This window comes from Nicotiana tabacum, chromosome 2, assembly GCF_000715075.1.
Source record: "Nicotiana tabacum cultivar K326 chromosome 2, ASM71507v2, whole genome shotgun sequence".
NCBI classification, from domain to species: Eukaryota; Viridiplantae; Streptophyta; class Magnoliopsida; order Solanales; family Solanaceae; genus Nicotiana; species Nicotiana tabacum.
Window position 1 is genome coordinate 125,306,971 of NC_134081.1, and position 53,772 is coordinate 125,360,742.

Here is a 53,772-nt window from a genome sequence, read left to right on the forward strand (position 1 = left end):
TCACGGATTCCTTGGCTTTTCGTTATTCGACTTAGCAGGCTTCCTTCGATCTCTCTAGATCTCTATCCTTCTCGGTCTCGACCTTACTGGTCTCGCTCTTGATCGATCCCTGAATCACGAGCTAGGCAATATCTATTCGTGTAACGATCCAATATAACTTAAGATTGAACCTCGGTCTGCCACCCCGGTTTTGATTAATCATACAAAATCGGACAAGCCCGATTTTGACCGTATACATATAGTCCTCTCATTTTTTGGAGAGTAATAACAAGAAACGATTTGAGCCTTCGATCTTCACCTCGGTACATCATGACGCAATTGTCGTGACATAAGCAGCAGAAGTGACCGAAACATCTCATCGGTACAGTTTTCCAGGTATTTAATGCGCGTCAGTCGACAGTCGGTCGCTACCAGTTTTGAACCTCGTTGTGAAACCAATAAATAGCCTCCTTATTCATTATTTCAAACTTTACTTTCAAATCTTTTTCATTCTAATCTCCATTGTTCTTTGCCTTCTTCAAAGCTTCCTATCTTCAGGTCTTTGAGTTTCTTTGCTTGTTCTTCTTAAAACACCAAATACTTCAGCCTCCATTCTTCTTTGCCCACAAAAACTAAATGGCCAAAACATCTAAAATTGTTCCGCAGAAAGAGGTTGCTTCCTCATCTCGGCCGGCCGGCGAAAAACTAGTAGTGGAGCCACGCCCTGAAGAACTTATTCCCGGGGTGTGTGTCATTGATTCTGACTTTAAGGTCGATAAACCCTCATCGGTTCCTGATCGATGCAAGCCGATATCGAGATATATATGCTCGATACCCAAAAGCCTCATTGACCAGGTGAAGAAAGATTGCAACTGGGGAAACAAAGAGGTTGTGATACCGGCACCAGAAGAAGCGATCACCACTCACGTAGAAGGGTTCCTGAGTGTTTGCCCTTATCCTTTCACGTTGGGTCCCCTCGATCTGGTCATCGTAAACTTCTTCAAGAAATACCAGGTAACCCTCGGTCAAATTCACCCCTCTTTCTGGAGGATCGTGATACTGCTCTGCTTCTTCGTGGGCAAAATCGATGGGCTTCCCTTGACCCTTGACCACCTCATAAGATTACATAGCCCTCAACTCTATCAAGGTGGGCTAATAAAGCTTCAACGTCGGGCCACCAAGGCGCTCATCTCAAGTATAGATGAAGACAAAGATCGGGGGTGGATGGGCCGATTCGTTCGGGTGAAGACCACGGACCTGATCCCGGCTGAGAGCATGCCATTTCCTAAGAAATGGAATATGAAACGTAAGTATGATTCCGTCTTTAATTTCTGTTCGTTGTTTTTACTTCTTAATCCTTTCTTTTCAGTGTTTTTCTCGATGCAGTCGTTGCTTGGATGTCAGGTGCGGTTCTCTACCTCGAGAACTGGGTTAGGATCCTGGTTTCGACGTCAACACACGCCGAGCACACATGGCGTGATTTGTCAAAGGGTCGGGGGGAGGCTCGTACTCATGGTAAGCCTTCTTCCTCACTTACCGATTTGTCGATCGTTCAAACATCTTTTCAAACATGAGTTTACTTACTTTCTCCTTTTGTAGGTCTTGGAAAGGACACGACTATGAGACCCCCGTCTGGTGATGAAGAAGTTTCACCACCTATCTCGAAACCGGCGGAGGAGAATAAGAGAAATAGGGCCTCGAACTCCGGGGATCAAAAACCCAAGAAGAGAACAGTCCGTAAACCCAAGGGGAACACAATCCCACTGACTATGGAGTCAGTCCAAAGGCTAAGGGAAGAAGAAGAAGAAGAAGATGACTCTGGGCTGGTGGCCCGTGCGCGAGCTAGCACCGAGATTCGGATGACTCCGAAACCGGTGGGAGTTGATATTGCTCCATCTAGGCTCGATGAGGTCGAGGAGGAAACTTCGGCCCAAGTCCCCGAGCCAAGAGAAACCGAAGATGCTTTGTCTCGGGGCAAAGAGACCGTTGAAGAGGCGGTGGGTGTTGGTGTAGAAACCGGGCTCGAGGCTCCCCAAGATGGAAGCGGTGCCCCAAAAGACCTACTTGGGGCAATAGAGATCGGGGATTCCCCCTCGTTTCTTTCATTTTTCGAGTTGATGATACGTGACGCTCAGGCCGTGGAGACTTGTCACGGGGAAGGAGCCCTCGGAGAGGAAGATCCTTTCCATGGTTATTTTGTTGGGATAGAAGGTGTCACCGGTCTGAGTGACTTGGAGGTTCCAAAGAAGAGCTTAGGCGAGGCTTCCTCGAGTTTTAAATTGACCAATCAGTTTTCGGCCCCTAGTGCCGATCCCGGGCGTAAGCGAACAATCATTATCACGGTCCCAGAGGATGCCCGGGTTCTTGCTGCCCTTGTAGGGGTGGCTAACTACCTCCGATGTTTGGTCACGGAAGAAGACCAAGCCCAGATGGACGAGGTGGGAGTGCCTTGTCTTTTCAACGAAGCCCAACAGACCCTGAACTGGGTAAGTTCATATTTTCTTTGTCAATTTTCATACTTGTACTTTTCTCCTCTTGTATAATTCCTTCTTTCTATTTTTGTAGGCTTCTGTGCTTAATTACGAGGCTTTTTTTCGATCCCGGGGGGAGTTGAGCCGGTATGAAGCCGAAATTCGAGGGCTTACTGAGGAGAGAGATGCCTTGAAGCTTTTCAATAAGCAGAGAGAAGGGGAAGCAAAATGACTTCGGGCTGAGCTAGAAGCAGCTCAGAAAGAACAAGATGATCTGGCCAAGCAGGTAAAAAGAATCTTTAAAGTTAATGACACTGACTCGGGCATGGTGGCTAACAGTTCGGTCCCATATGTCCAGCGAAAGCTCGATATGATCTGGCAGCTTCGTGAGGAAGTCGAAGCAGTGAAAGCGGAGGCCGAGGCGTGGAAGAAGAACATGGACCACCTTGCATCAGAAAAGGAGGCGGCCCGAGCTCAACTGGCCTCGGCTGAGAACCAACTCCGAAGCTTGAAAGAGAAAGCCTTGGTAAAAACCAAGAAAATTGAGGAGTTCCAGTCTCGGTTGGGTTAAACAACTTTCGATCGAGAGAGGCTGGCCACATAACTTGCAACGGCCAAATCGGAGGTCAAAATGGCCAGGGCTAATGCTGATGCAATAGTTGCTGTCTACCGGTCCGACACTGAAGTTGCTCAGGTTCAAACAAAGGAGGTTGCTAAAGCTGCTCAGGCCCGAGCAAACTGGGTTGCCGAGCATGCTAAATGCCAGTCTCGAAGGGATACTCTCGAGGAGATCCATGCTCGTGGCTTCGATCTTAACAGCCGAGATCAAGAATGCTAAGGAGCTTGAAGCTGAAGCCAGAGTGTTGGCCTTTCCTGATAATGATGATTCTGGGAGTGTGAGCGGATCTGAAAGCGAAGAAGGCCTCGAGGGCAAAGATGTTGCTCCCGGAGAAGACTAAGTCCTTTATGATTAGTATTTTTTGTGTTTCTTTTAAGACCATTTCGGTCTTTTGTAGAGAAATCTGATCGGGCCATGCTGACCATGTAAATGATTTTTTGACATATATATATAAAAACTTTCTTCCTTTCTGCCTTATAAAATTATGAAGTTTATTTTAAGGTCCGAGGTTTAGATAATTTGATTGAAACCGAACTAGTATAGCCCTTAGGCTTTACAATCGAGTGAGTGCTTGCTCGAACTCGAAGTAAGGTAAACCTTAGGTTTTTTATTTGAGCGAGGATGGTCTCTCGAACTCAAAGTAAAAAACAGCCCTTAGGCTTTTGTTAAAAAGATTGTTTACGGCTTTCTCCCCTTTTCGGCTTGAAAAGGGGTTTTATCATTTGTATATGCAAAACTTGTAATGCCTTAGCATGAAATAAGGAATTGTTCGAAAGTTCAAACAATTTTGTACTCATTAGAGTTTTCGAGGCTTGATATTACCGAAGCCTTTTATGATTTTGCCGGGGGTAGCCTTTTTAACAGGTTTGTGAAAGAATTCGAAGGCCTGTTTTGTTATGGAATTCGGACATCTCCGACCCGTGTTAATTCGATCGTAGCCTCTTTAGTTCGGGATTTGCCCCTTGGGCTTATTTTTCCATTTTACTTTGAGCTTGCCCGAAGTGTTAGTCCCTGAGTGGGGTGGCCGTGGCCTATAAAAATTGAGGATTGCCTAAAAGGTCTTATGATCTCGGAGTTTTAATAATTCGATCTCGTTTATTTTTCTAACGGCAGTCCCCGAGCGTGGGGGTAATTATCCGAACTCTGATTATGGTCGGCCCTTAAGCCTGTTTACATAATAGATCGAGAGTATGAAATTGTAAAGTAGAAAAAATTTTCTAAGGCATGAGATATCGGTAAAGATAAATAATTCTCTTTATAAATGATTATACATGCGTACATGTTCTGTGCCAGGGCTCGAGCAAACTACGCGGGCACGGTTCGTTTGACTGTTTGACCCTTACAATTTTTTTCTATCGAGACCCTGCTGCCATGAAGTAACTTCCTCACATCAAAGTTGACATTCGAGGGCAATGCCCCCCAGTATTCGAGGTTGATTGTAAAGAAGCCTCAGATATTGTTGAATTGTTCTAAGTTAGCACGATCAATAGAAACCTCGCCGGAAAATCCATTGTTCGAAGAATCCATCGTTGTTTCTGGTCGAACATCTGCAAGGGATAGTTTAAAATATAAATGAAAATGGGAGGGGTCGTACCTTAGCAATAGTATCATTTTAGGTGCGATACGTTCCAATTGCTCGGCAGTTGTTCGCCGTTCGTTGTGCCGAGCTTGTAGGATCCTTTTTCGATGATTTCGAGAACCTGGTACAGTCCTTCCCAGTTTGGACCCAGTTTCCCTCCATTCAGATTTCGGGTGTTGAGGGTATCATATGTAGAACTCTCTACTATATAAAGGGGGTTCCAATCATTTTGAAAGGAGGAGATTCACGCATAACAAAGCAATATATTACGTTTTCTCTTTTAAGCTCTCTTATTCAATAGTTCAGTTCTTACTCTTCAATAATACACTTAGTTGGTGCGAGTGAAACCTAGCTCAAGGGCCAAAGCTGTGTGATATATCAGTTTGCTTTATTTTACAGTTAATTTCTAACTTCAATTTTCATATTTTTTAGTTTGTGCCAAGTGAGTTCACATATCCTTAAAATCACTTACAAATTTAATTGTTATCCAATTTTAAAGGTAAATAGTTTGGCGCCCACCGTGGGGCTAAGGATAATAGTGATTGCCGAGTGCTAATTTTTATAACACACACTGCTTTACACTTGTTCTTGTAAGCATTTTTTATTCCAGGATCAGCATGTCGAACTCTCAAGCAGTACCCACACACATCAACAATAGCCTTTGTTTTCATGGCGAAAACAACAACGTAGTCGCCCCAGGGAACGAAATGCCCCCAGTTGACCTAGAGGGAGTACCATTTGCAAACCCCATCGACGTCAATTCCCATCTTGCCCTAAATGCAAATTTGGGCACCGACCCCGAAAATAGCGTCCGCAGAGACGTTCGATCAACCGGTCATAATGTATAGAGTGGAGAAGAAGGCAGAATTAGCCTTCGAATAATATTCGAAGTGTTGCATGCTAAACAAGCTGCAATAGCACAACTCCAAAATTAGAACCATGCACCGAGTAGGGTCAAACCCGAGCCATCACAGGAAGTTGTTCACAGGGCCGAACCAATGCCGGGGAGGTCAAATGTGAATGAGTCAGGGACCGACTCCGCTATCTTGAAAATGTTTGAGGAGCTAACAAAGCGAATTGAATCGGGGGAAAAGAAGATTGAAGCGAATGACAAAAAAGTGGAAATATATAACTCCCGAGTTGATTAAATTCCGGGGGCACCACCGATTTTGAAGTGTTTGGATTCAAAGAAGTTCGTACAAAAGCCTTTCCCCCCGAGCGCAGCTCCTAAGCCCATTCCGAAGAAATTCCGCATGCCAGAAATTCTCAAGTATAATGGAACTACCAACCTAACGAGCATGTCACTTCTTACACATATGCAATAAAGGAGAACGATCTAGAGGACGATGAGATTGAGTCCGTACTGGTGAAGAAATTCGGAGAAACTTTATCAAAGGGGGCGATGATATGGTACCATAATTTTCCACCTAACTCCATTGATTCTTTTGCCATGCTCGCAGATTCCTTCGTCAAAGCACACATCGGAGCGATAAAGGTCGAGCCTAGAAAGTCAGACCTCTTCAAAGTAAAACAGAAAGACAACGAGATGCTCAGAGAGTTCGTATCTCGGTTCCAAATGAAGCGTATGGATCTGCCCCCGGTCACCGATGATTGGGCCGTTCAGGCTTGCACTCTAGGCCTAAACATACGAAGTTCGGTAGCCTCACAACAGTTAAAGCAGAACTTGATCGAATATCTAGCTGTAACCTGGGCCGATATGCATAATCGGTACCAGTCAAATATTAGGGTCGAGGATGACCAGTTGGGGGGCCCTTCCGGTTCCGTTTATCCAAACAGGACCATCGACAGAGTTAAAAGAGATATTGACCGGGAACCACAGGTCAAACAGAGATCAATATCAGCCATACAGTGGAGATCGGAGAAACAGCGGGCCTGGACGCAACCCCGTTCGAATTGATAGAAGAAATGATTGAGGACAGAGCTCTCGAGGGCTCATGAGTAAGAGTGGTTTTGACAGAAATGTTGAACCCAAAGAAGCACCACGACTATCGGAATAAAACTTCAATGTTGATTCATCAGCTATTGTATCGGCCATTGGGCGCATCAAAGACACCAGGTGGCCCCGACCTCTACATACTGATCCGACCCAGAGAAATCCTAATCAAATATGCAAATATCATGGTACCCATGGTCATAAAACAGAAGATTGCAGACAGCTGAGGGAGGAGGTAGCTCGTTTGTTCAACGAAGGGCATCTTCGAGAATTCTTAAGCGATCAGGCTAAAAACCACTTCAAGAATAGAGATTCAAACAGACAGAATGAACAAGAAGAGCCGCAGCACATGATCCACATGATTGTTGGAGGGGTCGATATTCCTCAGGGGCCCATATTCAAACGCATCAAGGTGTCAATCACGAGGAAAACTTCGGACTCGAGACTACGTACCGGAAGGGACCTTGCCTTTCAATGACGAGGATGCAGAGGGGATCTTACAACCCCACAACGACGTACTGATAATATCTGTCCTTATGAATAAAATTCAAGTTAAATGTGTTTTGATTGATCCAGGTAGCTCGGCCAACATTATTCGATCAAGGGTCGTAGAACAGCTCGGCCTACAATATCAAATTATGCCCGCAGCCCGAGTACTTAGCTGCTTCAACATGGCAAGCAAAACCACCAAAGGCGAAATTACTTTGCCAGTAAACGTGGTTGGGACCATCCAAGAAAAAAATTTCCACGTGATCGAGGGTGACATGAGGTACAACGCCCTGCTCGGAAGGCCTTGGATCCATAACATGAGGGCAGTACCCTCGACCCTCCACCAAGTTCTAAAGTTCCCGACATCGGAGGGAGTCAAAACAGTGTACGGGGAACAACCCGCCACCAAGGAGATATTTGCAGTCGATGAAGTGATACCGGTATAGGCACTCTTATCAACAAAGGGATCAGATTTGAAGGGAAAGCAGGAGGCCAAATAGCAACCACAGACACCGGCCTCGACCCAATTACAGAAGCAAGGGGTCGACGAGGATGACGACAACTGGATCCCTCGATCCTTCATAATTCCCAATGACTCCGACGCCACTAAGTCAACGGTCGAAGAGCTGGAACAAGTCACACTGGCCAAGCATCATCCTGAACGAAAGGTATACCTGCGCACGGTACTAACCCCCAAGCTCAGGAAAAAACTTATTCATTTCCTTAAAGCTAACATGGATTGATTTTCTTGGTCCCACCTCGATATGATAGGGATCCCACCAGAAATTACCACTCACAAACTGAGCCTGGACCCTAAATTCCGCCTGGTGAAGCAAAAAAGAAGGCCCCAGTCCGAGGTCAAACATGTCTTCATCAAGGACGAGGTAACCAAACTTCTCAAAATAGGATCCATTCGGGAAGTAAAGTATCTCGAATGGTTAGCAAACGTAGTGGTAGTCCCTAAGAAGGGAAACAAATTTAGAATGTGTATAGATTATAAAGACCTGAATAAAGCATGCCCTAAGGATTTTTTTTCCTTTGCCTAATATTGATCGTATGATCGATACCACGGCCGGCCACGAGACTCTCAATTTTCTCGATGCCTACTCCGAGTATAACCAGATATAGATGAACCCGGAGGATCAGGAAAAGACCTCGTTTATCACTAAGTACGGTACCTACTATTATAATGTAATACCATTCAGTCTAAAAAATGCTGGTGCAACTTATCAACGCCTAGTAAACTGAATGTTTGAAGAATAAATAGGAAAATCAATGGAAGTTTATATTGATAACATGTCAGTTAAGTCCCTGCGAGCAGAGGACCATTTAAAGCATTTACAAGAGACTTTCGATATACTGAGGAAGTACAATATGAAGCTCAACCCCGAAAAGTGTGCATTCGGGGTTGGATCGGGCAAGTTTCTTGATTTCATGGTGTCCAATCGGGGAATCGAGATCAACCCCGATAAAATCAAAGCTATCGAGGATATTACGGTAGTGGATAATGTAAAGGCCGTGCAGAGACTGACGGGGCGGATAACCGCCCTAGGACGATTCATTTTGAGATCCTCAGATAGGATCCACCGATTCTTCTTGCTTCTTAAGAAGAAGAGCAATTTTGCATGGACTCCGGAATGCCAGCAGGCCTTGGAGGAACTAAAGCGGTATTTATCGAGCCCGCCGCTGCTTCACACCCTAAAAGTGGACGAACGGCTTTACCTGTACTTGGTAGTCTCGGAGATAGCAGTAAGTGGAGTCCTGGTCCGAGAAGAACAAGGTACGCAATTCCCTGTCTATTATGTTAGTCAGACCTTAGGTGAGGCCGAAACTAGATATCCACACTTAGAAAAATTAGCATTTGCTTTAATAATCGCCTCTAGGAAACTAAAATCATATTTTCAATGTCATCTAATATGTGTTGTAACAACTTATCCTCTTCAAAATATTTTGCACAAAACCCGAGCTTTCGGGTCGATTAGCCAAATGGGCCGTAGAAATCAGTGGGTACGATATTGAGTATCGACCCCGAACCGCCATCAAGTCTTAAATCTTGGCGGACTTCATGGCTGAATTTACGCCGGCCCTCGTACCCGAGGTTGAAAAAGAATTACTAATAAAATCGAGTACATCTTCGGGTAGGGCTGGGCATTTATTGGGTAAAACCGATAACCCGAACCGTTAATTATTTATTGGGATATCGGTATTGGGTTAACGGTTCGGTAACGGTTTAGAATTTTTTCACTATTGGGTTATCGGTTCGGGCCTCGGTTTGGCAATTCTGTTAATGGGTTAACCGATAACCCAATAAGGATTAATAAAATTACTACTTTACCCTTAAGTATATACATATGCAGATATGCTAGGGCTTCATTCTTTCGGTCTTTCCTATTCTTTCTCAGCCTAAGTCGCATTCTTCAGACTCTTCACTCTTTAGTTGCTTCAAAGTTCATATTTTTCAGCCGCATTCTTCAGCTTCATCTTCATTCTTCGTGTAAGTTTTTAGTTGCTTCATCTTTATCTTCAGTTGATTTAATCGTTTATTAAGTAAATGAAAGAAACAAAGAACTTATGCCTAAATAATCCCAAAGATACCTTGAGTATACAAAACTTCCATAAATTAAACTTCTATATATGCTATACGTGACATTCTTATTGAGCAAAATATATACTTAGGCTTCTATATTCCTTTTCTATATATGCCTAAATACTACATGTTGATGTTGTTGACGATTTTTCAGAATTTGTATTTTTGTAAGCTGCAGTACCCTTTGGTTCATTAATATCTATGGCAATAACTGATGTTGTTGACGATCCTTCAGAATTTGTATTTTTGTAAGCTGCAGTACCCTTTGGTTCATTAATATCTATGGCAATAAGTGAATTTCTCATAATACATGCTAGAAAATACTTTCTTAAATTGCGCTGAAAAATACTATTTTAGTCTTTGAATGGTTAGATTTTGTACATTAAAAGGCGCATATAAATTGTGAATGGGAAGGTCCAATATATATTTTGTTCAGTTGAACTATTAGTACTATGTTTGGACTCGTTAATCTTAAGGTGAAATTGCTAATACTTTGTATTGTTATTAATATGTTTGAACTATTAGTTGTGTTTGATTCTATCGATTCCATCCCTACTCTTTCAAATAATTGGACAACTGTTGTGTTTGAAGAATTGGACAACTGTTGTTGAAGAATTGCTACTACTTGAATTTGAACTGTTTGATTCTATCGAATTGGTACCATTCTTGACTACTTCAATATGTGAATATTAGTTGCAGATTTTGTGGCTTAGCAGCAACATTATGTTGATGTTTGTAGTGTTGGAAACTGGAAAGTTGTAGCAGCACCAATAGTGTTGGAAATTGGAAACTGGAAATGTTGTCAAATTGTTTCAATGCCAATAGTAGGGTTTCCATTTATTACGACAATATTGAAGTGAAACTGTTTTACAACGCTCAACAAATTGAATATTAGTTTCTCCAAGCAGAAGCTTCAAATATTAGTTTTGTCCAGAACCGATATAAAACAATTTTATAAAACTGTTTTAGTTGTGCCTAGAGACGAGTTTTAAAACTGTTTTACTCTTCTCTTTTTTGCTTAACTCTAGATTGAGTTATCTTATTGGGTAAACCGATAACCCAACCGATAATGATCGATAACCGATAAACCGATAATCGATAACTAATATCTTATCGGTTTGGTTATTGGTTTATCATATTTGTAAACTGATAATCGATATGCTAAACCGATAATATTCATAACTGAATCGAACCGACCGATGCCCACCCCTATCTTCGGGAGTCTGGACCCTCTTTACAGACGATGCTTCGAACGTGAATGGGTCCGGACTAGGCATTGTACTAAAATCACCCACAGGTAATGTAGTTAGACAGTCTATCAGAACTACAAAATTGACTAACAATGAGGCCGAGTATTAGGCCATGATTACAGGTCTTGAACTAGTTAGAAGCTTGGGAGCGGAGGTCATAGAGGCTAAGTGTGATTCCCTCCTCATGGTAAACCAAGTTAACGGGACTTTTGAAATCTGAGAAGACCGAATGCAGAGGTACTTGGATAAACTACATGTGACTCTACATCGATTTAAGGAATGGACCTTGCAACATGTGCCTCGAGAATAGAACAGCGAGGCCGACGCTCTTGCAGACTTAGGTTGATCGGTCGAAGACGACGAACTCAACTCGGGGACTGTCGTACAGCTCATGAGATCGGTAATCGAAGAAGGTCATGCCGAGATAAACTCCACAAGTTTAACCTGGGATTGGAGAAATAAGTACATAGAGTACTTAAAGAATGGGAAGCTTCCATCAGATCCAAAGGAGTCGAGAGCTCTGCGAGGAAAGGCAGCACGGTTCACTTTATCCGAAAATGGAACGCTGTTTAGAAGGACGTTCGATGGACCGTTGGCAATATGTTTGGGACCGGGAGATACCGACTACTTCCTTTGTAAAGTTCACGAGGGCACTTGTGGAAATCATTATGGTGTCGAATCGCTGGTCCATAAAGTAATCAAAGCAGGGTACTATTGGACCGATATGGGGAAAGATGTAAGGAAGTTTTTTCGAGAAAGTCAGAGAAAAGGAAGTCATAGATTTCATTTGGGACCACATCATATGTCGATTCGGGATGCCCTCCGAGATTGTATGTGATAATGGAAAACAATTCATCGGCAGCAAAGTAACTAAATTTCTCGAGGATCACAAGATCAAAAGCATCCTATCAACACCTTATCATCCCATCGGGAACGGACAAGCCGAATCGACCAACAAAAACCATCATCCAAAATCTTAGGAAGAGATTGACCGACGCCAAAGGAAAATAGAGAGAAATACTACCCGAGGTTCTATGGGCATACCGCACAACATTGAAATCGAGTACCGGAGCAGAACCGTTCTCGTTAGTTTATGGCGTTGAAGCTCTAATCCCTGTCGAGGTCGGAGAACCTAGCATCAGGTTTCGATATGCAACAGAGGAGTCGAATAACGAGACCATGAATATGAGCCTAGAATTGTTTGACAAAAGACGCGAAGCCTCTCTCGTCCGATTGGCCACCCAAAAATAGCGTATCGAAAGGTACTACAGTCGAAGAGCCAATCTTCGACATTTTAACATCGGAGACTTGGTGCTAAGAAAAGTCACCCTCAACACCTGAAATCCAAATGAAGGGAAACTGGATCTGAACTGGGAAGGACCGTACCAGGTTCTCGAAATCATTAGAAAAAGATCCTACAAGCTCGACACGATGAACGGCAAATAATTGTCGAGCAATTGGAACGTATCGCACCTAAAACGATACTACTGCTATGGTACGGCCCCTCCCATTTTCATTTATATTTTAAACTAACCCTTGCAGGTGTTCGACCATAAACAGCGATGGATTCTTCAACACGAAGCCTTTAGGTCTGAAAGCACGCGTTGCACTATTTTTCCCTTAGACCGGTTTTTCCCCAAATGGGTTTTTCGGTGAGGTTTTTAATGAGGCAACCATTGATCGTGCTAACTTAAAGCAATTCAACAGTATCCGAGGCTTTTTTACAATCAACTTCGAATACTGGGGGGCATTACCCTCGAATGTCAACTCTGATGCGAGGAAGTTACTTCATGGCAGCATGGTCTCGATAAGAAAAATTTGTAAGGGCCAAATGGTCAAACGAACTGTGCCGGCGTAGTTTGCTCGAGCCCTAACACAGAATATGTACGCATGTATAATCATTTATAAAGAGAAGTATTTTTCTTTACCGATATCTCATGCCTTAGAAAAAAGTTTCTACTTTACGATTCCATACTCTCGATCTATTATGTAAACAGGCTTAAGGGCCGACCATAACCAGAGTACGGATAATTACCCCCATGCTCGGGGACTGCCGTCCGAAAAATAAATGAGATCGAATTATTAAAACTCTGAGATCATAAGACCTTTTAGGCAACCCTCGATTTTTATAGGCCACTTCCACCCTACTCAGGGACTGACACTTCGGGCAAGCTCGAAGTAAAACGGTAAAATAAGCCCAAGGGGAAAATCCCTAACTAAAGAGTCAACGGCCGAATTAACACGGGTCGGGGACGTCCGAATTTCGTAACAAAACAGGCCTTTGAATTCTTTCACAAACCGGTTAAAAAGGCTACCCCCGGTAAAATCATAAAAGTCTTTGGTAATATCAAGCCTCAAAAACTCTAATGAGTACAAAATTGTTCGAACTCTCGAACAATTCCTTATTTCATGCTAAGGCATTACAAGTTTTGCATATACAAATGATAAAAAACTTTTTCAAGCCGAAAAGGGGAGAAAGCCGCAAACAATCTTTTTAACAAAAGCCTAAGGGCTATTTTTTACTTTGAGTTCGAGAGACCATCCTTGCTCAAATAAAAAACCTAAGGTTTACTTTACTTCGAGTTCGAGCAAGCACTCACTCGATCGTAAAGCCTAAGGGCTATACTAGTTCGGTTTCAATCAAATTGTCTAAACCTCGGACCTTAGAATACAACTTCATAATTTTATAAGGCAGAAAGGAAGAAAATTTAAAAAGGAAGAAAGTTTTTATATCTATTTGTCAAAAATCATTTACAAGGGAAGCATGGCCAGATCAAATTTCTTTACAAAAGACCAAAACGGTCTTAAAAGAAACACAAAAAATACTAATCCTAAAGGACTTAGTCTTCTCCGGGAGCAGCATCTTCGCCCTCGAGGCCTTCTTCGCTTTCAGATCCACTCATACTCCCAGAATCATCATCATCAGGAAAGGCCAACACTCTGGCTTTAGCTTCAAGCTCCTTAGCATTCTTGATCTCAGCTGTAAGATCGAAGCCACGAGTATGAATCTCCTTGAGAGTCTCCCTTCGAGACTGACATTTAGCATGCTCGGCAACCCATTTTGCTCGGGCCTGAGTAGCTTTGGAAACCTCCTTTGTTCTAACCCGATCAGCTTCAGCATCGGATCGGTACACGGCCACCATTGCATCAGCATTAGCCCTGGCCATTTTAACCTCCGATTTGGCCGATGCAAGTTCTGTGGCCAGTCTCTCTCGATCGAAAGTTGCTGAACCCAACTGAGACTGGAACTCCTCATTTTTCTTGGCTTGCACCAAGGCTTTATCTTTCAAGCTTCAGAGTTGGGTCTCACCGAGGCTAGTTGAGCTCGGGAAACCTCATTTTCTGAGGCAAGGCGGTCCATGTTCTTCTTCCACGCCTCGGCCTCCGCTTTAACTGCGTCCACTTCCTCATTAAGTTGCCCGATCATATCAAGCTTTCGCTGAACCTATGGGGCTAAACTGTTAGCCACCATGCCTAAGTCAGTGTCATTAACTTCAAAGATTTATTTTACCTGCTCGGCCAGATCAGCTTGTTCTTTCTTAGATGCTTCTAGCTCAGCCCGAAGTACTTTTACTTCCCCTTCTCTCTACTCACTAAGAAGCTTGAAGGCATCTCTCTCCTCAGTAAGTCCTCGAATTTTGACTTCGTACCGGCTCAGCTCCCACCTCGTCCATTTGGGCTTGGTAGTCTTCCGTGACCAATCTTCGGAGGTAGCTAGCCACCCCTACAGGGGCAGCAAGAACCCGGGCATCATCCGGGACCGTGATAACGATTGTTCACTTACGCCCGGGATCGACACTAGAGGCGGGAAACTGATTGGTTAGTTTAAAACTCGAGGAAGCCTCGCCCGAGCTCTTCTTCGGAACCTTCAAGTCGCTCAGACCTGTGACACCTTCTACCCCAACAAAATAACCACGGAAATGATCTTCCTCTCTAAGGGCTCCTTCCCCGTGACAAGTCTCCACGGCTTGAGCGTCGCGTATCATCGACTTGGAAAATGAAGGAAACGAGAGGGAATCCCCGATCTCTATTGCCCCAAGTAGGTCTTTTGGGGCACCGCCTCCATCTTGGGGAGCCTCGAGCCCGGTTTCTACACCAACATCCACCGCCTCTTCAATGGTCTCTTTGCCCCGAGACAAAACATCTTCGGTTCCTCTTGGCTCGGGGACTTGGGCCGAAGTTTCCTCCTCGACCTCATCGAGCCTAGATGGAGCAGTATCAACTCCCACCAGTTTCGGAGTCATCCGAATCTCGGTGCTAGCTCGCGCACGGGCCATCATCCCAAAGTCATCTTCTTATTTTTTTTCTTCTTCTTCTTCTTCTTATTCTTATTCTTCTTCCCTTAGCCTTTGGACTGACTCCATAGTCAGTGGGATTGTGTTCCCATTGGGTTTATGGGTTGTTCTCTTCTTGGGTTTTTGTCCCTCGGAGTTCGAGGCCCTTTTCCTCTTATTCACCTCCGCCGGTTTCGAGATAGGTGGTGAAAATTCTTCATCACCGGACGGGGGTCTCATAGTCGCGTCCTTTCCAATACCTACAAAAGGAGAAAGAAGTAAACTTATGTTTGAAAAGACGTTTGAACGATAGACAAATCAGTAAGTCAGGAAGAAGGCTTACCATGAGTACGAGCCTCCCACCGACCCTTTGACAAATCGCTCCATGCACGCTCGGCGTGTGTTGATGTCGAAACCAGGCTCCTAACCCAGTTCTCGAGGTGGGGAACCGCACCCGGCATCCAAGCAACGACTGCATCGAGAAAAACACTGATAAGAAATGATGAAGAAGTAAAAACAACGAAAAAAAATTAAAGACGGAATCATACTTACATTTCATATTCCATTTCTTAGGAAATGGCATGCTCTCAGCCAGGATCAGGTTCGTGGTCTTCACCCAAACGAACCAGCCCATCAAGCCCCGATCTTTGTCTTCATCTATACTCGAGATGAGTGCCTTGGTGGCCCAGTGTTGAAGCTTTATCAACCCACCTCGATAGAGTCGATGGCTATATAATCTTATGAGGTGGTCAAGGGTGAAGGGAAGCCCGTCGATTTTGCCCACGAAGAAGCGGAGCAGTATCACGATCCTCCAGAAAGAGGAGTGAATTTGGCCGAGGGTCACCTGGTATTTCTTGCAGAAGTCTACGATGACCAGATCGAGGGGACCCAGCGTGAAAGGATAAGTGTAAACACTAAGGAACCCTTCCACAAAGATTGGCTCTTTGATTGTAGTACCTTTCGATCCGTTGTTTTTGGGCGGCCAATCAGACGAGAACGGCTTCGCGTCTTTCATCCAACAATTCTAGGCTCGTATTCATGGTCTCGTTATTCAACTCCTTTGTTGCATATCGAAACCTGATGCTAGGTTCTCCGACCTCGACTGGGATCAAAGCTTCGACGCCAAAAACTAACGAGAACGGTGTTGCTCCGGTACTGGATTTCGATGCTGTGCGGTATGCCCATAGAACCTCGGGTAGTATTTCTCTCCATTTTCCTTTGGCGTCAGTCAATCTCTTCTTAATATTTTGGATGATAGTTTTGTTGGTCGATTCGGCTTGTCCGTTCCCGCTAGGATGATAAGGTGTTGATAGGATCCTTTTGATCTTGTGATCCTCGAGAAATTTAGTTACTTTGCTGCCGATAAATTGTTTTCCATTATCACATACAATCTCGGAGGACATCCCAAATCGACATATGATGTGGTCCCAAATGAAGTCTATGACTTCCTTTTCTCTGACTTTTTCGAAAGCATGTCCTTGCATCCTTCCCCATATCGGTCCAATAGTACCCTGCTCTGATTACTTTGTGGACCAGCGATTCCGCACCAGAATGATTTCCACAAGTGCCCTCGTGAACTTTCCGAAGGAAGTAGTCAGTATCTCCCTGTCCCAAACATATTGCCAACGGTCCATCGAACATCCTTCTAAACATCGTTCCATTTTCGGACAAAGTGAACTGTGCTGCCTTTGTGCGCAGAGCTCTCGACTCCTTTGGATCTGATGGAAGCTTCCCATTCTTTAAGTACTCTATGTACTTATTTATCTAATCCTAGGTTAAACTTGTGGAGTTTATATCGGTGTGACCTTCTTTGATTACCGATCTAATGAGTTGTATGACAGTCTCCGAGTTGAGTTCGTCGTCTTCAACCGATGAACCTAAGTCTGCAAGAGTGTCGGCCTCGCTGTTCTATTCTCGAGGCACATGTTGCAAGGTCCATTCCTTAAATCGATGTAGAGTCACCTGTAGTTTATCCAAGTACCTTTGCATTCGGTCTTCTCGGACTTCAAAAGTCCCGTTAACTTGGTTTACCATGAGGAGGGAATCACACTTAGCCTCTATGACCTCCGCTCCCAAGCTTCTAGATAGTTTGAGACCTGCAATTATGGCCTCATACTCGACCTCTTTGTTAGTCAATTTTGTAGTTCTGATAGACTGTCTAACTACATTACCTGTGGGTGATTTTAGTACGATGCCTAGTCCGGACCCCTTCACATTCGAAGCACCGTCTGTAAAGAGGGTCCAGACTCCCGAAGATAGGGGTAGGCATCGGTCGGTTCGGTTCGGTTATGAATATTATCTGTTTAGTATATCGGTTATCAGTTTACAAATATGATAAACCGATAACCAAACCGATAAGATATTAGTTATCGGTTAATCAGTTATCGATCATTATCGGTTCGGTTATCGGTTTACCCGATAAGATAACTCAATCTAGAGTTAAGCAAAAAAGAGAAGAGTAAAACAGTTTTAAAACTCGTCTCTGGCCATAACTAAAACAGTTTTATAAAATAGTTTTATATCGGTTCTGGACACAACTAATATTTGAAGCTTCTGCTTGGAGAAACTAATATTCAATTTGTTGAGAGTTGTAAAACAGTTTCACTTCAATATTGTCGTAATACTACTATTGGTATTGAAACAATTTGACAACATTTCTGGTTTCCAGTTTCCAACAGTATTGGTGCTGCTACAACTTTCCAGTTTCCAACACTACAAACATCAACATAATGTTGCTGCTAAGCCACAAAATTTGCAACTAATATTCATATATTGAAGTAGTCAAGAATGGTACCAATTCGATAGAATTAAACTGTTCAAATTCAAGTAGTAGCAATTCTTCAACTACAGTTGTCCAATTCTTCAAACACACCTGTTGTCCAATTGTTTGAAAGAGTAGGGATGGCATCGATAGAATCAAACACAACTAATAGTTCAAACACATTAATAACAATACAAAGTACTAGCAATTTCACCTTAAGATTAACAAGTCCAAACATAGTACTAACAGTTCAACTGAACAAAATACATATTGGACCTTCCCATTCAGAATTTATATGTGCCTTTTAATGTACAAAATCTAACCATTCAAAGACTAAAATAGTTTTGCAGTGCAATTTAAGAAAGTATTTTCCAGCATGTATTATGAGAAATTCAGTTATTGCCATAGATATTAATGAACCAAAGGGTACTGCAGCTTACAAAAATACAAATTCTGAAAAATCGTCAACAACATCAACATGTAGTATTTAGGCATATATAGAAAAGGAATATAGAAGCCTAAGTATATATTTTGCTCAATAAGAATGTCACGTATAGCATATATAGAAGTTTAATTTATGAAAGTTTTGTATACTCAAGGTATCTTTGTAATTATTTAGGCATAAGTTCTTTGTTCTCTGTCATTCACTTAATAAATGATTGAATCAACTGAAGATGAAGATGAAGGAAACTAAAGATAAAGATGAAGCAACTAAAAACTTACACGAAGAATGAAGATGAAGCTGAAGAATGCGGCTGAGAAATGTGAAATTTGAAGCAACTGAAGAGTGAAAAGTCTAAAGAATGTGACTGGGGCTGATAAAGAATAGAAAAGACCGAAAGAATGAAGCCCTAGCATATCTGCATATGTATATACTTAAGGGTAAAGTAGTAATTTTGTTAATCCTTATCGGGTTATCGGTTAATCCATTAGCAGAATTGCCAAACTGAGGCCCGAACCGATAACCCAATAGTGAAAAAAATTCTAAACTGTTATCGAACCGTTAACCCAATAACCCAATACCGATAACCCAATAAATAATTAACGGTTCGGGTTATCAGTTTTACCTGATAAATGCCCGGTCCTGCCCGAAGATGTACCCGATTTTATCAGTAGTTCTTTTTCAACCTCGGGTACGAGGGCCGGCATAAATTCAGCCACGAAGTCCGCCAAGATTTAAGACTTGATGGCGGTTTGGGGTCGAAACTCAATATCGTACCCACTAATTTCTACGACCCATTTGGCCAATCGACCCTAAAGCCCGGGTTTGTGAAAAATATTTCGAAGAGGATAAGTTGTTACAACACATATTGGATGACATTGAAAATATGGTTTTAGTTTCCTAAAGGCGCTTATTAAAGCAAACGCTAATTTTTCTAACTGTGGATATCTAGTTTCGGCCTCATCTAAGGTCCGACTAATATAATAGACAAGGAATTGCATACCTTGTTCTTCTCGGACCAGGACTCTACTTACCGCTATCTCCGAGACTGCCAAGTACAGGTAAAGTCGTTCGTCTAATTTCAGGGTGTGAAGCAGCGGCGGGCTCGATAAATACCGCTTTAGTTCCTCCAAGGCCTGCTGGCATTCCGGAGTTCATGCAAAATTGCTCTTCTGCTTAAGCAGCAAGAAGAATCGGTGGCTCCTATCTGAGAATCTTGAAATGAATCGTCCTAGGGCGGCTATCCGCCCTGTTAGTCTCTGCACCGCCTTTACATTATCCACTACCGTAATATCCTCGATAGCTTTGATTTTATCGGGGTTGATATCTATTCCCCGATTGGACACCATGAAACCAAGAAACTTGCCCGATCCAACCCCAAATGCACATTTTTCGGGGTTGAACTTCATATTGTACTTCCTCAGTATATCGAAAGTCTCCTGCAAATGCTTTAAATGGTCCTCTGCTCACAGGGACTTAACTGACATGTTATCAATATAAACTTCCATTGATTTTCCTATTTATTCTTCAAACATTCAGTTTACTAGGTGTTGATAAGTTGCATAAGTATTTTTTAGACCGAATGGCATTATATTATAACAGTAGGTACCGTACTTATTGATAAACGAGGTCTTTTCCTGATCCTCCGGGTTCATCTATATCTGGTTGTACCCGGAGTAGGCATCGAGAAAACTGAGAGTCTCATGGCCGGTCGTGGCATCGATCATACAATCAATATTAGGCAAAGGAAAAAAAATCCTTGGGGCATGCTTTATTCAGGTCTTTATAATCTATACACATTCTAAGTTTGTTTCCTTTCTTAGGGACTACCACTACGTTTGCTAACCATTCGGGATACTTTACTTCCTGAATGGATCCTATTTTGAGAAGTTTGGTTACCTCGTCCTTGATGAAGGCATGTTTGACCTCGGACTGGGGCCTTCTTTTTTGCTTCACCGGACGGAATTTAGGGTCCAGGCTCAGTTTGTGAGTGGTAATTTTTGGTGGGATCCCTGTCATATCAAGGTGGGACTAAGCAAATCAATCCATGTTAGCTTTAAGGAAATGAATAAGTTTTTTCCTAAGCTCGGGGGTTAGCCCCGTGCCTAGGTATACCTTTCATTCGGGCTGATGCTTGGCCAGTGTGACTTGTTCTAGCTCTTCGACCATTGACTTGGTGGCATTGGAGTCATCGGGAATTATGAAGGATCAAGGGATCGAGTAGTCGTCATCCTCGTCGATCCCTTGCTCATGCAATTGGGTCGAGGCCGGTGTCTGTGGTTGCTATTTGGCCTCCTGCTTTCCCTTCGAATCCGATCCCTTCATTGATGAGAGTGCCTATACCGGTATCACTTCATCGACTGCAAATATCTCCTTGACAGCGGGTTATTCCCCGTACACTATTTTGACTCCCTCCGATGTCGGGAACTTTAGAACTTGGTGGAGGGTCGAGGGTACTGCCCTCATGTTATGGATCCAAGTCCTTCCGAGCAGGGCGTTGTACCTCATGTCACCCTTGATCACGTGGAACTTTATTTCTTGGATGGTCCTAGTCATATTTACTGGCAAAGTAATTTCACCTTTGGTGGTTTCGCTTGCCATGTTGAAGCCGCTAAGTACTCGGGCTGCGGGCATAATTTGATATTGTAGGCCGAGATGTTCTACGACCCTTGATCGAATAATGTTGGCCGAGCAACCTGGATCAATAAAAACATGTTTAACTTGAATTTTATTCATAAGGACAGATATTATCAGTGTGTCGTTGTGGGGTTGTAAGATCCCCTCTGCATCCTCGTCATTTAAAGACAAGGTCCCTTCCGATACGTAGTCTCAAGTCCAATATTCCCTCATGATCGACACCTTGATGCGTTTGAATATGGGCCCCAGAGGAATATCGACCCCTCTAACAATCATGTGGATCACGTGCTGCAGCTCTTCTTATTCATTCTGTCTGTTTGAATCTCTATTCTTGAAGTGGGTTTTAGCCCGATCGCTTAAGAATTCTTGAAGATGCCCTTCGTTGAACAAACGGGCTACCTCCTCCCTCAACTGTCTGCAATCTTTTGTTTTATGACCATGGGTACCATGATATTTGCATATTTGATTAGGATTTCTCTGGGCCGGATCAGTCTGTAGAGGTCGGGGCCACCTGGTGTCTTTGATGCGCCCAATAGCCGATACAATAGTTGATGCATCAACGTTGAAGTTTTATTCCGATAGTCGTGGTGCTTCTTTGGGTTCGACATTTCTGTTGAAACCACTCTTACTCATGAGCCCTCGAGAGCTCTGTCCTCAATCATTTCTTCTATCAATTCGAACGGGGTTGCGTCCAGGCTCGTTGTTTCTCCGATATCCACCGTATGGCTGATATCGATCTCTGTTTGACCGTGGTTCCCGATCAATATCCCTTTTAACTCTGTCGATGGTCCTGTTTGGATAAACGGACCCGGAAGGGGGCCCAACTGGTCATCCTCGACCCTAATCTTTGACTGGTACTGATTATACACATCGGCCCAGGTTACAGATGGATATTCGATCAAGTTTTGCTTTAACTGTTGTGAGGCTACCGAACTTCGTATGTTTAGGCCTAGAGTGAAAGCCTGAATGGCCCAATCATCGGCGACCGGGGGCAGATCCATACGCTCCATTTGGAACCGAGATATGAACTCTCTGAGCATCTCGTTGTCTTTCTGTTTTACTTTGAAGAGGTCCGACTTTCTAGTCTCGACCTTTATCGCTCCGGCGTGTGCTTTGACGAAGGAATCTGCGAGCATGGAAAAAGAATTAATGGAGTTAGGTGGCAAATTATGGTACCATATTATCGCCCCCTTTGATAAAGTTTCTCCGAATTTCTTCAGCAGTACGGACTCAATCTCATCGTCCTCTAGATCGTTCCCCTTTATTGCGCATGTGTAAGAAGTGACATGATCATTGGGTCGGTAGTTCCATTATATTTGGGAATTTCTGGCATGCGAAATTTCTTCGGAATGGGCTTAGGAGCCACGCTCGGGGGGAAAGGCTTTTGTACGAACTTCTTTGAATCCAAACCCTTCAAAATCGGTGGTGCACCTGCAATTTGATCAACTCGGGAGTTATATGTTTCCACTTTTTTGTCATTCGCTTCAATCTTCTTTTCCCCCGATTCAATTCGCTTTGTCATCTCCTCGAACATTTTCAAGATAGCGGGGTCGGTCCCTGACTCATTCACATTTGACCTCCCTGGCACTGGTTCGGCCCTGTGAATAACTTCTTGTGATGGCTCGGGTTCGACCCTACTCAGTGGATGGTTCTAATTTTGGAGTTGTGCTATTGCAGTTTGTTGAGCCTGCAACATTTCAAATATTATTCGAAGGCTGATTCTGCCTTCTTCGCCGCTCTGTGCGTTCTGACCGGCTGATCGAACGTCTGTGTGGACGCTATTTTCGGGGTCGGTGCCCAAATTTGTATTTAGGGTAACATGGAAATTGACGTCGATGAGGTCTGCAAATGGTACTCCCTTGAGGTGAACTGGAGACATTTTGTTCCCTGGGGCGGCTACATTGTCGTTTTTGCCATGAAAACCAAGGCCATTATCGATGTGTGTGGGTACTGCTTGAGAGTTCGACATGCTGATCCTGGAATCAAAAACGCTTACAAGAACAAGTGTAAAGAAGTGTGTGTTATGAAAATTAGCACCAGGCAATCACTATTATCCTTAGCCCCACGGTGGGCGCCAAACTGTTTACCCTTATAATCGGATAACAATTAAATTTGTAAGTGGTTTTAAGGATATGTGATTTCACTTTGCAAAAACTGAGAAATACAAAAATTGAAGTTAGAAATTAACTGTAAAATAAAGCAAATCGATATATCACACAGCTTTGGCCCTTGAACTAGGTTGCCCTCGCACCAACTAAGTGTATTATTGAAGAGTAAGAACTGAACTACTGAATAAGAGAGCTTAAAAGAGAAAACGTAATATATTGCTTTGTTATGCGTGAATCTCCTCCTTACAAAATGATTGGAACCCCCTTTATATAGTAGAGGAGTTCTACATATGGTACAATTCTAAATACATAAGGAAATCTCTTGATTGGCTAATCAACCGATCTTGACTTGATACATGTCTAGATCTCCGCCACAATCCTCGCCCGGTCACGGATTTCTCGGCTTTCCGTTATTCGACTTAGCAGGCTTCCTTCGATCTCGCTAGATCTCTATCCTTCTCGGTCTCAACCTTAGCTGGTCTCGGTCTCGATCGATCCCTGAATCACGAGCTAGGCAATATCTATTTATGTAACGATCCGATATAACTTGGGATCGAACCTCGGTCTGTCACCCCGGTCTCGATTAACCATACAAAATCGGGCAAGCTCTATTTTGACAGTATACAAAATTGTTATATATAAAATTTTATGATTATGTCTTCTTAGTCAAACCATGTACACTACAACAAAAAAGACCTTTAGCGCAATTATTTAGTGGTAATAACCTAGTTGCTGCTAATTTATTCTTATATTGTGAATATTACCGACAAAAAGATATTGGCCGAAAAAAGGTACTCTTATACTAGCAATAAAAAGGATTGGCCGCTAAAAATCGCTTAATTCAGGACAGATGTTTTTATTTTATATTTCCTTCCAATTTTTTCACACTCCACTCACTTATTCCCCCCAATTATTTTTCTCTGTAAATTAAACTTAAATTTAGAAATTTTGGGAATACCTCATAAAGTCTCAATCTATCTCACCACCGACGCTGCAACCCAACCCAACTCATCTCTATCTCACCAATCTTAGGCAATGCAACGTTTCTTTTTACTCGCTCTTTATCTTATTGCCTTTATTAGATTTATACATATTTTCATATCTTTCTTTTCTTGATATGGTATTTAGATGTATGTATACATGATTTCAGTTAATTTTATTCTAATTTGATTCTTTTCTCTCACACACTCACAGTTACTAAGGTAATTTTTGTATATCTAGGGTTAGGGTTCCCCTTCATTATTTTTTGAGAAAATCAAATGGTGCTTCACCTGCTAGCGCTCAACAAGCTCCTCTTCTTCGGTGACAGTGGTAAGCTTTATTTTTTCCCTTCAGTTCTAAGTCATAGTTTTATATGTAATAATAAATATGTACGCAATGGTGCTAGAGACCTTTTATCGATCTAACGGATAGTTGGTCTATAAAATCCCATGACTGCGTGAGGATTTCATAGTTAGAATTTCTAGTATCGTTATTGTGCTTGAAATGTGATCTATTTACTGGTACATCTTGCACTCTAATGTGACTTGGTATGAAAATTTTTAATAGACGCTTTGTTAGTCAGATTCTTTTGTAGCCAAATATTTTGCTTTCAATCTGTTATTTTTTCCAATTCAGTCAATGATCAATTCCATGTGCTATAATTCGTGCTTTTTTTTTTCTAGTTAACCTAAAATGTTAGGCTACAATTTGTTTGATTTTCACTTTGGTAGTTCCGCAGAATGCCTTTTCTTTTTCTTGTTGGATTCTCAAAATTTATAAACCCTTCCTAAGTTATTGTTGAAGGGTGAGAGTTTGTTATGATTATGCATTAAGTTTGTGATTTTTCAAAAAAAGTTTAACTTTCCCTTGGCTAACACTTGAACTCAATTTTGGCTTTGCCGTGTCTTCCACAAGTTATAAAAAAAGGCCAGTATCTAACTTTAAGAGAATTTTATTTTAATGAAACTAATACAATTACAAGTGAAAGATGTTTATGGCATAAGGGTGTATGGTGGTAAAAATCTAATATCATGTTCTGCTTTATAGGTAGATATGTGAGTTTACACATCAAAGAATATACAGAGATAAATATATCAGTTGTTCATACATTAAAGAAAATTAAAGCCCAATGATACAAGTGAGTGCAAAGCCTTCTTGAATTTGTATATTTTTGCACTGAATATTTTTGACTGAATTAATATGTATCTCCTGTGAGATATTTTCTTGTACTTATCAAAAGAGTTTCTTCTATGGAAGAATATTGTACTCATTTAGTAGAACTTTATTAGTGTACTCTCCAAGACACCTTAACTAGAAGAAGACACTGCACAAGGTTGTAAACTATGACAATCTGTTTAAAGTTGCATGTTTGGTTTAATTTTGCAGAGTATTTTATGTCGCTTGAAGAAACTACAAGAATATTAAGATCCGGAGAGATGACAACGGATTAAGAGTATTTTATTTCTCTAGAATTTGTCATTAACCTTTGTATCAGAGAGTTAAATTTGAGACAACTTGAGTAAAGAGCCCTCTCGAGTTGCCTTTTTCATTTCATCAAGTTCAACATAAGTAAACACTATTTCATTCATCAAGGTCTCTACTTCTTTCAAGAGTTCATCTTTCTCAAATAATTTCCTTTACAAATCCTCCACTAGCTCACTTAAACTCTTAAAACTTTAGGGGTGCCTTACTCATCTAGATTAATTACCAACTTCTTGCTGTCAAAATACTACAATGGTGTGTCTTAACTTTCTAGAATTTAGAGTTTGTACTTTTAAATCATTTGACTTTGAAAAATTTATAAACACTTGAGTTGAAAATTTGTGAGGTGATCCTTCTCTATGATATACTTGTATCCCGCTCAAATCCAACCATCCCATTGCATGTGCCTTTCAATCAAAGAAGCTTCTTCAATAGAATGACTTATGGCTAGTGACATGATGCACTGGTATAATCAGCAGAAAGATATTTCATTATAGTGCCATTGCTTTTCCTTAGGTGTTTTAAGAAATGTAGATCAGTTTACTTATTCTGAAACTAAGTACATAGCAGCTTCAAATATTTACTAGATCGGAGGGTGTAATGTGTTCATACAATACGATTACAATCTAGAAACTATGGTAATAATAACCTCAAGGTAGCTTTTGAAGCAAATTAAAATCAATTATTTGAAGTGGCTAATTTCTGGTTGGCAGCTATAATTAATCATAGTACTTTATTTGATACCGCCATTGAAGGCAAAGGCATAGGACTACATAATGATCAGATCTTTATGAAGTAATTTTTATAATTTTTCTTCTTGCAGCTTGATAAGAACGCTTCAGTTGGAGAACAAAATATGCAGACCGATTCATTTGAAGAGAAATATTTTGATGGTTTAAGAAAGTGGTATCAAAGAGCCTTTCCTCAAATCCAAGAGCAGAGTCAACAACACCTCCCAAATCGCTATTGTTGGAGCCAATGATTACCCCATTAAAAGCCTCGACTACGAGTATGAATACTTTTTTTTTTCTATTTCTGTGCTATTTGCTTGGCTAGTTGCTTGGTTGAACCAATAACTATTGTCCTTGGATGTGGGATGTAGTATCTTGCCCATGACTTTCAATCGCCACCTCTAGTCTATTTTTCTTTAGATAGTATGTGTATAAAATTTCATGTTCCAATTTGGCTGAAAGACAATACTTGAACTTCCAAGTGTGTTGTTTGGTTACTATCATGTGATTGATGTATCATCCCTGATGTTACATTAAAAGAGGTATCAAACTTAGTGTACCAAGTTTATGTTGCATGCTTAAAATCATATAGGGTCTTTATGAAGTTTGTAGGCATAATCCTAATAAATTGATTACACAAAATCTTGAGGCTTGACATTTTTCTATTAAGTGCTATAGAAGGTGACTGCTAGAACATGAAGCATTTCTTTGACTAAAACCCAGAAAGTACTTATCTGGATAAATAAATAAAGAAAAATATTAATATATATTTTGTGCAGGTGCTCAACTACATAATGAATTTACATTGACAGTCTTAAGTTTCATAGCCATATGTATATACTTGTAACCATACGAGAATAGACATTATAGTATCTCAAAGATCTATGATTGATTAAAGACAAAAGGGAATGCCCTTTGTTGAGTATAACAAAATGTCTTCATGTTTGGATTGACATTTGGCCTTCGTATCTATAATGTTTTTGAGTTTATTTGTGTTGCGATGGTTAGTAAGAAAGGAATAACATTTCTTGTACACTTGATTTTGATTGGCTTTAGTAGTAGCAATTTCTTGATATGCCACTCGTACAAGTGTATAAAATTCAGGGAGTTATTTTCTTGATTATTAATCAACATCAAATGTGGTTGTTTATTTAATATTTATTTTATTTTATCATTCCAAGTCATACATTGTAGTGTTCAAAAACTTAGTATGTGGCAGTCACTATGATCAAGAGTTGGAGCATCTTTCTTAAGTCATCAATTGTGTAATTTGTAGCTACTTGATAAAATAATTTGTCAAACGCAAAACGACAATATCTATTAGATTCAAATAGTTTAGCATTCTTTTATGTTGTTGACGATTTAAATTATGAATTAGAAGTTTTTGTTTGTTGCAGATTTAGTGAGCATTATGCTTTTTGAAGTGAAATATTATATAATTAGTTCTGAATGTAAATAGGCATAACATGCATTAGTAAATATTGGAAAATACTTTATTAATTTTTAGCGCAATAAAAATTGATGTTAAAAGATGATGTTTTTATATCCATTAGATAAATGATTATTGTCCATAACAAAAGCCTGCAAATAGAGTAGTAAAGGTGAAATCAATGATAGTTTTAGTGGCCATTATATTTGTTGCCAAAAGGGGTTCCTTTTACCAGCAATTAGATTAGTCTTCAGCGACAATAACAAAAGCTGCAAAATGTATGATCTAAGGGTGACAAGTGGGCCGGTCCCGGACCTAAACGGGCCAAGTGAGCCGGTTCAAACGGTCCCGGTCCTGGTCCCGGACCGGTCCCAAATTAAACGGGCTAAACGGTCCCGGCCCGCGGGGCTAAACGGGCTAAGTGGGCCCAACGATTTTTTTAAAAAAAAAATTAAATAGATGTTAGAGACAAAAGGATATTAAAAAAATATCTAAGGCAATGCTTTGTAAATTTTATTATAGAATTGTGACCTAAATTTTATTTAACATCCTAAATTTTAATATTTAATATTTAATTACGAATATAGCTTTTATATATATATATATACACACACAAAAAAAATACTATACTATATATACATTTTATATCGAATATAACTTATATATATAGTATTTAATATATATACTATACTATACTATATATACATTTTATATACTAATACATCTTATATATAGTATATAAGATGTATATATAGCTTATCGAATATAGCACACACACATACACTCTTTCTAGTAGTAACATGAAAGGACCAAAGTATGGTACTTTTTAGCTGGTATAAATATGGGATGATGGAAGATCAAGTTTTAGCTCAATTCAGATTACAGTTTTAACTAATTTCTCACTCTTAGATATATTATCCTCTCTATCGGCTAGCTACACCAGTAGCATAGCTAAAAGATATACAATCTTATATCATATTATACTATATATAATATGGCTAATGGGGTCATCAGCTGCCAAATTCTCTGTTGTGATTTTAAGCAACATTATATTTAGCTATGTTACTGGTGTAGCTAGCCGATAGAGAGGATAATATATCTAAGAGTGAAAAATTAGTTAAAACTGTAATCTGAGTGGAGCTAAAACTTGATCTTCCATCATCACATATTTATACCAGCTAAAAAGTACCATACTTTGGTCCTTTCGTGTTAATACTAAAGTAAGCAATAGTAACAATTACAGAAGAAAATTAGAGAGAGATTGTGATAGATTGATGATTTTGTAAGAAAAATAAAAGAATGAGGGGGTATTTATAGTTAAAAATAGGAAAAAAGTGTAATTATAAAAAGTTTGGGGTTAAAACAAAGTTGGGCGGTTAAATGGCTATTTTATAAATAGCCAACAACTATATTAATTTTTTTTATTTTAAAATATAGCCGTTGGGACCGTTTGGCCCGCTAAGGGACCGGTCCGATCCTGGGTCGGTCCCGGTCCCTGGCGGGCTAAATGGTCCTGGGCCTGGCGGGCCCAAAACATAGGACCGGCCCACAAGACAAGCACAGGCCCACTAAATCCGGTCAAACGGTCCTGGCCCGTTTAGCCCGTTTGGCCCGCGATCCCGGGCCTGGACCGGCCCACTTGCCACCCTTAGTATGACTTATGAAATTTTTGGAGAGTTATAATGGCCATTGTAATAGCCAGTAAACAATTACCGCTAAATCTGAAGGACTTTTACCGGCCATAATAGTGATCTTTACCAGCAGTCCCTCTAATGACCGCTAAAGCCTTTGCCGGCGTTAGCAACAACGGCTAATACTTAATGGCCGGTAAATATTTTAGCGGCCATTTCTATTGCCGCTAAAAAGTATTTTTATTGAATTTTCATTTTTTTTGTTTATATATATATATATATATATATATATATATCGCTTGGGCTGCATAAAACACGTACTAGAAAGTCAAGGCTAATCCAAAATTTTAAGTTTATTGGTTCGTGCAACAATCTCAATTTAATATACAATGATAATCAGAACAATGAACCAGATTCCAAGCTAAATATATTCTTACTCATTTAATTAATTTTTTAGTAATACAAATACATAATCCAGGCAAAAGTCACGTGAACTCATAACATTTGCACTAGATTTGTGCCCTGTTAGCAATTAAGTGTATATTTGTTAATTAATACCTTATGTAGTGGGGTACTTAGTCCCTAAATGGAGGTTTAATTAAGCCTTAGGATTAGCACCGTAATCAAAATTGTGTGAAAACGACTCCGAAATGAAATTCCGTTAGCTTCGTTGTGATTTTGGGCTTAGGTTTTGTTACCATAAATTGGAAGCATAATCCAAAGACAATGGATTTGATCCTACAAAAAAATGAAGTGCAAACAGAATCCTTGTCATGGATATTTTGTCAGAGTCACATGAATCTTATTTAAATGACGAAGGCAAAGCGTGGATAGTCTCATTTTTCAAACAGTTTAGCTGTGTTTTGAATCTTCTTTTTTTTTTCAATTATGCTACGTACATAAAAATACAGCTAATTATATAAAAGCTGGTAACAATCTTCTCTCAATTTGTAGGTGTAGTGTTGTATAAAAATGGGACGAAATATAGTAGAATAATCCCAAAATCAATGCATTATGAATATTAGCTATAATATAAAATATATTTTGCAGCAAAAAAGGAAGAAGTGATTTTTCATCTAATTAAATTGTTCCACTAATAAATATATCACTTTCATATATTTCCACTATAATTGAGATAAAGCTAAGTGTAACTGGTTTTACTAAAATAAAATGAAAAGGCTAATGTAAGTACAACTTTCATTCAAAAGAAAAAGGGGAAGAATAATTCGAAAAAAAAAAATAGAAACCTAAAAAAGGAGCTTTTGCTCAAATATTTTTCCTGAAATTTGAAGTATAACGAAGTTAATTAAGATAAAAAAAAAGAACTATGGACGTACATAGGAGTGATCCTCTATCTAAAGTATCTCATATACAGTTTGATAATTTAATCTAATTAAGCTCTCTTAAAACCATTGTGCAATGGTGAATTTGGACTTAGTTCTTTTCTATGCTTATTATGATTTTTATGGTGTTGTTTTTGGTGATGAGGACTAATACTACTACTTTCTTTCTTCAATTCCTTTTGGCCATCTTCTCCTTGAATATCTTTTTCACTAACTTCATTGCTTTCTGCTCGAGCTGTGTACACAAATGTTACCATTGACGAACTATCGTCATAGTTCATCAATGGTTCTAGGGTTTTCACCACTGTGCTCATGTCCGGTCTAGCCTTTGGCCTGTGACTTAGACATTGATATGCTACTAATGCTGCATTTTGAATTCCTTCTTCTGAGTACATGCCTTCTAGTCTCGGATCCATTATTCTACGTAGTTTTCGAGGGTCTTTTAGTTGTGGTCGCGCCCAATCTACTAAGTTTTGCTCTCTGTGTGGACGATTTTTGTCAACTGACCTTCTACCTGTTAGAAGTTCCAAGAGTACTACTCCGAAACTATAGACATCACTTGCTGCTGTCAAATGACCTACACAAGATTTCAATAGAATTAGCATTTCTGACTACAATAGTGTTGAGACGTAACATAATTAAGCAATTAAAAGTGTGTTCGATTACAACAGTGTAATTTTATTTGTAGTGTAGAATGAAACTATTACCAGTCATTATGTATTCAGGAGCAGCATAGCCGTGTGTACCCATGACTCGAGTAGAAACGTGTGTGTCATCTCCTTCTGGACCATCTTTTGCAAGTCCAAAATCTGAGAGTTTGGCAGTGTAATCCTGATGAAGAAAAGACAAATAAAAATTAATTACAGTAAGACATCTCTATAACAATATTTTTATATAACAACTATTCACTATAAAAGTCAGGTTTTTTCGGAAGCGGTTTATATGTTAGGTTATCATATATGTCTTCTATAACAGCACTACACTATAGCAACCAAAAAAATATCGGAATAGGCGAAACTGTTATAAAGAGGTGTGGCTGTAATTAGTCAACAACTACTCTATATGTGATCATATTGGTTAATTAGGGTTTAGCAAGCTTGAACTCAGGGCGGATCTATGGTGTTAGCTACGGATCCACGTTGACCCGGGTAGTTTTAGCTCAAATATTGTACTTGTGTATTACGACATTCACTGAATATTTATAAATATTTGATTATCAGGTCTCTATAAGAAGCCATAAACTTCAAATATTTTGGATCCGCCACTGAATGAACTTTAACTATGAAAAGAAAAGAAAAAAGGAAATGAACTTACTGAATCTAACAAGATGTTTGAAGCCTTGAAATCACGATAAATGACAGGTTTTTTAGCTTCATGTAGGAAAGCCAGACCTTTTGCAGCACCAAGTGCTATTTTCATCCTTGTTGACCAAGGAAGTGATACTGAATATCCTGAAAAAAATTCAAAAATAAAATCCATTAGTTCAACAATAACTATATGTTAAAAAAAATTAACTTGCATTCGTTAAACAACGTGAACAAGTTTTCTTTTTTTATTTATGATAATTGGTGATATCAATCCACCAATAATTAATGAGATAAAGTAAGATTTTCTACGTGCAAAACAGATAGTTGCTTTGTAACTAAACTTTAGTTGACCTACTCTTACTCATCGCCAATTAACATCCGGAATTGGTAAAAGAAAGAAAAAGTATGGTACAACAACCTCAGTCAACGTTCACAAAATTACATATTATTGACTTTTTTATATTATATTTCAATTGTTAAATTTTTCGAATTTTATGACCGATTCAATGTGGATTACTGGATTACAGCTAACGAGCAAAATTTTTGTCGTATCGGACTTGTCTAGTGCGGTTTATATCTCATGTATGATTTGCAAGGTATTGCACAGTAAACAAGTTATCCCACCCGAAGGGTAGCGGCTGCGTAATTTTCCAAAAAAACTAAGGAGCAAAATGAAAATAACTCGAACTTCCAAAAGCCATAAATATTAAAGAATTAACAAACGTTTTTTTAAAAGTTGAGTACATACTAATTAAGTACTTTTAAATTAGCTAGTGGATTAATGATAAAAGATAACATACTTCTAAAGAGCTGATTTTCCAAGCTGCCTCTGGGCATGTATTCATACACTAGCAATCTGTGTTCTTCTTCACAGCAATATCCAATCAACTTCACTAAATGTGGATGCCTCAATTGCCCAAGAAATATCACTTCAGTCTGTTCAAAATAATAAAACACATTTTAACAAAGTTAATAAGTAATATTATCAATCATACGTAGTACAAATATCATTTACCAAAAACAAAAACTTAAAAGATAACTACAGTATTATGTATAATACGTACCAGCCATTCGCGATGACCTTGTGAGCCATCTAAATCCAGGAGTTTAACAGCTACAGGCTGAGCTTTCAAACCTGGTCTAAGTTTATCATCAATGAAACCCTTATGAACTGGTCCAAACCCTCCCTCACCAATAAAATTACTCGTCGAAAAGTTCTGTGTAATCACTCTCAGTTCTTGAAGATTAAAAGAATGAATATTTGAACCAGCCAGAGAAATTGAAAGATCTGAGGATAGAGTTGAAGAGCTAATATCTGAGACTGGAATCCCATGGAATGAAATTTGTGTTCTAATGACCTTCTCCTTTGGATTTTTCTTCGTATTTTGATCAGGCTTAATACAGCTTGGAACTAAAGATTCCCATGCAATCTTCATCACTGTCATTTGTTATATATAAAAAGTCACTTCTCCTCTCTTTGTATATATAAAAATATGATATATGGGATTGTTTTTGTTGTTCTAAGAGGAGAAGAAAAGAGAACAAGAAATAGGAAACAAATGTGGTTGTTTGGATATGGAAATGGAAATGGTTTGCTAAGGACTTATAAGGAGAAAGCAAAAGGCTAATATTCAAAACATCCAACTGCTTTAGCTACCTGACACAAAGAAAAAAGACTAGGAACACCTTTATATGTATACAACAATATGATCTCATGCACTGTTTAATTTTCTCCCATTTATACGTGTATATACCATATAAAATTGTTTTTGACCAGTCCAATTTTATGACATTTTCTACAAGTGTATAAAGAGGTGTAGATAAAGAAAGAATATTAGAAGGACGAATTAAAGTAGTGGAGTATTATTTATGAAGTGGTGGGCAAAAGGGAGTCATAAGTCTAACATATTTGGTTGAATGGAAAATGACTTGGCTGCCCTCTTATCTTGACTTTTGTTTCTGTAGGACTACTTGTTTTTAGGAAGCTTTTGGAAGAAATCTGTTTCCAGACTTTCTACATTTGTTTCCATTTTCTAACGGATCCATCCCTAAAGAGAAACTTTGGAGTTGTTTCACTCACCTTTAATTACCGACAAGAGGCGTGGTGGGATGAATACGAGCCTTGAAAATGGAGAAACTCGTAGTAGAATGTATTTCTCCTTTAATAAGTTTTCATGATGCAAATCTTGAGTAGTTGGGCCAATGAACCGGCCGGAGCTAAGAGACGGAAAGGGGTTCAGCCGAATCTCCTTTGCTGAAAATTATATTGTGTATATAAATAATTTTTTTCATGTATATATATTAGATGGTGAATCTCATTAATTTTTTCGCATGCTTACTTTGTATTTTTTTGAATTCATTTGGTGAAAATTCACCAAAAAAAATACTCTCTGTCAATTAGTTAATTTTTTTATCAAATATTTTTTGGGCAGAAATTCTTCTTGAGCAATTTTCAAATTTGTTTTTTGAAATTTCAAGAAATACACAACATACAAATTAATACTAATAAGAAATTCAATGAAATCTCAGACACTGCTTTGGCCAATTCTCCAGCGCGTTTCCACGCCCGGGTTCTTTGATTTTTGACGACTTGCCGATCATCCACCAATATTAAAATATGTTGTTGAAAATAGCTAATAGGACAAAAATTATGTCTTACAAAAATCTTTAAATAGGACAAAGAAAAGGATTAATTAGTTTTGGACAAATACATTTCTTAGTTATATATATCACTTGCTTAAAGTTTGCTAGGACAGCCTGTTAAAATATATAAGAGTATTTTTTATTATGCATAGCGTAATAAAAAATACAGTGATTATATTTAGCAAATCATTGGTTATAGCGTTATACTACTAATTAATTCTTAACCTAAATATGCAGAACTGGCTAAAGATTTCTTTCCATGAAAATATTCCAATAATTAAAATATGTATCCCCATTTTCGTATTTTATGACTCATTTCTTTTTTCTAATTATAAAGTAGTAGTAGTAGTAGGGTATGAGACACGCTTTCCCTCCAATGATTTAGTCAGAGGTCAAAATTAAACTGATCTATCCGAAAGGACTTTGTAAGCAAATGGTAGGTTTATTAGCACAGTGGTTGATGTTCTAGAAGCTTAGCTCATGGACAAATATGAAAAGTTTTTTAATCACATAATTAAACTATTCTAATTAATCCTTATTTATTGGGTTAATCTTATGTGATATATATTTGTTCAAGATTTTGTATAAGGGAGTATCATATGAATTATTAATAGCGAGTTGTGCTCAAGATACGATCTATTATGATTCAATGTTGTCTTTCCACTTTATTATATATGAACGAGTCTCGACAAACCCACTATTAACTAACTACAAACAAATTTTGACTTTTTTCATTTTTAAATAGAACTACATTTTACGTTTTGATCAATTGTTTTACTTTAAAACAAGTTAAATATAATTTAGTCATACATTAGTTCAAAATCAATATTCAATCATGTGGGAACGATATGCTTTGATTATCGACGAGTTAAAATCTCAATGTTATCAAACCAATAAATTGTGCTTGTTCCATTTATAACTAGATCTAGATCATGAACCTATTGCATATGTATTGTTAAGTGTAAAACAAAGGAATATTGGGTAGGGTCAGAAGATAGTAGGTAGGACATCATCGCAACATATTATTCTTGTGATTAGGTCAGAGACTCTTTTTTGGGTTTTATCCATATTTAGGCCCGATTAAATCCAGATTTACACCAGAAAATCTCGCATTGGGGAGTAAAACTTTCTTTAACAAAAGTAACTCTATATCCAGGGTTCGAACCCGCAACTTCTGATATATTAAGTGGGCATTTGGACATAAGAAATGTAAAATTTCAAAAAAAAAAAGTGAAAAAGAATTTCAAGTAAAAATGTTATTTGAAAATTAGAGTTGTGTTTGGACATGAATATAATTTTGGGTTGTTTTTGAATTTTTGCGAGTGATATGAGTGAAAATTTTAAAAAACAGTTTTTCGGAGTTTTTCGAAAAATTTTAAAATTCATTTTCAAGTGAAAATTGAAAATTTTATGGTCAAACACTGATTTCGTAAAAAAGTGAAATTTTTTCGAAAAAAGTAAAAAAAATTCGAAAAAAAAAAAAGAATTTTTTTTATGTCCAAACAAGCTCTAAGAATAAAAGAGTGCTTGCCCCTCTGACACAACTTTTGTTGATAGGTCGGAAACTCTTAGGTGCAAGGGATCAATTGACAAAGGACTGTAATTGGTGGTTTCTAATGTAAAAATGAAGTAGTAGGTAGATGAGGACAGTTTTGTAATTTTGAAAAATCTTAGCCATCACTTTGCAAAAGTCAATGGACATTATTGTTTAGATTTCTTATAGTACTGCATCAGTTAATTATTGGTATATGTCATTGTTAGTCCCGCTAATATTGTTGTATTTGTAAATAATAATTTTGGAAAATATAAGTTATCGTAATGAAACAGTAATAAATTCGAGCCCACTGAATTCACAGTGTTTCCTTAAGGAATTTAATCCCCTCCTAGTATCCAAGGTTATGGATTATTTCCTCCCAGGATAGAACGAATAACACACTGGTGTAGTGGTACTTCAAACCCCAGTGTTTCAGCGAACACAAAGTTCGGTAGCAAATCACACTTACAGTTGCTTTGTTTGAAGTTAAAACAATGCAGAACGGAGTAGAAACTCAGAAAATCGTATGGAAATGCTGAGAGGAAGGAGTGCAATGTATAGCCAAATCTGTTGAGCGATTTCAGTTTTGTGTCTTGTGTATTGTGTGTCTTTCTTCAACAGCTGCTGCACATATATATATAGCAGCCAGCTTTGAAGATGAACGACCATCCATCCTCCATGGTGGAGCATGCACTAGCTTGTTTGTGGAGCAAGTACTTATTTGTGGAGCAAGCACATTCATGGTGGGAAGAGCATTAGGCGGCTGCCTGGTGGTCAATACACGAATTGGAAAATATCCGTTACAAATGCGGATAATCTTATTTACTATTAACAAATAAATTTGGTCCAAAAAATTAATCAATCGATCGATCATTTGACCAAATCCAAATCCAAATCCAAATCCGAAGCCGGAGCCGGAGCCGAGCCGAGCGAGCGACGAAGACGACGGCGCGAGGCTTGCTTTCTTCTTAACTCTTTAAGAGCTACAAGAAAAGCAATTATATATATACCCACCAAAAATCTTTTTCTCTTCCAATATGGGACAATGTCTCGTTGTCAAGAAGGGAAAACTTAAAACTTTACTCAAAAATTTTATTTTTCCTCCGTTTCTCATTCACCCTCATTTTAAGACTATTTTATCTTTAAAACAAAAAACCTCAACAATCCCCCACATGAATGGGGAATGGCTATATCACGGAAGTATGCATGGAAAAACTATGTGATTTACAAGCAAGGATTAATCGCATCTGGATAAGTAGGTTTTCCTTTGAACTTTCCGTAGTAAACTTATGTCGGATATACTCGGTCAATCGGTAGATTTGATATCTTTGAACCGTCGATCTTTGGTGTATACCTAGACAACCATAAGTCACACAATCAATCCTTAACCGTCTTTGGTTCTCATTGTTGTGTTCGTTTCAGCCATGAACACTGTCTGGTTTCATAAGTGCGTAGAGAACTGGCCTTACAAAGTTCTCCTTGAAGCGGCTAACACTTCACACTTACATAGGTGATTTCTAAACGTGTCATCCTGTAGATATACTATTTGATATACCCCGTATCAAATTTAGAAATCATTAAAAAGCCTTAATGCTTTATCCTTGGTACTGAACATTGTCTCATCACGAGAACGGACTAAAATTTTATTTGACAATGTTGAACCGTCATTAATGACTTTGTTTGATCTCCTTGAACCTATATCTTGGTATCTCCAGTCTTCTAGGTAGAGTTACCGCCACAATGACTTATTCTCGGCCATAGCCCCATTCCCCTTGATGATTTCTCAACTACCTCTCTAGTTAGGCCTTTTGTAAGTGGATCCGACACATTATCACTTGACTTTACATAGTCAATCGTGATAATTCCTCTAGAGAGTAATTGCCTAACGGTTTTATGTCTTCGTCGTATATGACGAGATTTACCGTTATACATAACGCTCTCAGCCCTTCCAATTGCCGCTTGACTATCACAATGTATGCATATTGGTGCCAATGGTTTGGGCCAAAATGGAATGTCTTCCAAGAAATTCCGGAGCCATTCAGCTTCTTCACCGGCTTTATCTAAGGCTATAAATTCAGCCTCCATTGTAGAGCGGGCAATACATGTTTGTTTGGACGACTTCCAAGATACCGCTCCTCCACCAATAGTGAATACATATCCACTCGTGGACTTAGAATCAGTTGAACCGGTGATCCAATTTGCATTACAGTATCCCTCAATCACCGCAGGGAATTTACTGTAGTACAAGTCAAAGTTCTGGGTATATTCTAAATATCCCAAAACTCGTTTCATTGCCATCCAATGAGATTGGCCTGGATTGCTCGTATATCGACTCAGTTTACTTATAGCACAAGCTATATCTGGTCGTGTACAATTCATGATATACATTAAGCATCCTAACACACGAGCATAATCCAATTGTGATATGCGTTGGCCTTTGTTCTTTGCTAATGCAAGATTCACGTCAATTGGAGTCTTTGCAACTTTAAAGCCCAAGTGCTTGAATTTTTCAAGTACTGTCTTAATATAATGAGATTGTGACAATGCCAGACCTTGAGGAGTCTTATGGATCTTAATTCCCAGAATTAAATCAGCAGCTCCCAATTCTTTCATATCAAACTTGCTATTGAGCATACGCTTAGTAGCATTTATGTTGGCAATGTCATTACTCATTATCAGCATATCATCCACATATAGGCAAACAATGACTATGTGATTTGGAACATTTTTAATGTACACACATTTATCACATTTATTTATCTTAAAACCATTTGACAACATTGTTTGGTCAAATTTCGTATGCCATTGTTTGGGTGCTTGTTTTAGTCCGTAAAGAGACTTAACAAGTCTACATACCTTCTTTTCTTTACCTGGAACCACAAACCCTTCAGGTTGTTCCATGTAAATTTCTTCCTCCAACTCTCCATTTAAGAAGGCCGTCTTAACATCCATTTGATGAATTTCAAGACCATACACTGCAGCTAATGCTACTAACATCCGTATGGACGTAATTCTTGTAACTGGAGAGTATGTATCAAAGTAGTCTAGACCTTCTCGTTGTCTATACCCTTTGACTACGAGTCTTGCCTTGAATTTATCAATAGTGCCATCATCTTTGATTTTTCTCTTAAAAATCCATTTAGAACCCAAAGGTTTATTTCCATGAGGAAGATCAACCAATTCCCATGTATGGTTGTTCAATATGGATTCTATTTCACTATTGACTGCCTCTTTCCAAAACAATAATTTCAAAGAAGACATGGCTTCTTTAAATGTTCGAGGCTCATTTTCCAATAAGAAAGTCACAAAATCTGGTCCAAATGAAGTAGACGTTCTTTGACGTTTACTACGTCTTGGATCCCCCTGATTAAATATACTTTCTTTTGTTTCTTCCCGAGGTCGTTTAGATCCTTCGCCAAACGACTCACATTCCTTTTTATACGGATATATATTTTCAAAGAACTCAGCATTATCTGATTCTATAACCGTATTATTATGAATGTCGGGATTTTCTGATTTATGAACCAGAAATCGATATGCTTTACTATTTGTCGCATATCCTATGAAAACACAATCAACGGTTTTCGATCCTATCTTTACCCTTTTGGGTTTAGGAACTTGCACTTTTGCCAAACACCCCCACACTTTAAAATAATTCAAGTTGGGCTTCCTTCCTTTCCATTTTTCATATGGAATGGATTGTGTTTTGCTATGGGGCACTCGATTTAATATTCGATTAGCCGTAAGAATGGCTTCCCCCCCACAAGTTCTGTGGCAAACTAGAACTTATCAACAACGCATTCATCATCTCATTTAATGTGCGATTCTTTCTTTTCGCAATCTCATTAGATTGGGGCGTGTAAGGGACTGTTGTTTGATGAATAATTCCATATTCTAAACATATTTTTTCAAAAGGAGATTCATATTCACCACCCCTATCACTTCTTATCATTTTTACTTTCTTGTTAAGTTGCGTTTCAACTTCATTTTTGTATTGCCTGAATGCGTCTATTGCTTCATCTTTACTATTCAGTAAGTAAACATAACAATATCGAGTACCATCGTCAATAAAAGTTATGAAATACTTCTTTCCACCACGAGATGGTATTGACTTCATGTCACAAATATCTGTGTGAATTAAGTCTAGAGGATTTGAATTCCTTTCAACTGACTTATAAGGATGTTTAACATACTTAGATTCCACACATGTTTGACATTTTGATTTTTTGCATTCAAACTTAGGCAGTACTTCCAAGTTAATCATTTTCCGTAAGGTTTTATAATTGACATGACCCAAACGTATATGCCATAAATCATTTGACTCAAGTAAGTAAGAAGAAGCTGAAATATTATTATTGTTTTCCACAACCATTATATTCAGATTGAAAAGGCCCTCGGTGAGGTAACATTTTCCTACAAATATTTCATTCTTACTTATGACAACCTTGTTGGACACAAAAATGCACTTAAAACTGTGCTTAACAAGAAGTCCAGTAGAGACTAAATTCTTTCTCATTTCGGGAACATGAAGGACATTGTTCAAAGTCATGACCTTGCCAGAAGTCATTTTCAGAAATATCTTCCCATATCCTTCAACTTTTGCTGTTGAAGCATTTTCCATATAAACTGTCTCTCCGGGTCCAGCAGGAGCATAAGTAGTAAAAGCTTCTCTAACTGCACAAACATGGCGAGTGGCTCCTGAATCAAACCACCACAGTTTAGGATTTCCCACCAAGTTACATTCAGAAAGCATGGCACACAAGTTATCAACATCATCATGGTTTATTACTATGTTTGCTTGACCCCTTTTCTTGTCTTTCTTCGGAGCACGACACTCCGTAGATTTTTGTCCGATTTTCCCACAGTTGTAGCAGTTTCCACTGAACTGCTTCTTGCTTGGGTTGTATTTCGGACCAGAAGCCTTCTTCCTCTTTTTGTTATCTTCAACAATATTTGCTCCTATTATTGTTGAATTTCCACGGCCTCTCCTTTCAGTAGCTTTATTGTCATCTTCGATTCTCAACCGAACAATGAGATCTTCAAGGGACATTTCCTTTCGTTTGTGTTTCAAATAATTTTTGAAGTCCTTCCACAACGGAGGCAACTTCTCAATCATTGCTGCTACTTGGAATGCTTCATTGATGACAAGACCTTCAGCAAGTAGATCATGAATAATCACTTGAAATTCCTGGACTTGGGTAATAATAGACTTGCTATCTACTATTTTGTAGTCCAAAAATTTTGCGGCAACAAATTTCTTCATCCCGGCATCTTCAGTTTTATATTTCTTTCCAAGCGCATTTCACAATTCTTTTGACGTCTCCACGCCACTGTATACATTATACAGATTATCATCCAATCCGCTAAGAATATAATTCTTGCACAAAAAATCAGAATGTTTCTACGCTTCAATCACGATAAAGCGTTCATTCTCTGGAGTTTTATCTGGCAGATCAGGAACATCTTCCTTGATGAACTTCTGTAGACATAACGTAGTTAAGTAGAAGAACATCTTCTGCTGCCAGCGCTTGAAATCAATCCCAGAAAATTTTTCCGGTTTTTCTGCCGGTGCAAACGCCGGTGTTCGGCTTGTCGATGTGTTGGCAGTCACCATCGGAACAGCTTGGTTTTCGCTTTCAGTCGTTATTTTTTCTGGAAAAAAAATGACACAAACAAATGTTTAATACACATTTTCAAACTGGAGTAAAAATCACGTAGATTTTAATCTCCAACAAAACGCCACGAAGACTTTACTCTCCAAAATGGGAGTACACAAAACCACAAAGGTTTTAGTTTGCAGAATAATAAGAATAACACAAATACAGAAATAAATATTAAATTCTTTAAGATTGTTAGTCCCACCAATATTGTTGTATTTGTAAATAATAATTCTGAAAAATATAAGTTATTGTAATAAAACAGTAATAAATTCGAGCCCACTGAATTTATAGTGTTTCCTTAAGGAATTTAATCCCCTCCTAGTACCCAAGATTATGGATTATTTCCTCCCAGGATAGAACGAATAACACACTGGTGTAGTGGTACTTCAAACCCCAGTGTTTCAGTGAACACAAAGTTCGGTAGCAAATCACACTTACAGTTGCTTTGTATGAAATTAAAACAATGCAGAACGAAGGAGTAGAAACTCAAAAAATCGTATGGAAATGTTGAGAGGAAGGAGTGCAATGTATAGCCAAATCTATTGAGCAATTTCAGTTTTGTGTCTTGTGTATTGTATGTCTTTCTTCAACAGCTGCTGCACATACATATAGCAGCCAGCTTTGAAGATGAACGACCCTCCAGCTTGTTTGTGGAGCAAGCATTTATTTGTGGAGCAAGCACATTCATGGTGGGAAGAGCATTAGGCGGCTGCCTGGTGGTCAATACACGGATTGGAAAATATCCGTTACAAATGCGAATATTTAGCCGAGCCGAGCGAGCGAGCGAGCGACGACGGCGCGAGGCTTGCTTTCTTCTTAACTCTTTAAGAGTTACAAGAAGAGCAATTATATATATACCCACCAAAAATCTTTTTCTCTTCCAATATGGGACAATGTCTCATTGTCAAGAGGGGGAAACTTAAAATTTTACTCAAAAATTTTATTTTCCCTCCATTTCCCATTCACCCTCATTTTAAAACTATTTTATCGTAAAAACAAAAAAAACTCAACAGTCATATGTTTCAAAATATTTGTCATATTTCTAGACATTTCAGATTACAACAAGAATTAAGGTGTATAAGCTAATAAAATGGTAGCAGTAGGAAATATGCTTGTTAATGATAAATCTTATAAGTAGCAATTAATTACTCCATAAAATATGTTAATACTCTATATATTGGTCGGGAAAAACTGACCAATATATAATTAATTTTAAATTATAAAATTCCATGTAATACAATTAATTAGAGTTAAAAGGTAAAAGAAAAAACTGAAAATTACACTAATTTTGATTGCCAATGCTAGGTCAAAAAATAAGATGAACAAATACAATCAAACTACAACTACCATACCTTATCAGTGAAGTTTCACCAAACCTTTACTCATTAAAATCAAAATTTTAGACAAAGTTCTATCTTCTATTGACTGCGCATTGTTTAATTTTATTTGGAAAAGTTACGTTGGTCTATTCATGTCGACTTTTACGAGGTTTCATTTTCATAGTAGTTAGTCATATATAAGCTTGAAGAGTTACATATATATATGTACGCAGCTTAAGCTACTTCTTTTTAAGAGTCCATAATCCTTTCGGCTTTTCACTCATATTTTCTTTCTCTTTTGTATTTTTTTGTTTTTAGGTAAATCTTCATTTGTTGCTACTGGAGAATAAAATTCGTCGGGAAAAGGTGAAACATAATTAATTGAAATCTGACCATATCAAGATTTTCTTTTACATCTTGTTTGGATGGTTTGTTACTTGTTGTATTGTATGATATTATATTGTTATTTTAAATACAATATTATTTGTATTGATTATTACTTAAATTTTATTGTATCGTATCGTTAAATCCGTCGTTACGTAACGACGAAAAGTGTCACTTTATGTAGCGACGGATTTGGTGTGGTAGCGTCGTTACCTTGCTTTTTTCCTCTCATATTATCCATTTTTATTATTAAATAATCATATTTTATTCTTTTACCCTACTTTTTTATATAATAATTCTACTTCGTATCCTATTTTTTCTTAGTAATGTTGCAAGTTTGACATCATGAAACGACGACAAACAATATAATCTATCCAAGCATATATTATATTTATCAAACAATACAATACAATAATATAATACAATACGATACATTATGAAACGATACGTAACAACTATCCAAGCACTGTTAGTTGGGTATCATTTACATATGCAAGAGAAAAAAATAATAGTTTGCGACAAATGACCTAAAAAGAAAGAACAGAACGGTGCACAAGGCACCCCGCATTTATGCAGGTCAATGAAAAGTTCGAATTCGAAAGAATATGATGTAATCGATCTACCCTAATACAAATATTAGTGGTTGCTTCTACATCTCGAACCCGTAATATATAACCCAAACAGAAATAATTTTAAGGTTAGTCTTGCTATTAAGTTCCCCCTTCGAATGACCTGGATGATAAAAAGTTTATTGTCACGTGCATTTTCAAGAAAATCACACCAATAATATCAATAACTTGTAAATAAAGTTGGTGGCTTGGTGCCACGTGAAAAAATCGCTTCTGCTTTTAGTGGAAGTCAGTTCATCAACCAGGAACGCATTATGAAGCCAGCAAATTACAATCGAGATATCCATTTTGGAATTCCAACAAAATATTGATAATAAAAAATAATAAACACGTGATAGCAATCGTGTATATGTATAAAAAAGAGAGCTCCTAACCCTTATTTTGCAGATTAAAGAGCGGCGATCCATTTAGATAATTCCGAGAAAAGACGGTTAGCAATATTATTTGACTCATTTTGGGGAGGAAGGATTTTTTAGAATTGTCGATGGCTTACATTTTCATTTGATTCCTTAAAATTATAAGTTTTCTTTGTGTGAATATTACAAGTTTAGAGACCTACATATGTATCCAATAATATTGCTACAAAACTTTTATGATAAATATTAACGGTTGTAATTAAAGTTCAAAATTATTCTTTTTTTATCGGATGTCGCTGAAGGGACCAAAAATACATATGTAGAGATCTACGTATGTATCTAATAATATTGCCACGAAACTTTTATGATAAATAGTAACGGTTGTAATAAAAGTCCAAAATTGCTCCTTTTTTTTATCGAATGTCCCCGAAAGGACCAAAAATACATACGTAGAGATCTACATATATATCCAATAATATTGCCATAAAACTGTTATGATAAATATTAACGGTTGTAATAAAAGTCCAAAATTGCTCTTTTTATTTTTTTAGCGGATGTCCCCGAAGGGACCAAAAATACATACGTAAAGATCTACGTATATATCCAATAATATTGTCACAAACTTTTATAATAAATACTAACTGTTGTAATAAAAGTCCAAAATTGCTCCCTTTTTTTTTTATCGAATGTCCCCTAAGGGACCAAAAATACATACGTAGATCTCTACATATATATCCAATAATATTGCCATAAATTTTTTTATGATAAATACTAACGGTTGTAATAAAAGTCCACAATTGCTTTTTGCTAGTCCCAAAACTCAACACTCTGACGTAGAATTGTTCCAATTTTCTGTAAAATAGAAACTATATTCTTTTTATTCTTTAACTAATCCTGTCTACAGTTAGGTAGTCATTTTCCGATTATTTTTTGTTATTGGGAACATAATAAGCGACCAAAGAAAAGTTATTGTTCATTTTATATTGTTTGTACGTTACAGAGTTTTTCAACTGTTGGCATAAATTTGTTACTATATACGTGTAAATACGTGTGCTTGAAGAGGATGTGACGTTCCTAATTCACTAAATTAATTTGGTTAATATAAATTAAGCAGAATTAAATTACTAAGCAATTGACCTAATCCATGTTTGAAAGCTGATTCCAACATTTCAATACGCATTATAAATTATTACTGCAGGGGGGACTTTTTCCTTTAAGTTTGTCCAGGCTTCAAGATATTGACATTTTGACTTCCCATATTTGTCCAATCCTCAACTTATAGTCCAATGTCAACCTATTATCTTGAGAGTGGCAATACAATATCATTTTCCCTATAAATTTTGTGCCAGCGAAGAGAGGAGGAACAACAACTATATATATATATATATATATATATATATATATATATATATATATATATATATATATATATATATAGTTGTTGTTCCTCCTCTCTTCGCTGGCACAAAATTTATAGGGAAAATGATATTACTTCCACATATTCTTGACATCAAACCAAATAATTTAATCTTATCCATTACAAATTAAAGTAGTTTAACAATAAATATCAACATACCATGGTTAAGTAATAAAGTTTATGCAGAAAAATACTTTGTCATGCACTTATTAATTTGGTTCATACATTGGATACTGGTTCAGACACCAGATTCTGTAATAGCAAATACTACATAGTGGTGCGCTCATGATTTCATACTCAAGCAATTGACAATTCTTTCATGGTGTTTAATGTTACATATATGGTGTGTGTGTCTTAAGGAGTAATGAATTTTGAAAGAATTTCGATATTATAATTCATAATCTTTAATGTGCAATGGGTTCAGTAATAAAAATATAAAGATTAAACCCATTAAATTAAGAACTTGGATCTGCATCTGCTAACTGGTATGGGTAAATGTTTAACGGATTTTTATATTTTCCAACATTTGACTATTCTGTATTTCAAAAATAACGACTTAACTACTTGACGTAGCAGCATTTAAATGCATGACTTGAGACGTTCTTCAACATGGGAATGTAATCTTTGGCTCTCTTATAACAAGATCTTTTTTCCCTTTTATATTTTCATCTTATGATAACAACTTCTAACGTCCTAGTTGATGAATAATATTCAGTCTTCATTGTTTATTAGAGTAAAATATAGAGGTGAATGGTCAAAATGAGCAATGTCCGTCTACTTTACTTTTCAGTCATTTTATCATGCAAACTTTCGACATCTATGTTTTAAAAATGACATTATATTACGAAAGCTATAATTGACCTTTGTGTAAACCTAATATAGTTCAATACCTGTAAAAAAAAATTCTTCTGATTGTTGTAAGAATATTTCAAAAAGCAATATGCTTCTGATAGCAATTTGAGATTAAAAAAAAAAAATGTATCCCTGAAGATAAAAAATTTATTCTTACCTCTATCCCTATTTCAGAAGGGATTTCCTTTGGAAAATACCTTGGCTTTCCTATCTTCACATCCCGACCCGCAAAACGAGATTTTTAATTTTTTCTTGATAACTTTAAAACAAAATTTGCGGGTTGAAAAACAAACCTCCTTAGCATGGCAGGTCGCACTACCCTTATTAACTCCACTCTTAATAGCTTACCAAATCATGTAATGCAGTGTATCAAAATCCCTCAATATATCATTCATGAAAGGAAGATACCAGCGTAACTTTTGGTGGGGGACAACTCCCCATAAGAAAAAAATTCATCTTTTAAAATAGAGCATTCGCCTTCTCAAATGAATCACAATCACTACCCCGAAGAAAGATGGTGGCCTAGCATCCTTACTCGACAGTCAAGCTTGGTGATTACTCATTCATCCAACTTCATTATGGGCTGCCACACTCCTACACAAATATTTCTGTCAAACGTGATGCAACCACCAATGGCTCTTTCATTTGGGAAAATCTTATTGTTGGCTGGCACCTTTGCCCAGGGGCGAAGCTACAGTGTAGCAAGGGTGGTCAACTGACCACCCTTCGTCGGAAAATGTCGGAAAATTAACACTGTGTATATAGGAAAAAAATTAGATTTATATGCATGTAATACATATTGAACACCCTTGCAACAATGAAGAATCATAGCTCAGTGGCAAAGGGTGGTCAAGAGGGCCTCATGGGCGCGGGTTCGAGCTTCACTCTACACAATTTTTGTTGCGTTCCAAATTTTTATTTTTTAAAAAGACAAACAGAATAAACGACGTCGTTAGTTCTGTTTGACTAACTTTATAAAATAAAAATCTAGAACAAATAATCTTTATAAAACAAAAAATTGGAATAAACAAATCAAAATCCCTACTACTGCAAAACCTAGGTAATTTTGGTACTGCAACTCTGCAAGTGATTTTGGTCTCTATCTTCTCCAATCTATCTAACTCTCTGCTACTGCAAGTGAGAACTGAGAATTGAGAAGTGACAAGTGAAGTTCTGGGTTTGGAAGTTCTTGCTGCCAGGGGCGAAGCAGAGCTACAGTGTAACAAGAAAATTTCAATCTCCATTAATCTAGTCTCCACTCTCCATTGAACATTTGAACTGGTTAGAACTTAGAAACTTTTGTCTTTCCCTTTCCTTTTTTGCTTCAAAGTTTCAGTTTTGGTATTAATTATTAAATATTAAAGTTCTCTGATTTTTGGTTTGGTACTGTGGCTAAAAAGGGTCTACTTAAGATATTTGAGCACAAATAGAAAGACATGTAAATCCTTGAGTAATAGTTAAAGTTTACTGATTTTGTGTGTCTCGGACTTAGGAATAATATGTTTTAACTACTTTATACATTTAGGGAATTGAAGTTGCAATGAACTTGTTAAAATTTTACAGCAAAGTACCAAAAATAAGTTCGGCATCTCAAAATCCATCTAACAGAGAAGAAAATGCCAATCAATCAGATTTTCCCTCGCATTCTTCTATAAGACAAGAAATTGATACAATTGCTCCACAATCCGATCCAGCTGAAAGAACTCTAATATTGGAGTATCATCCAAACCATCGCGATGAAATAAGGAGGGCATACATTCAAGGTGGTCCTTGCCAACCTCGATATCATGACTTCCCTCAATCTGACTTTTTTGGATTTAAGCGTCGTTTTAATCCTATATGGTTTGATGATTTTAATTGGTTGGAGTATAGTGTAAGTACCGATGCTGCATATTGTTTACCTTGTTATTTATTTAAGGGCGAAAGTATTCATCACGGTGGTGGTGATATTTTTTCGAGTAAAGGGTTTAGGAATTGGAACAGAAAAGAATGTTTTAAGAAACATGTTGATTTGCCAAATAGCATTCATAATAAAGCAAATAGAAATTGTGATGATCTAATGCGGCAACAACAGTCTATTATTGTTGCATTTAACAAACAGTCTGATCAAATTAAGCGTGAGTATTGGCTTCTCTTAAATGCTTCAGTTGATGTGGTAAGGATTCTCTTGAATCAAGGATTTGCATTTCGCGGTCATGACGAAAGTGAAACGTCATTAAACAAGGGTAATTTTATTGAAATTCTTTCATGGTATGCGGATAAATGTGATAAGATTAAATCATTTGTGTTGAAACGTGCTCCAAAAAATAATAAGATAGACTTCTTCAGATATTCAAAAAAGAAATTATGACCGCATGTAAGATAGAAACTATTAAGGCTATAATAGAGGATCTAAATGGTGACTACTTTGCTTTATTAGTTGATGAGTCTATAGACGTGTCACGCAAAGAGCATTGTTCATGTTATGTCGATAAAAAAGGAAGTGTGATGGAGAGGTTTATTGGCATTGTTCATGTTCGGGATACAAGTGCTTTATCTCTAAAGAAAGTAATTGTCGATGTACTTGTTCATCATTCTTTAAGTTTATCTTCTATACGTGGACAATGTTATGATGGGGCAAGCAATATGCAAGGTGATATTAAAGGTCTTAAGAAGTTGATTAAACAAGAAAGTAGATCGGGTCATTCTATTCATTATTTTGCACATCAACTTCAACTAACTCTTGTTGCGGTTTCTAAGAAGTGTGTTCATGTAGGTGAACTTGTATTATTGGTTTCAAATATTTTGAATGTGTTGGGAGCTTCTTTTAAACGTGTGGATGAATTTCGAGATTCTCAAAATGAAAAACTCCGAGAGGCATTAGATATGGGTGAACTAAAAACAGGTAGAGGCTTGAATCAAGAATTTGGTCTTGTTAGAGCCGGTGATACTCGTTGGGGATCTCACTACAAGTCATTTGGAAACTTTATTCATATGTTTGGCTCTATTGTTGATGTTCTTGATACTCTCGTTGAAGATGCAGGTACTTTAGATGATAGAGCTAAGGCATCGGGGTATCTTGAAGCTTGTCAAACATATAAGGTTGCTTTCTTGTTGTATTTAATGACAGATATTTTGGGAATCACTAATGAGCTGAATGTATCCTTACAAAAAAAAGAGCAAGATATTGCAAATGCCATGCTACTTGTTCAAGTAGCAAAGAAAAGATTGCAAACTTTAAGGAGGGATGATGAATGGGATTTGTTTATTGATAAAGTATCTATATTTTGTATCAAGTATGATATTTTGGTGCCTAATTTTGATGATCTATATGTTAACTCTGGAAGATCACGGCGAAAACCTGCTGATTATACTGTCTTTCATCATTATCGTGTTGATGTATTTTGTAAAGTTCTTGATTGGCAACTTCAAGAACTTAATGATCGTTTTGACGAAGTGACGACTGATTTGCTTCATGGAGTTGCTTGTTTGAATCCAATCGACTCATTTTCAAGTTTTGATATCAGAAAAATAATGAAGATGGCTGAATTGTATCCTGATGACTTTGATGAATTTCAGATGAGTGCTCTTGAGAATCAACTTGCGAGTTACATTATTGATGTTCGTGATTTTGATGAAAGGTTCTCCAATCTAAATGGGCTTTCTGATCTTTCAAAAAGATTAGTTAAGACAAAGAAGCATTCAGTTTATCCTCTTGTATTCCTCTTAGTGAAACTTGCGTTGCTTCTGCCTGTTGCCACTGCAACCGTTGAAAGAGCTTTCTCGGCAATGAAGTTTATCAAGAATGACTTGCGGAATCGAATGGATGATGACTTTTTAAGCGGTTGCATAGTGCCTTATGTAGAAAGAGAAGTATTTAGTATTGTTTTTAATGAGTCTATTATAAAAATATTTCAAGAGATGAGGCCTCGTCGAGTACAATTGTAATAAGTAGAATCACTTTTCGATGCTTCTTTATATTAGTTTGGATTAATCCAATTGTTCGTACTATTACCCGTATTTTTATAATTTAGCTCGATATCACGTTGTTTGATTTAAATTTTTCGGTGCAACGACTTGTTGAGAATTTTTTTTCTTGTTCAAGTTTGAACACCCTTGAAATATTTTCTAGCTTCGCCACTGCGGCTTTGCCAATAAGGAATATGATGGATCCTAGGTAATGACACTCTTATAAAATTTGGACAGACTCTTGGTTACCATCACATACACCCATTCACAACTACTTAATTGGGCCCTTACCCTGTAGTGCATATACTCATACGGTCTCTACCAATTTATCCCTTGGACAATAGGATTTTACATCCCTCCCCTTTGAACTTCCACCTCCACTACTTCAGAATATTTTTAGTATACATATCCCTTCCTATACAACTTCCCCAAACTCCTACACTTGGACTCTCATGATGCATGAGAACTTCACCACTAAATCACTCTACCACCATTTACTTCCACTTCCCTCTAGACACTCCTTCACGTGGATATGGAAACTCCAACTACCTCGCAAAATAAAATATTTCCTCTGGATATGCGGACATCATCGTCTACCCACTGCTGCCCACTATCATCACCTCGGCAAACTAAACATCGACGTTTGTGCTAAATGCTTTACTAGCCCTGAAACTATTAGGCATACCCTCCTAGAATGCCCAGCCAACACACAAATATGGGATGACCTCTAAATGCTCCCGAAACTTGCGGGACTTCAGGGGCTTGACGACTCCCCTATTCAGTGGCTAAAACAACTTATCTTACATAACGATATCCCTAACTCCCTAAATATCCCCAAATCCATTTGTATGTCGTTCTCTCTCTCGCATATTTGGTTAGCTCGAAATGCTATAGTTTTTCGCTCACCTACAAAAAGGCTTTTTGCCTCTCATATCCTCAACTTGGTGGCCGAATTTTATATTGCTATCTTACCACCATCTTCACATAGTCGTATCCCCATACAACTTCAATGGCACTCCCCTAGCAATACTCCTTTCAAACTAAACACCGATGGATAAACCCACATAGATACTAGCCATGGAGGGATTAGCGGTGTCATACGTGACTCTATGAGTAACCGGCTCATCGGCTTTTCATCAGGACATCACTTCTCGTATGGGAGTGTTGAATCTGAACTACGTGCGCTATATCATGGATTGCAATTAGCATATATTCATGGATACAAACCTATCGAAGTGAACTTAGATGCTCAAACAATAATTAATATATTACATACCTCACACCCTTTATATACTAATCTTATACATGATTATAGGCTCTTGCTTGGGTAGCTCAATGATCCTGTCATACTTTACACATACATGGAGCAAAACTAAGTAACTGATCTACTAGCAAAGAATGGTTGTCCTAAGGATAACACTGCATGCATCACTGTTTTTCCACAACCACCGTCTTTTGTACAACTAGCTTTGGAGGAAGATCGCTCAAGCACACTTTTTGTCAGAAGGTTTGCAACATCAGTTCTACAACACGCAACATGTTCACAAAATCCTCTTAGACAACCTGTTTGTAGTTCCAGAAATTTGGATGTTAATAGTAGTAGTATGTCACGCCCCAAACCTGAAGAGGCGTGGCCGGCACCCGGTACCATATTCGGCCCGAACGTACCACTCTGTAATTGTGAGCTCTGGAGGGGTAACCCTCAACTTAGGCCGATGAGGCCATATTCTGAATCGTCTAAAAATAACGCCTCTCTCATATGTGGGGTAAACATACCCAAAAGCTAATATATATAACCGTGCAGGCCGACGAAGCCGCCATGAACATCTACTGATATACAAAATATACAGGACTCGTCTACAAGCTTCTAGAGATAACTGAACTATACCATGGTCGGGATAGGGCCTCGACCTACCCATTAAACTTGTATATATAAAATGGACTCCAAGGTCTAGACCTGGTAACTCCGAGAAAGTGGAGCTTACCAACCAAGCTGATGTTTGACTATGTCTGATAGGAGGGTCTGTCCCACTGTCAATCAGGACCCGCAGGCATGAAATGCAGCGTCCCCGGCAAAAGGGACGTCAGTACGAAATAATGTACCGAGTATGTAAGGCAACAAAATAACTGAAAGCTAAAACTGAACTAATAATATAATAACTTAAAGTAATTGGGAGTCAAAGATAATCTGAAGATATGCTTACATGTTGATACTGACTCAACTCTGTCAATATAGTAAGTAAAATAGATGTCCGGCCTTATAAGGCTCGATATGTGTAGCTGCTCTGCCGTAGTAGGCTCGCTCATAGGCGCTCGGCCATACTAGGCTCTATATATCGGCCATTCTGGGCTCGCTCATAGGCGCTCAGCCACAGTAGGTTCGGTATATAACTTACCATCTGATCAGAGGTTGCCCAATAGGGGCCTGCCCATCGATTATAGCTCGATGGTAGTGAAAATACTGTAATACTGTATATATATATATATATATATATATATATACCCTCTGCTCTCTTGACTGGAAGAAAACAATACTTAACTGAATATAAAGTCCCAATAAGGGAGAATATTGTAACTTATGAAACTAGGATAATGTACATAAGTTCAGGAATACGAACTTCTCTTTATGCCTCGTTATCAAACTCATGTAGTTACGAGATCAAGCCAAAATGAAGGAAATGTTTAGCCTTAACATACCTTAACCTTGTTGAGTCCTTAATATCTTCCAAACAACTCTTCAAACAACTCAACTCAGTCTACCATAGCATAACAACAACAACAATAACCTAGTAAAATCTCACTAATGGGGTCTGAGGAGGGTAGTGTGTATGCAGACCTTACCCCTACCCCGAAGGAGTAGAGAGGCTGTTTCTGAAAGACCCTCGGCTAAAAAATAAATAAAAAGACAAAAGGACAAAAAGGAGACAATATAAGTATCGCAACAGCAATCATAGGAAAAATAGGAACACCATGAAA

General features: G+C 38.2%; 2 protein-coding genes across 2 annotated transcripts; one reads left to right on the forward strand and one right to left on the reverse strand.

Moving 5' to 3' along the window:
• Positions 1-30,652: 30,652 nt before the first annotated feature.
• LOC107763953 (serine/threonine-protein kinase RIPK-like) lies at positions 30,653-33,752 on the reverse strand. The gene is made up of 5 exons (XM_016582464.2): positions 33,119-33,752; positions 32,855-32,990; positions 32,062-32,198; positions 31,455-31,578; positions 30,653-31,324 (listed from the first exon to the last, which is right to left on the reverse strand). The coding sequence occupies exons 1-5, from the start codon at positions 33,497-33,499 to the stop codon at positions 30,798-30,800; spliced, it is 1,305 nt and encodes a 434-aa protein (XP_016437950.1). The 5' UTR covers positions 33,500-33,752; the 3' UTR covers positions 30,653-30,797.
• Positions 33,753-48,388: 14,636 nt separating this feature from the next.
• On the forward strand, positions 48,389-50,775 carry LOC107763954 (uncharacterized). The gene is made up of 2 exons (XM_016582465.2): positions 48,389-49,142; positions 49,268-50,775. The coding sequence occupies exons 1-2, from the start codon at positions 48,389-48,391 to the stop codon at positions 50,773-50,775; spliced, it is 2,262 nt and encodes a 753-aa protein (XP_016437951.2).
• Positions 50,776-53,772: the final 2,997 nt, after the last annotated feature.

Coding starts and splice junctions, on each gene's coding strand:
- LOC107763954 (XM_016582465.2), top strand. CDS start 48,389: ATGAACTTGTTAAAATTTTACAGCAAAGTACCAAAAATAAGTTCGGCA. Junction 49,143..49,267: donor TAAATCATTTGTGTTGAAAC/GTGCTCCAAAAA, acceptor TTGCTTTATTAG/TTGATGAGTCTATAGACGTG.
- LOC107763953 (XM_016582464.2), bottom strand. CDS start 33,499: ATGACAGTGATGAAGATTGCATGGGAATCTTTAGTTCCAAGCTGTATT. Junction 31,579..32,061: donor CAAACATCTTGTTAGATTCA/GTAAGTTCATTT, acceptor TTTCTTCATCAG/GATTACACTGCCAAACTCTC. Junction 31,325..31,454: donor TCCTGAATACATAATGACTG/GTAATAGTTTCA, acceptor AATCTTGTGTAG/GTCATTTGACAGCAGCAAGT.